The sequence below is a fragment of the Cuculus canorus genome, chromosome 2 (genome assembly GCF_017976375.1).
Source record: "Cuculus canorus isolate bCucCan1 chromosome 2, bCucCan1.pri, whole genome shotgun sequence".
NCBI lineage: Eukaryota > Metazoa > Chordata > Aves > Cuculiformes > Cuculidae > Cuculus > Cuculus canorus.
Window position 1 is genome coordinate 29,147,232 of NC_071402.1, and position 72,089 is coordinate 29,219,320.

At 38.9% G+C, this 72,089-nt stretch overlaps 1 long non-coding RNA gene across 2 annotated transcripts; it reads left to right on the forward strand.

Moving 5' to 3' along the window:
• Positions 1 to 1,968: 1,968 nt before the first annotated feature.
• Positions 1,969 to 27,092, forward strand: LOC128851271 (uncharacterized). Of its 2 annotated transcripts, none has more exons than XR_008448573.1 (3): positions 1,969 to 2,702; positions 9,364 to 9,517; positions 24,989 to 27,092. It is a non-coding gene; the product is annotated as an uncharacterized LOC128851271 (long non-coding RNA). The 2 variants fall into 2 exon arrangements; XR_008448572.1 differs by lacking the exon at positions 1,969 to 2,702 and adding an exon at positions 8,015 to 8,424.
• Positions 27,093 to 72,089: the final 44,997 nt, after the last annotated feature.

Genomic DNA, 72,089 nt, shown 5'->3' on the forward strand with positions numbered 1-72,089 from the left:
TCTGGGGATAAATGCTGTCCCAAGGAAACAGATGTCTCTTTCCTTCTGTCAGATGGAAGTAAAGGCTTCTATGTAACGCTTTCTAGTTTGCTTGGATTAAAAACCAGTACCAAGCAGCTGTCTTTCCCTTTAGTCCCTGCTACAGGAGGATAGAAGAGATTGTAAGTCAACAATTGCCGACATTGGAGGGACATAATAGAATATAGCACACCCTGCATGGCATTGTGCAGTACTCTCTGGTAAAAAAGCAGTTGTACATACTGCTTGGATGAGAGCTCCAGTCCAGCAGCTTTTTGTATGCTGAAATTTCTAATCTTTCTTATGTTTTCTAATTTAATAGTGGTCTCATTAGCTATAAAAATATCTAATACTTTAGAATTTGCTGGCTTTCATATCTTTTTCCATTTGTTTTAAGCGAGTTATCATAGCCAGACACGAAATATAACACCCCCTCATTAAAATAAATGCAATGTTATGACATAAACTGACAGCAGCAAGTAAGTCCCAAGATAATGTTCTTCTCAACTTTCTATCTTCAAAATATGATGTAAAACAAGATTCCTCACTTACAATGTTTAGAAGCAGCACTTAGCACAAAAAGATGTCAGAAGATCTTTAATATTTTTATTCCTGTTTTTCACCCTGGAACTCCATGCATGATCCTAGCATATTGTTTCAGGATACCTACAGGGGCAGAAACTATTGTGATTATGTTGGCAGAAAGGACTCCTTAATGTTGCCTGGAGAAAGGTCTCTGACAGAGGTGACATTTTTAAACAGAAGAAAGTAAATGAAAAGCAAAAAAGACATCAAAATCAGAAAGAAAGCAGAAAAGAAAATTTATGCTTTTCTAATATCTTCAATTTCATTTTCTGTTGTTAATATCATTATCTGGATTTTTGTTATACTTAAAATAGTTATGGTAAACTTTGCAAACATTTTTTTTAATCCGATGGTGCCACAGGAAAGACCATTCTATTATGCCTCCCATTGTAGGAGACATATATGTAATAAATTACTATTTGACAAGAAGCATCATTTCTACACAGCAGACATGTCCAGAAACACCATTTCCCAAAAGAATGCTGAATCTCAAACATGACTGAAGGAAAGAGAATACATTTGTGTAGAGTTTGTAATATTTACGTACGACATTTCCCTTGAGTTAGGATATGTTTTCCAAACAAAGGTAGCATATCAGTTTTGTTTGATGTGTAAACATATTGGCGTAAAACAAACCCACTTCAGCTTTATGCAAATCTCACATCCTAGAGTGTGAGTGAGTTTACAGAAATTAGTTGTGCAGAAATTCACAGCTTCAAAACACCATGTACTTGTGAAGTTTAGGAGTGCAAGGGCACGTTACAAATGCTGGTGATTAGGAAGGGAGATGAAGGACAGTTTTTAAGATCCTGAGATCTAAAATTAAGCTGTAACTGCACTGAATGTTAGAAGAACTGTTAAGTAGCAAACAGGAAAAAGAACCTAGAGATTTTCATGACTAATTGATGCTAGGTGCTTGTAATTTCTTTTTATCACAAGGAAAATTACTGTAAGCCACTGTATAGGCAAGGATTAGGGATGGGATACCCAACAGAACGGTGGATCCAGCTACAGACGACTTGCTTACCTTAGCTTTGCAGATCTTCAACACAAGTTTAAAGCTAATTATATTTTTGACAAAATACAAGAAATTAAATTGAGACTTTGGATTGGCTGTCAGAGCAGGCAATTATAACCCTAAAAACGCTTGTGGCAGCAGCTTTTTTCAAACTCAACTTCCCTGCAGATATTGCCAAAGAGTAATGGTGTTTCATGTTCATTTAAAAAAAACCCCTAAGTTATAATAACCATAATGACACCACAGGCAGAAACGATTCAAAATTTAGCAAGTTCATTTTACTCTGAACAGTATCATGTCTGACCCTTTTGTCCTTTTTTTTTTGAAATGTTCGGTATCTCCTGGATTTGTACAAGAAGTCTGCATAGTTTGACTTGCCTTGCCTAGTTCCTGAAGCTCAACAGAGAAGTAGAAGCCAAGCAGGGCAAAGCTTTGCAGAGTTTGATATGCTCAAAATTCTTCATTCAGTTCCAGTTTAGAAAAGGAAAGATTTAGAGGACTAAAGCAGATCTTTGACCTGTTACACGTGCTGCTCCCCAAAGGTGAAAACTCATGTGGTGCCTGGTACTGCAGCTTTGTTAGGACTCTTAATTATGATTGTGCAAGATGATATGTCGTGTTTTAGAGCAAGAGGTGGCTAGCTGTGATTTTCCCTTCTCCCGTGGCTTTTGCAAGTGCTTGACTTTAGCAGAAGGATCAGTCCTGAGTGAATGAAGGAACCTGATGGCAGCTCTGGAGAAGAAAGGTGCTGTCGGGACTATATGCTGATTGTCTCAAAGTAGCCCTCCCTGTGGCAGCTGCCTAATGCCACGAAGAGCACGAAATACACTCCAGAGAGCTGCAGCATTGACTGGGCCATAGATGTTCACCAAATCGAAGTCTTGGCTCTAATCACAAACTCATTTCCACAGCCTCTGTTTACGGTCTCAAAAAAAATAGAATAGTTCTTCCATACCACAGAGTAAACACAAGGTAGCAGTGGCACCATATCTTTATGGGATGACCCCTCTCTCTGGAGTAGGAAGCCACGAGGCGGCACTGAAGCATCACTCCCCTGGGGGAGCTGCCAAAGTGCAGACAAGTAGGGCCAAACCCCTCCAACCTCTTTCCCATTGCATCATGCACAAGTTTTGCAACCGAGCTGGAAGCTGCATACTCTGACATTGTTTGAGCCAAACCCCAAGACACTGAGCGTTTGAAGTGGCTTGGGGTTTGTGGTTTGTTTTCTTTTTTTTTTAAATTATTTTATTCTTTTAATGTTTGCAAATCTATATGCTTCTTTCTGCCCCATGGAACCCCAGGCAGCCTCAAGGAAAGTTGCTCTAAGATCCTTCCAACTAGTTTGCAGCCAGAAACTCCAGGATATGCTTTGAGTGTACTTGTGCCTATGCAGCCCCAACACAAATCCCACATCAGACATGTTCAGATAAGTTTGGAAAAGCTTTGCAGTGACTCACCAGAGCTTTCTGTGCTTAGCAGGATAGAAATTCAGATCCTTCAGAGGTTTTTTTCTTTACAAGGTTTATGTAAAGCTTTATCTCAGGGCTGAAAATATTTAGGAAAAAAATGGATAACAGCAAACCCCTTTGTGCTACATTTGCTAAAGGAACATTGTTCTCCCACTAACTGGAGCTTGATTTAAACCTGACTTAAATTTACATTTTATTCGTCAAATATCTTCTGATAATGGATGCCTTCATGTTCAATTTCTAATCTCAAAGAAACTAGGACAAATCCTCCATGGTGAAAATTCAAGATTTTACTTAAAAACAAGAGATCAAACACTCCAAATGGAGGACTCCAAATGAAAAAACAACAAAGGTAAACTACGGAAGGAGTAAGTAGAATAACAGTCCATAACCAACTATGAAGGTTTTTTAATTTAAATTTAAATTATGGGGAGCAACTTAAATTAAATACTTGAATATTTTAACACATACAAAATAATTACCAAAGAAATGAACTTTGACATCTGGATTGCTGAGAAAGAAAGAAGGAAAAAGAAAAAAATCTCCAAGTAAGAGGACCTTTTTCACATTTGAGTTGAATTTGGATCCTGCAAGCTTATCCAAAGGCCAGAGAACTAATAGAGTCTAAACAAGCTTTTGTAAATCATCAAACATGGGAACATAAGGAGTGCCCATGTTTTGAAACCTGAGCAACCATGCATATAACCTTTGCAAGACCTGTGCTTTCTGAGACCTGAACAAGACACATCACCCACTAAACCCCACCACAGTTGCAAATCTTGCAGATTATCAATCTTATGCTTCAAAGGGCAGGTATTATCCTGAGAAACTTTCTTTAGCATCAGCTGATCTTTGTGAACATATTCTTTCTTTCTTTCTTTCTTTCTTTCTTTCTTTCTTTCTTTCTTTCTTTCTTTCTTTCTTTCTTTCTTTCTTTCTTTCTTTCTTTCTTTCTTTCTTTCTCTCTTTCTCTCTTTCTCTCTTTCTCTCTTTCTCTCTTTCTCTCTTTCTCTCTTTCTTTCTTTCTCTTTCTTTCTTTCTTTCTTTCATTCTTTCTTTTTCTTTCTTTCTTTTCCTTCCTTCCTTCCTTCCTTCCTTCCTTCCTTCCTTCCTTCCTTCCTTCCTTCCTTCCTTCCTTCCTTCCTTCCTTCCTTCCTTCCGGCATATTTATGTGAGGTGGTGAGCAGCCCTCACAGCTTTGAGAGTGGAGAGAATGACAGGCAGAACAGCACTGCCTTTATGTAAAATTGCCTTTCCTCACAGCTGGGTTTTAGTCTACAAAGCTGTATTTTTGAAAGGAGGGATTCTTGTCGGTTGACATGGATGTTTTTATGTATAATGTATGCTAAAACCCAGGTCTTTCTATATGTTCCCTCAATTTTTAAAAGCAGCTACTAAGTCTGACAGTCCTGATTGAGGAGAAATTGTGAGGGCAGATAGCGACTATGAAAGACATTAATTAACAACCCTGGTGAGTTCTGTCTATGGAGCAGGGACAGCAGCGTGGTCTAACCTTGACACAGCAGGATAATGTACAGCGAGTTTGGTCATTTCAGCCTTCAGTATGGCTGCTGAGACTTTAATCATTACTTCTAATTATGGTTTTGCAAAATGGTTATCAGCCATCAGTGGAATAAACAGGCTGCATTCTCTTTCATGAGTCACTACAGAGCCGTCAGAAGTGAGAAACTTTCTTTTGCAAATCGCCTGAAAAAGCTGGAAGCAAAGTCCTAGAAGCAAAGGAAGATGTGTCCTGTGATCCTCTCTCAAATCCAGACCCTGTATATGGGTTTGTGGTTCCTACAGTTGATTCTACTTTTCCAGCAGGCCCTCTATGCTGTTCTCCCCAGAGCAATGACTCCTCCAACACCCAGGTGCTGTGCTTGAAAGGACAGATTTAGGTCAGTTAAAAAATGTAAGAATTTTAAGGGTATATGTATTTTTAAGTCTAATGATGATCTTCAAATAGCTCTGAAAGGCAGAGAAAGAAGTGTAGAGATCACTAAAAAGCAGATTAAAAGTCTTGGGTTTTTTGGAAGTGCATCTGACTGGCTATGAAGGAAGCAGTCAGTGGTGTCCCAGCTATAGGTAGATTTGTTTTGAGCAATTTCTCAGCCTCTTTTGTACCTAGATGTCCTTCTCCTGCCTAGCCAGATCATACGCCAAAAGGAGAAGGAAGGTATGATTTAGCTATGCTAAAGCACATGGAGGACATGTAGGTTATTAATGGCAGCCAGCATGGCTTCACCTGAGACAAATCCTGTATGACCAACTTAGTGGCTTTTTATGATAGGGTAACCACAGCAGTGGACACAGGTAAACAGATGGATGTGGTCTATCTAGATTTCTGTAAAGCCTTTGACACCGTCCCCCACAACATCCTTCTCTCTAAATTGAAGAGATATAGATTTGATGGGTGGATGGTACGGTGGATAAGAAACTGGTTGGATGGTTGTATTCAAATAGTAGTGGTCAATGGCTCAAAGTCCAGATGGAGATCCGTGATGAGAGGTGTCCCTCAGGGGTCCATACTGGGACAAGTGCTGTTCAATATCTTTATCAATGATATTGACAGAGAGATTGAGTGCACCCTCAGCAAGTTTGCAGATGACACCAAGCTGAGTGGTATAGTTGCCACACCGGAAGGACGGGATGTCATCCAGGGGGCACTGGGCAGACTGGAGAAGTGGGCCTCTGAGAACCTCATGAGGGGCCTACACCTGGGTCGAGGCAATCCCTGTGTTCAGTACATGATGGGGGTAATGTGATTGTAAGCTGCCCTGCAGAGAAGGACTTGGAGGTGTTGGTCGATGAGAAGCTCCACATGAGCTGGCAATGTGTGCTCGCAGCCCAGAAGGCCAATTGTATCCTGGGCTGCATCAAAAGAAGTTGAGGGAAGCGATTCTGCTCCTCTATTCCTCTCTTGTGAGACCTCATCTGGAATACTGTGTCCAGTTCTGGAATCCTCAATGTAAGAAGGATACAGAGCTGTTGGAACAGATCCAGAGGAGGGCTACAAAGATGATCAGAGGGCTGCAGCACCTTCCCTATGAGGGACAGGCTGAGAGAGTTGGGCTTGTTGAGACTGGAGAAGAAAAGGCTCAGAGGAGATCTTACAGTGACCTTCCAGTACCTGAAAGAGGCCTACAAGAAAGCAGGAGAGGGGAGATTCATAAAGGCTTGACGTGATAGGATGAGGGAGAATGGGTATAAACTGGAGAAGGGCAGATTTAGCCTGGACATTAAGAGGAATTTCTTCACCACGAGAGTGGTGAGACACTGGCACAGGTTGCCCAGGGAAGCTGTGGATGCCCCATCCCTGGAGGTGTTCAAGACCAGGTTGGATGGTGCCTTGGGCAGCCTGATCTAGTGGGAGGTGTCCCTGTCCATGGCAGGGGATTGGAACTGGATGATCTTTAAGGTCCATTCCAACCCAAACTATTCTATGATTCTATGATTCTATGATTATGACCCAGCTCTTTGTAATCTGGATAGCAGAATTGCTTTCTTTATTATTCAGGATACTTCTCATATCGAATGACTTGTATAATATTGTGGATGTGAATGGCTCCTTACAAGCTCATATAGGAAATCCTTCTTTGTCACGAATAATTTGCCTTGTAAAGAGCCACATTATGGAGAAAAGACATGTAGAAGTGCTGTCAGTTTGCTGCTCATAGGAGTGCAAGTTTGCAGATGTGCACCCTCAGCAAGTTTGCAGATGACACTAAGCTGGGAGGAAGTGTCGACCTGCTGGAGGGTAGGGAGGCTCTGCAAAGGGATCTGAACAGGCTGGACTGCTGGGCCGAGACCAATGGGATGAGGTTTAACAAGACCAAATGCCGGGTCCTGCACTTGGGGCACAACAACCCTATGCAGCGCTACAGACTGGGGGAAGAATGGCTGGAGAGCTGCACAGAAGAGAAGGACCTGGGGGTGCTGGTTGACAGCCGACTGAACATGAGCCAGCAGTGTGCCCAGGTGGCCAAGAAGGCCAATGGCATCTTGGCTTGTATCAGAAATGGGGTCACCAGCAGGTCCAGGGAGGTTATTCTCCCTCTGTACTCGGCACTGGTGAGACCGCACCTCGAATACTGTGTTCAGTTCTGGGCCCCTCACCACAAGAAGGATGTTGAGGCTCTGGAGCGTGTCCAGAGAAGAGCAACAAAGCTGGTGAGGGGGCTGGAGAACAAGTCTTATGAGGAGCGGCTGAGAGAGCTGGGGTTGTTTAGCCTTGAGAAGAGGAGGCTGAGGGGAGACCTTATTACTCTCTACAACTACCTGAAAGGAGGTTGTGGAGAGGAGGGAGCTGGCCTCTTCTCCCAAGTGACAGGGGACAGGACTAGAGAGAATGGCCTGAAGCTCCGTCAGGGGAGGTTCAGGTTGGATATCAGAAAAAAATTCTTCACAGTAAGAGTCATTGGGTACTGGAACAGGCTGCCCAGGGAGGTGGTCGAGTCGCCTTCCCTGGAGGTGTTTAAGGAACGGGTGGATGAAGTACTTAGGGACATGGTTTAGGGAGTGTTAGGAACGGTTGGACTCGATGATCCAATGGGTCCTTTCCAACCTTGTGATTCTGTGATTCTGTGATTCTGTGGATTCTAGTCTGAAGCCTTTCCTTATTTTTCCATGTTTGTAAGATCAGACTTGACAAGAAAGCACGTACACTGCAGGTAAAGAAGTAGTCACATTTAGCCAGGAGATTCTTGTTGATTCCTGTCAGGAATTGTACTGTGTTGTAGCTTCTGCTTTTTATTTATTGGAATGGGATTATAATCCTAAATCATGCAAGAACAGGTTGAGAAAAGAATAGAGCTGGCAGCTGCCGAGGAGTACTCTCCCATGAAAAGTATTTGAATGTCCAGAAGACAGGGCTGAGGTCTACCGAAAGCCAAGGGTACACAGTGAGGCCAAATACGTCTCCTGAGAGCTCAGAGGCCGGATTAGAAATGTGCTGAGGAGCTGAAATGCCTGGGAGCACTAAAACTGAGTGACAGTGTTGCTGTCAACTTTGTATCACTTACTACTGAGAGCAAACCCAGAGCTGCTCATGGGGAAAGACTGAGCAGGAAAGAGTGCACTGGGTAGGATGGGACACCGCAGAAAGAAATTCAGTACTGGCTCATTGATTTGAACTGTAAATGACACAAATGCATTAACAGAGTGCTGAGTTTTCCACCGCCCCTGGACTGATGATTGCAGGAGCTAGTGGGAGAGCCAATAAACACTGTCCCTTTGGAGTGGATGTTTGGGAGGCTGTCTGCACCATAAGGCACTCTCCCAAGACACAGAGCGGGTCCGTGGGGCTCAATGAGACAGCAGGACATTGTAAAGGTAATTACCAGTGTAGGAATGGATGGTAGGACGGTAGATGTTTAAATTACAAAGGCACCTCTCTGGGTTTTAAAGGAATAATCTGTTTCTTGGATATTCCTGTCATCCTATCAAAACTGTGTGTTTCATGCGGTCTTGGATGAGGACTGGATTTTTCTCTGTGGTCATTTTAAAATGAAAACTTTAAACATTACAAATTAATGTAAATGATAGTAAAGCCTAGCTTCCAGCATTCACATATAAATGCTTACTTGAGACAGCGAGACACTTAAGATGTTATTTAACTACTAAAAATTGCTGTTAAAAAAAGAATCTAGGGAGTTAGCAGTAACGTAAGAATCTGTGTTAGAAATTCATTAATTCAATGTGGTTATGAAAATGGGACAAAATTAATATCCACTCTGAATGCATTGTGAGTTTTTGTTTGTTTGGGGGAATTAATTCCTTTAATACATTGTCACCTCTCTGTACCTTTACTGAAGGTCTTATGATAAGTACCTTACCTTTCTGTTATTTCTGGAAAATTTTAGTCAATGACATGGAAAAGATAGATTACTAGCTGCTTTTAAATGTAATTTCTCCCACAAAAGGGGAAAAAATATCCACAGGCAGATATTCCAGCTTTTTCAAGCTAAATCACAATTTCTGGGTCATGGTACAATACACATAACATATGTCGCTTGTTTTAGAGTGAAATGCAGTTATGCAGAACCTTTGCACTGCAGTCAACTGATTTTAGCAGTAAGCAGTAGATGGCAAGGTTTATTTCAGGCGAGTAGAGAAAAACGAAGGAAAAGCCTCACAAGTTTAAGACTGTAAATGAGGGCTTGACATAATCCTCACAGGAGGACCAGCTGTTCATAAAGTCCTTTGCCCTTAGATGACTTATGAAAGACTGTTTAGCTACAGATTGATCAGCAGTGTCTCACATTTTGACAGATGATCAATAATGGATTTTGTAGCAATAACTGCAGGCTGATTATTCTTGCCAGCTGAGATGCCTTGGGGGTGTTTGAGACATCAATACTAGCAGTTGTGTCACACAGCATCTTCAGAAGACACATGACCTTCTGGAACAACAGCTGAAGACCAGGTGAGAAACCCTAAGGATCTTTAGTGATATAAGACTGTCTTTGGGCAACTGAATAGTTCCCAGTGATTTTGTTATTGATGATACTGTGTTTACTACAGGAAGCTGGTGTACATACAAAGACGTGATGGTGAACAAGATGGCATAACCCTAATTGTAAACTCTTAACTTCTGGGATTTCCAAATTTTATTTGGCTTAAGGGGAGGAGAAATCCCCCAGTCTACAATGCAACACATGCTGTTTTCTCTGTGCCTGGGTTTTTCTCTTTAGATATCACAAAACCCAGTGTCCCTCACATCAGCCTTTTAATATTTCACCACACTGAGTTCAAGCAGACTCAAGCAAATAGATCTTCAGGCCCACGAGTGCTGCTCTCTCTGATGACATTTACTAGCTTGGCAAGCATCCACGGCTGCTCCCTGAGTAATGTGCTATGTGATCTGAATTGGTTTAGCTGTGGCAAAAGCATTCATTTTAAAGACCAAACACGCTGAAACCCCGTATTCTGTTTTAGCTACTGTTTAACTTCTTCACAGGCCATGTTAGGAAGCACTTTTTGTTTGAGAACCTCCCAAACATAAAACCCTCCATGCACTCCAATAGTGATGATGGACAATCCAGGTGACTGCTTAAAATCAGATCATAAGACCAGTAGAGGTGCTCCCAGAGTGACCATCTATATGTATGTTTGCCAATATATTTAACATTTCAGCATATCTAACTGAACACACGTGGAAAAGATAAAAAGGTCTCTAGAAACTATTAAGACCAGGTAAAATGTCAGCAGGGGCTAGTCTGGCAATTGGTTCCTTCTTTACTTACAAGGAAAAAATGAGTGGAAGAAGGCAAGTTTAATAAGTTTGGCCAGTCTCTTCTTTGGGATGTGAAGTTAGCAAATGAAGGTAGTACCTTTTCCAGATGCTTTCTGCTATGAACAGTGTTCTTGGTTTCCTGCACCTTAAGGGGCTTGTATAAAGTATCATAGCTTTTTCAGGAAAAAAAAATAAAATTAAGGTCATATTCACCATGATCATTAAGTCATAGTATCACTGAGGCTGGAAAAGACCTCTAAGATACTCAAGTCCAAATGTCAGCCCAACACCACCATACCTACTAAACCATGTCATGAAGCGCCACATCCACATGTTTTTTTAACACCTCCAGGTATGGTAACTCCACCACTTCCCTAAGCACCTTATTCCAATGCTTGACAACTCTTTTGGTAAAGAAATTTTTTCTAATATCCAATCTAAACCTCTTCTGGTGCAAGCTGAAGCCATTTCCTCTTGCCCTATCACTTGTTGCTTGGGAGAGCAGATCTCCACCCACCTCGCTACAAACTCCTTTCAGGTAGTTGTAGAGAGCAATGAGGTCTCCCCCAGCCTCTTCTGCAGGATAAACAATCCCAGTTCCAACCTGAGGTTGTCCGAAGTGAGCTAGGATACACACACAGAGTCCTTCAGCCAGCTGAACACTGGGACAATAACCTCCATAAAAGAAAGAGAAACAGCCTGGGTTAAGCAGGGAGATTCTGTAGTCTGCATTCCTAGCTACAAAACAATAGTCTGTCTTTAGCTTTAATATGCTATGTCAGAGACAGGTAGAGACTTTCAGCGAGTAACAAGCACATCCATCCTGGTCTACAGAAAATCCACAAATTCCTAGTAGTCGATGGCTTTGCACCAAGACAAGGAATATTCATGTTTAAAATGCACTTCTGTATTGCATTGTATCATCACTTTCAGTCCATAAAATGTTACTACATTTTCTGAAATGCATCAAAACCTTTCAATATTCAGATTCATTACTTATAATATCTGTTACTGAATATATTAAATTGTCCAGTCTTTGTTTACTTGATTAACAAATGTTCATTTTCATAAAACACGAAAATATAAAGATTGTTACAAGAGAGAGTTGTGACAACTAGTTCCAAATTATAACTGGTGTCTCAAAAATCTGGAATTTGATTGTTATAATGGGTGGCAGATAACAGTAATTTTTTAATGCTTTGTTAATAAAAGATACTAGTTAGCCATGCAAGCAGTCACTGGGCATGCCAAGAACTAATTAATATTTGTTAATAAGCTTTAGGTATCTATTCATAGTCTAGGATGATCTGACTTATCAAATATGCCTTTTGCTCATACTTTTTTCCATGCATTTGAGGAACCAGTTTCCAAGGTAATCACTAATAACATTTTACCTCGTCTTAATAGTTTCCAGAGACTTTTTTTTTTTTTTTTCACTTACATTCTGTATACAGGAAACAGAATTACATTACATTTCAAATAAGCACAGAGACTTTTGCTTTGCCATTGAGTAATTAATTATTTGCTATCAGATATTCATGATAGATAAGGTAGATAATATTTTCTTATTTCAAAAGCGTGTAGTTTTGCTTGAGAAGAGCTCAAATGGACAATTAGGAAACACAAGATGCTAGCTAAAAATGCATTTCTATCTGCACAAAAGCAGTACAGATTTCTTACAGAAATACAAATTAAATAAAACAATTTCTATAGTCAGTGGAAAATGTGTCAGCTTAGTAGATAGAACAGTTGCTGATTCTCTGGAAACTTTTCGTTCTTCCTCTAGCTAGTGCATGGATTACCATTATTTAACCTCTCTAATTTTATATACAAATGAAGACATGTTTTGATATCATTAATGTATCAGAACCAAGTATTACAGCTATGGTAGAGTTTAGGAAACTTACTTTTTATTATAAAACAAACAAAAATAAAATACTATGGTCTGTCTTGCAGGCTCACTGTTCAAGTCCTTTTTGGCCACACTACTTGTTTGGCTGACAGCTCTGCTCATCAGGAATTATGACGCGAAGTGGTGCTGTTGATAGTCTAAGTAATGTATCTGAAGGGAGCCCAGATGGTCAAATGCTGCCCTTTATTTCTTTCTGAAGGACTATGTGGCATGAAGATAGATTATGAATAGTGACAGATGTATAAGTCTTTCCATGGCAAAAACTACCCTAGCTATAATTATTTACCAGTCTTTTTTATTATTCTTTGCATTTCTGTGGAAGTAAAATCTAATATGTGGTGAGATGATCTATGGTTATGGTTTTCAAGGTCCAATCAGACAGAAAAAGGATCAACAGTATCTTAAATTGGTTTAAGCATGCAAACCTCACTAGGTTAATGGATGTGAACTGTGTGTTCATTTTTGGGTATTTATTCAAACCACACAATATTAATATCAGGTTCTTATCAATCAACAGTATCATGTAAACCCTAGTGATCCATAATATTTATATCGCAAATTGCCCTTTGGATCAACATTTTTAATCATAGAATCATAGAATAACTAGGTTGGAAAGGATCCACTGGATCATTGAGTCCAACCATTCCTAACACTCACTGAACCGTGCCTCTCAGCACCTCATCCACCAGTCCTTTAAACACTTCCAGGGAAGGTGACTCGACCACCTCCTTGGGCAGCCTGTTCCAGTGCCCAGTGACTCTCTCTGTGAATTTTTTTTTCCTAACGTCCAGCCTGAACCTCACCTGGCAGAGCTTGAGGCCATTCCCCCTTGTCCTGTCCCCTGTCATTTGGGAGAAGAGGCCAGCTCCCTCCTCTCCACAACCTCCTTTCAGGTAGTTGTAGAGAGTAATAAGGTCTTCCCTCAGCCTCCTCTTCTCGAGGCTAAACAACCCCAGCTCTCTCAGCCGCTCTTCGTAAGACTTGCTCTCCAGCCCCCTCAACAGCTTTGTTGCTCTTCTTTTTCAGGCAGCTACTTCATACAGTGAAAATTGAAAGCAGAAGTACCAAAACCCTGAGATGATGACATCCTTCTTGTGGTGAGGGGCCCAGAAATGGACACAGTACTCAAGGTGCCGTCTCAGCAGTGCCGAGTACAGAGGGAGAATAACCTCCCTGGACCTGCTGGTGATGCCGTTTCTGATACAAGCTGAGATGCCATTGGCCTTCTTGGCCGCCTGGGCACACTGCTGGCTCATGTTCAGTCCACTGTCAACCAACACCCCCAGGTCCTTCTCTTCTAGATAGCTTTCTAGCCAGACTTCTCTTTGTCTGTAGCACTGCATAGAGTTGTTTTGCCCCAAGTGCAGGACCCGGCATTTGGCCTTCTTAAACCTCATACCATTGGTCTCAGCCCAGCAGTCCAGCCTGTTCAGATCCCTTTGCAGAGCCTCCCTACCCTCCAGCAGATCCACGCTTCCACTCAGCTTAGTGGCATCCACAAACTTGCTAAGGGTGCACTCGATGCCTTCATCCAGGTCATTGATAAAGACATTGAACAGTGCTGGACCCACTGCCGAGCCCTGGGGAACCCCACTTGTAACTGGCCTCCAGCTGGAGTTAACTCCATTGACCACCACTCTTTGGGCCCGGCCATCCAACCAGTTTTCAACCCAGGAGAGTGTGCGCCTGTCCAGGCCAGAGGCTGACAGTTTCTGAAGCAAAATGCTGTGAGAAACTGTGTCAAAGGCTTTACTGAAGTCCAGGAAGACTACATCCACAGCCTTTCCCCCATCCAGTAGTCGAGTCACTTTGTCATAGAAGGCGATCAGGTTAGTTTAGTAAGACCTGCCTCTCGTGAACCCATGACTGGGCCTGATCACCCGGTTCTCTTGCATGTGCTTCATGATAACACTCAAGATCGCCTGTTCCATGACTTTCTCCGGTGAGATAAAGAAGTACTGCCCAACAGCAATATCTAAGCTTTTAGAAAAGGATTGTTGGAGATCAGGGTATTGCAAGTATAGCTCATTAGACTCAGCATGGCACACTAGCAACAGAGGCCCTCCTTCTTTTCCATTGTTTCATCAAAGAAAGTACTAGTAATAATGGAGACTGAGTCCAACCTATGGAAAGATATTTTTTTCCTTAATATTGGGCTTTCAGTATGTTTTAGAATAAGTGAAACCATTTGAAAATATATGTTTCAAAATGTATTGGTGCTCTGACAAGGAAGGAGAAAATAAACTTTTTTTGTGGCATTATGGGAGAAATTATTATATGTAGCCCTAAATAAGCTCCTGGAACTAAAGGCAATGTTCAAGGCAGTGTTCAAGGCCAGACTGGATGAGGTTTTGAGCAACATAATCTAGTGGAAGATGCCCCAGCTGATGATGAGGGGATGGACTGGATAATCTTTAAAGGTCACTTACAACCCAAAGTGTTCTATGATTCTGTGATTCAAGCATAAATTGACAGCTCAGAGCTGGTAGTCATAATGTTTGGTCTTTACTCTTACAGGAAGACTAATATTGTGGTAAACAGGAAAAGGTTTTTTTTGCACTCACAGAGTATATAAGATCCAGAGTAGCTGTATTACTTTTTGGAGAGGAAGAATAGCAGTACAATTTGGGGTAATCTGTTATTAGGATTTGGAACTGTCCTTTAAACATTGCTTACCAATAAATAAAGCTTTCTGTACTGCTTCCCTCACACATTTGAAGAATTCAAACTTGATAGAAAGAATCAATACAATTTATTATCTGTTTTCTAAAATTTGCTGGTCATAATTTAATTTGATAGTAACCTATATCAAAATAAGATTTTACTATAAGATTAATTCTACTGAGCCCACTTACGGTGATAGATAGTAAATACTCATAAATCTGTGCTGGAAAAATCACCACATTGCAACTAAGCACTACTATTATTGTTGCTATTGACTCCATTGTGTCTTGGATTTTAATAACTTACTACAGATTAACAAAAATGTCTATGAATTATAAAGGAGATGAAAATTCTGCTATTGCATTTACTGAAAATATTTTGGCAGAGTAACACAATAGTTCATGTATTAATACAGCCTAGAATATCATAATTCTTTTGTTGGCCTCATTATATTTAACTTTCACAACTTGCTTTCAAAGTATTTATTATGTGGGCAAAGAAGACATAGTTGTACAGACTTTTAAATTGCTTCTTTTAAAACCTTCCCTTTGGGTATACTTATGAGTTAGCCAATCTATGAGTTTTCCACTTCAGGGCATTTTAGCAGATATCAGTAATTCTTCACTTGCTGGCAGCACGTCGATGATCAGTTGTATTACCTGTGATTTTCCTTTCTGAGTAGCAGCCACTAGTATCTTACGCATTCCGATACAAGTATTTCTATTAGTTTGATTACTGAAATATAGAAAATGTAAAACCAAACAAAACAGATTCCATTGTATTCTCACCCTGCAAGTGCAACTAGAGGATTTCCCTGCAGATGTGGTGATTTTGACTGTGATATGGGCCACTGATCATAAGATCTATGGAATACCAATTATTTTGCTTCTGAAGATCTCAGATACTCTGAGGGATGTTATAACTGTCTGTTTAGGAATACTTGTTAGAGATTCCCCACACCTGAATACTCTCTTTGTTTTGGAATCGGGAGGAACTGTGGATACTTCCCTGTCAGAATTGAAGTAAGATCCCCACAGGCACCAAAAAATTTTGCCAGTACTTTTCTACATTAAAGCGTACATTAGGCCAACTACTTAGACAACTTAGTTTGTCTAGCCAGGGCGGGTTTTTGTTTGACACAGAATCTTTTCTAATTCAATAACTTACTGTAAATTTTGATTGAATTTCAGAGACCCATGCAAGCTATACCATTGAACCTGAAAAAAGATTAGTAAGGCCTGACTCTTAAACCAACACGGAGCCCCATAGGCTTTAATTAAATTCTAAATGTAGTCTGTTTTGAAACGCAAATAACATCTAAGCAATCTAAAGCTGGAATTGTGTCTCTTACTAGAAATGTTATCCTTTACTTCAAAGAGCCTAATACTATGCTTTCAGCTACTGCTTTCCTCTAATTGTTTGAGATCAAGTGTTTGAGGCACTCCTGCTGTCTCAGTGCTGACTGGTCTCTTTTGTGTATGTAGGATAGCTGTCTTCTTATCTACTAGTCAGGAAGTTGGCATGCACAGTTCCTAAAGTGAATATTCACTGGGGATATACACAGCATACAGACCCTAGGATACCAGTCATGCCTGAAAATAACTCCATTGTGTACGGTGATGAAAAATGGGCAAGTTTAAAATACATCCAAAAAATATAATTTCAGTAGTAACCATCATCTAACCATGCTGAGAAAAAAATAATATTTTTTATTAAAAATATATAACGTACTAGCAGAAATAAATGTCACTGGAGGCAAGATAAGATCCCATGGTTTGAAACAATATGTAGTCACTCAGAGATTTAGCAAAAAATTATTGGAATAGGTTTGATAAGTTTTTGACTGAGAAACTTATCTGTTGCAAATGTTTTTGGGACATTCTGACTTGCCATGTGCTGCAAATGTCGTCGTCTCAGCGTTTTGGTACTTCTGCTTTCAATTTTCACTGTATGAAATAGCTGCCTGAAAAAGAAGGTCAAGGGATGTGAAATCTGAAAGGATGCAGATTCTGAGCTTTGGAAGAAAGTTTATAAACTCCATATCAGTTTGCTTATATTATGTCTGCTGTATCAAAGAGCCTTTTAATTTTCATATGGGAAAAAAGTCAATTTCTGAATGAAAAAGTTGTGTCCTAATCTACACTTCAAAAAACGCCAGCATGAATGATAGGTTTCATCTTCTCAGTGTCTATGGAGAAAGACAGACTAAACTGCTCTCTAAGGACACCTTTCTCTCTCCAGATGTTATAGAAGGGTGCCCAATTACCTGTTAAGACTAGATGCTTTTCTTGTGTATGGTAAATTAGTTAACATCTATGTCTGACCTTGTAGGCACAGGAATTCTTTGAGCTAATTTCTGTTTGAGCTAGAGCATATCTTTAAAATCTATTCAATGAGATTTTAAAATGGTACAGATGGAGACCCAATTATACATTTTGTGTTTAGTTGTTTCACTATTTCGAGTTTTTCCATTGTTTCGAGCCTGCTGTTAGATTTACAGATGAGCAGCTGCTTCCAGTGTTTTGACCTTGCATCCACCTGTAATTTGAAGACTGTAGGACTATGAAATGTGTCTTTTCTATGAAAGAAATCACAGATTCATCACTTTATCTTCTCCTTATTCCCAGTCCTTCATGGCTTGGAATGAGAACCTGAGATTTCCTAGTTGGATTCAAATTAAAAATTTTGGTTGATAAAGCCCTGAAAGAGTTAGTATTTTGCTATTCCAAAAGTCTCCCTTCTTTTCATGTCTCACAACACGCAGCTCCTGGAAGGAACTCACAATAGAGGCCAGTAAGTGAGGGATTTCATGCTCTACACAAGCTTTATCTCTGGTTCAGCACAGCTCAGGTGCACTTCCCTTCAGAGTGATTTGTCTGAGTACTCAGTTTACCTGTGCATATGCAGAGTACAGCTTGTGAAAGGTCTTTAGTATGTGAGAAAACATACATTTGATGCTTTACAGTTTATTTAAGTGAACTTCAGACTTCTATTGTAGGGATCCTGGAGACTTAGACTCCGTTCATGTGTGTGTGCATGTGTGTATTCATGTAACTCTTCTGATAAATAATAGACTTCTCCTGTAAGGCTAAAGGAATTGCAGGGACATAACCTCTTTCCTGCATCCTTCCTTCAGGAAGAACTCCTTGTCTGACAACTGTGAAATCTAAGGACTTCATCTTCAGGATATTAAGCATATAATTTACAAATGTTTTTGTATTTCTAATCATTTTGGAACAGAGCTTGATCACAACGTCATTTGTGCTTGCACTTGCCCTCAATATTTACTATGGTTTTGTTCTAGAAAACACCACTACAGAAGATAAAACTATCAAATTTACTTGCAGTTTCAGTGTCCTTGTTCTCCCCTAGTGTCATCAAAATCATGAAGGAATTTCTCTGTTGCTATATTGATCAAGGGGCTATCAAACTTTTATTATTATTTCCTTTCCTAGCCAAGTTTAAAGGAACAAAGTCGTCCTTAGTGAAAAGTAATGCCAAAGCACATAGCGAGCTCTCCAAAAAACATACCTTGAATGTTTTACCTGAAACAAGTTTTATTTGTATTTTCTGTCTGTATATGTGTCTCTTCGAGTCTATTTGCACTTTACATATGTACACAAACTTGGAGGATCAGTAGTTCTTTTATATGGGTTTAGCAACTGATTGGACATCGTGACCTCAAGTATATTAATAAATTTAAATGCAGCAAAACTCCCCAAATCTAAACAGAACTTCAAAGTTTGAATCCACTTACTAACTTCTTGGTACAGCATAGATAAATTATTATAATAAAATAAGGATGCAGCTGATTGTTCTTTATCACTGTCATAGAATAGCTACAACTATACTCTCAGCTAAGAAGTAAGATGACTCCATGCCAAAAGAATGCTTCTGACTTCTGCTAATCCCTGAACTGCTAGCGGAATTACTCTGGGAAAATACAAAATAGACGAGCTAAAATATACTAAAATGCAGTACACAAAATCCAGTGAATAATTTTGCCAGGTGGCTTATTCTTAGTGAAATTAGGGATTCATATTTTAATTACTCTAGGCTTTGTCATTCACAATACTTACAATTAGTTTGCCTAACAATTCCCATTGCAAAACTTTTCTTTCAGGTGTTTATCTTTGCCACAGTTTAGTATTGAAGCTGGATGTCTTCTTTTAGATTAAAAATCTATGAAAGTTTAAACTGAGATTGCTTATCCATTTCAGAGGGAAGTGATTTAAAACATCTTTAAAGACTTTACCTTCAATAATTCTTCTATCCCTTCCTCAGTTTCCCTTAAAATTCATGTTTTTCAGTCACTGAATGACCTTCAATCACTTCTACGTGCAATGTCCTATGTATGTGTGTGAGGAAAGAGAGAGGAAACAAATGTAAAGCTGAGGTGTCACAGAAAAGGTGTTATGGCAAAAAAAAAAGAATGTTTAGGAAGTTTGGAAACAATCTTTTTTTTTTTTCCTGAAAAATCAAGATTTTAATTCTACACAAACTTTAGAAGAGCCAAGAGAAACACACATTTACTAACTTACTAATTTATAGTTAAATACTACTAACACTCTCTTCATCACTTAAATTAATGGAGTTTGTAAAGTTATATAGACTCTCACAGGAAATTAAGTCATATGTCAGGGATCCCTCTCATTACTGGTCTTCCTTCCTAGAGTTTTCTTTCCCATCATAACTAGCAGCAGCACACACTGTCTAATCTTTCACAACTGCCTTTGAAACATCTCTGCCTTTAAAAGGACTTAGTTTTATCCTAACATTTATGAGGTACAAAACTACTTGAAGTTCCTAATTTGCTGTGCTGATATTTACCTGTACAAATTCTCAAAGCCAAATAGAATGCATTGTTTTGATGCAGTAAAGAATAAACTGATAGTTAAAAAAAAAAATAAATATATGCACTCGCAGCCCAGCAGGTCAGACGTATCCTGAGGTGCATCAAAAGAAACATGGCCAGCACGTCGAGGGAGGTGATTCTGCCCCTCTATTCCTCTCTTGTGAGACCTCATCTGGAATATTGTGTCCAGTTCTGGAATCCTCAACATAAGAAGGATATGGAGCTGTTGGAACAGCTCCAGAGGAAAGCTACAAAGATGATCAAAGGGCTGGAGCACCTCCCATACAAGGACAGGCTGAGAGAATTGGGCTTGTTCAGCCTGGAGAAGAGAAGGCTCGGACTAGATCTTATAGGGAACTTCCAGTACATGAAAGGGGCTACACGAAAGATGGAGAAGGACTATTCATAAAGGCTTGTGGTGATAGGACAAGGGGGAATGGGTATAAACTGGAGAGGGGCAGATTTAGGTTTGATATAAGGAAGAAGTTCTTCACCGTGAGTGTGGTGAGACACTGAAACAGGTTGCCCAGGAAAGCTGTGGATGCCCCATCCCTGGAGGTGTTCAAGGCCAGGTTGGATGGGGCCTTGGGCAGCCTGATCTAGTGGGATGTCTCTGTCTGTGGCAGGGGGTTGGAACTAGATGATCTTTAAGGTCCCTTCCAACCCAAACTCTTCTATGATTCTATGATTAAAATTTCGAATTACTTAATTCCCTACTTGCAATTTTTGCAGACAGTCAGCTCTTTCTTTCTGTGGGTTGTTTAGCCTAGTGAAGGGGTAGGATATATCGGGGTTGTATATATAATATAGTTGTTTAGCCCAGTGAAGAGGAGGCTGAAGGGAGATGTTATCACTGTCTACAGCTGTCTGAAAGGAGGTTGTAGAGGTGGGTATTGATCTCTTTGCCCAAGTGATAGGTGATAAGACAAGGGGAAATAGCCTTAGACTGTGCCAGGAGAGGTTCAGATTGGACATTAGGAAATATTTCTTTGCCAGAAGGGTTATTGGACACTGGAATGGGCTGCCCAAGGAGGTGCTTGAGTCACTACCCCTGGAGATATTTAAAAGAGAGGTAGGTTAATTACTTATGGATATGATTTAGCAGTGGGCAGGTACAGTTTGGTTTGATGATCTCAAAAGTCTTTTCCAATCTAGTGATTCTATGATTCTATGATTCTTGATATGGTATTTACACTCCCTGTGGTGGACTTTGCTTGACTGCTACATAGCAAACCCCCAAATTCACCAGATAATTTTGAAGATTCTGAAGATTTTACCCAATGGTGTTCCTAAAATGACTATAACTGTTCCTATCACTTGCAATAAAACCAAATAAGTTCAAAATAACGGTTATCATTTTTCCTTGGGATTGGCTCAAGCTGATTTTAAGAACCTTTTATTTAATAGCAAGATATTAAAAAAAAAAAATCCGTAACAACTAATGAACTTCATGTCCAAGTAATTCAGGACCTAGTCACCACAAGACCTCTACCACTAGCAATGAAGTGTGACATTACAGGATACATGAAGGATAAGTATGGTACCTATTTTTTTAAAAAGAAGATAAAAGATGTACCAGGGAAGAATCTGTAACAAACTACTAAATGATAAATATTCAGGCTCTCAGGGGATGGTGTAATGCTAAGCAGAAAGCGCTATGGATGTCAAGTACAAAATGTATCAAACTAAAGCTTTGTGCAGTTGAACTTGAGCTAACAGTATTATTTTAAGACAAGCCAACAACAAAGGTTAATTTTAGCTCTTAGTTAATGAATAAGTGTTGTGTGTTATATCTAGGTGAACACATTGGCTTTTATCTACCACACTTTGAAATGCACAAGGGGAATAAATGGAAAAAAGCCCAGAAAAAAAAGTTCTGAAAACATAAAATGTGAATAAAGATGAAGAACTGAGAATTGTTTAACCTAGAAAAGAAAAACTATGTGGTGGAAGCCATCTTTTATCTATGTAAAGGGTTGCTTATGGAATGGGTGTGATCAACACTTCCAAACATTGGCTGAGGAAGATATTATTGCAAGAATCAAATTTCCAGTTGGTAGTTTGAATATTTTTTTTAAAAGTCTGAATAATTGAATATGATAATTTTGAAATTCCGGAACTGGAATTCTAAAAATAGCAGCTTTAAAGAAAAATTGAGATAAATACTTGTCTGGCATCTTAGGAGTGGAACCGCCTTAAAGAGCTCTCAGGCTGCATCTGCAGTGCTGTCCTGAGTAGGTGAGGCTGATGTCTGGTTCCTAATAGAATGAATCAATGAAGTCCATCCTTCTTTGGACTAGTCCCTTCTCTAACAAACCTGTCCTGGAGAAAGCAGGTTGTTGCAATGCAAAGGGGTGGACAAGTAACACTTTGATACTCAACTGTCCCCCAAGCAAGACATAGCCTGTGTGTGTATTCCTGCATTTCTGTCCAAGGATTTTCTTAGTCAGTGGATTGTATTTTGTGGTCAGAGAAAGGATTGATTATTTACCTAACACAGACAGGTAAAACACAGGGCACATTTCCAGTCTGATCAGTTTTTCTGAAGACTAGAAATTCATTATGATTATTTTGTAATGATTACAATATTAATAACGTGTTATGGCATGTCTTTATCATCTGCAGAACTTACCTTAGCTGCATAGGTACAGAAGCTAAATCTCTCTTTGTAATTCTGAAATGTGAAGAAAGTACGTTCTTGCTTAGAATATAATGAGTTTGAAATGACAAGATTGGCAGGTTTTTTATCTATAAGCCCATTTTTGCACCTGTTTTTGTCCTCTCTGCATTGTTCCATTTTTAATGAGGTAAATTCCAATTACTTGACTTTTTAGACTAGTTCGTACTCCTCTCTATAATCTCCTGAGACATATGCTCTTCTTTAAGATGTGACAAAACAAATACTTTTAAGATACTTTTCATCTAAAAAACACCCATGATGTTCATATCAGAAATAGTGTAGGTCTGAGATTAAGAGCAGGGTCACAAGCCTTGCGTTTTATTAGCAGATGATCTAAATCTGCATTTCTCCACTTGCACAAGGAGAAAATGGGTGGTGACAGATTTTGTAATAGTAATGAGATATTTCTTTTGGTATAAAAGCAACCTTACAATAAAGAAGACCTAGTTTTCTTTTATTTTAAATGAAGTCTCTTATTGCTTCTCAAATTTTAAAATATAAATCCAAAATCTCTAAAAAAATATGTAGCTTGGTGGAAGATGATTGCATTGAAAATTACTTTCCTCATCTGTGCTTCTCTGTTTCTCTGGCACTTGGCTTCATGTCCAATCTTTGTTTTCACTTCAGTATACTCTGTTTCTCCTGGAAAGTCGATGAGTGACAGGAATGTCACATCTGGGAATAAACCAGTACAAACTGCAATAAATTGTCTGGATTAAACTACAATTTGAGCAGTAGCTAATATGATGAACACCAGGTAACTGGTAGAAATACAGCAACACGTGTATATTAAGAAGTTACTATACAGTAGCTGACTGCGATCTGCCTTCTGGAACCTATTTTAAGGGATACTTGAACCACAAATTGTATGTCCATTACAGGCAATTTTCTAGCAAACTGCACAAAGAAAGCAAAAATGAGGAAACAATGTTCTTGCTAAGAACAGGTTTGTCTACTTATTTTGTCTTGTAAACTTTGCCTCTAATTCCAGTTACTTAAAAAAAAACCCTACCGATGCCTAGTTTACAGGTTTGGGGTCACTCTGTGCCTGTTCTTTAAATGGAAATCTACAATTCAAAATTTAACTGTATCTGCTTTCCCAATCTGTACAGTTATTGAATATGAAATTGCACATCCTATCTACCTATAAAGGGGCTGCATCCCTGCTGAAATAAGTGATCATGAAAATGAGATGTGTTTGAACCAAATTAAAAGAATTGAAGAATACCTATATGAGAACTATTTATATGAGAGGACAGACAGCTTCTCTGCATCATACTTTGGATGCATTTTCCTGACCATCAGCTCTATTTTCTGATGAAGTCCTTAGTTTGTATTTGATGCAGAGCAATTCACCACCACATATCTCAAATGTCCCACACAGTGATCACACCCTCAGACTGCTAAGCTACTATAGAGTTTTGTTGACTTGCCACCACCCACATACCAGAGAAATGCACTGGCTATGTTACTGGGCAGAATCCACTACGCTGATTTTGGTTTTCCACTTAATTATTTTGATGTTCGTTCATTTTGTCACATGCAGCAGCATAAACTGCATCAGGCCCAAATTGTTCCTCCCAATTCCTTCCCTGTCCTTACTAATTAAGCCAAGAAAATTTAATCTCATACCGTCAAGGGCAACAGTTACTTTCGTGGTCTGTGGGGAGAAAATCAGCATGACCACATAAATAAATAATTGAACTGGAATAAACACAAGTTTATGGTTCAAATGAGACTTAAAATAAAAACACACAAAAAGTAAAAGCTTAATTTCATTCTATCATATTCATACTTGATTAGCACTATTTATCCCTCTGCAGCTAACAAAAAAAAAATGGTGACAAAACACCATACTGTTTCCTCTGGTTATTTTGTCAGAAGTGTGACTATGGATTTAAGCCTGATCTAGATTAAATTTGTGCTGGCAAGTGGTTTTCTAATTCACAAGCCTAATATTAATGAGTGTTGAAGTCAGGCTGCAGAGTTCAGGACCACCTGCCTGATTTTTATTGGTCATTCGCCGAAATGTAGGGATTAGCCTTGATTAGATTACTAGTTAATGGGAACAGGTGACTTTGGAAGAATCAGCTCATTAACTGTTATGGGTAATGTTAAGCATGCATTCCAATGACATAATTAAACTATGTACTAAGGAGGTCAGTAATGGGATTAATGGGAGTTTGCTTGTTAAATAATAGCTGTGTTTACTTTCAAGCTTATTGCCAGTTTGTTTTTTTCATCAATTAACAGTTATGCTGTAATGGAGTATTTGGTTTCATGGACAAAAATGTCAATTATTGACAGCAAATGAGAATACACTCAGGACAGCAGAATTACAGAGCACAATGTTTCAGTGTACAATGAAAGGCTGGTTACATCTAGATGTTATTTTAATTTATCTTTAATTAATTTGGTTGACATTTGTTGAAATCAGTTGTGATCAGAGCAAATGAATACTTTTCCCTAAAATAATTTTAGTGCAAACATAATTGAATAGATTTCAGTAATCTACTTTGTATTAATTGTCCTATTTGTCCATTTTCATAGAATCACCAAGCTGGAAAAGACCTCTTGGATCATCCATTGTACAGAAGAAAAAAACCCAAACAAACAAATAAATGTCTCCAAATACATGCTGAAATGTAGAACACTGGATAGTAATAACCATTTTAATGACAGATGGAACAGTTGGTGGATAAAGAATGAGCTGTATCATCGTACCCAAAGAGCTGTGGTTAATGGCTCAGTGTCCAAGTGGAGACCAATGACAAGTGACTTTTCATATTGGGAGCAGAGTTAACATCTTTGTCACAGACACGGACACGGACAGTGGGATTGATGGCACTCTCAGCAAATTTTCTGATGACATCAAGCTGTGTGCTATGGTTGACACGGTGAAGGGAAGGGATGCCAGCCAGAGGGACTTTGCGAACCTCATGAAGGTCAACAAGGCCAAGTGGAAGGTCCTGCACATGGGTTGGGGCAATCCCAAGCACAATTACAGGCTGGGTGGTGAATGGATTGAGAGTAGCCTTGAAGAGAAGGACTTGAGGGTGCTCATGGATGAGAACCTTGACAAGAGCCAGCAATGTGTTCTTGCTGCTCAGAAAGTCAACCATATCCTGGGCTGCATCAAAAGAAGTGTGACCAGCAGGTTGAGGGAGGTGATTCTGCCCCTCTACTCTGCTCTGATGAGACCTCACCTGGAGTACTGCATTCAGTTCTGGAGTCCTCAGCACAGGGAGGATATGGTTCTGTTAGAGCAAGCCCAGAGGACGGCCAAGAAGACGATCAGATGGCTTGAGCATCTTCCATACAAGGCGAGGCTGAGAGAGTTCGGATCGTTCAATCTAGAAAAGAGAATGTTCTCGGAAGACCTTACAGCAGCCTTCCAGTAATTATAGAGGGCCTAGAGGAAAGATGGGGAGAGGCTGTTTATCAGGGTGTGTAGTGATAGGACAAGGGGTAATGGTTTTAAGCTGAGAGAGGGTAGATTTAGATTAGATATTAGGAAGAAATTTTTTCCTCTGAGAGTAGTGAGGCACAGGAATAGGTTGCCCAGACAGGTAATGGATGCCTCATCCCCTGAAGCGTTCAAGGCCAGGTTGGATGAGGCTGTGAGCAACCTGATCTAGCAGAAATTGTCACTGCCTGTGACAAAGGGATTGGAACTAGATGATCTTTAACATCCCTTCAAGCCCAAATCATTCTATGATTCCATGATTCTATGAAACATGCAATTTATCAGTCCCCATTCTAGTTCCAACATTCACTTCTTGCGCTTGGCTAAGACATTCATGAGGCTTCCAGCTGCTGTCACCCAACTGCCACTTCCTCCACAGGAGAGTGTGCTGAGCCTCTTAAAGGATTCATATCCCTCTGGGCAGTTGTAAAGTCAATAACATTCACTGCAAAGGAAGGAAATCTGTAAGGATTCCTGAGGTTTGAGGTGAAGTTCTCCTAGGAATGCAAGTGATAACTTCTTATACAATGATGAACTTTGCTGTGACCCAGGGAACAGCCCTCCTACAACTCCTCTCTGGGGGAAAAGTGGGCACGTCTGGCAGCTTTCTCATATTCCAGTGTCCACATATAAAAGCTTTGGGTACCAAACAATAGCAATAAAGAAATTATAAAAACAGGCCAAGAGACATATGGCAAACATGAGTGTGATAACTGCACAGAAAAACTTAGCACGTTGTTTACACCACTCTTGTCACGAGAAGACTGCTCAGTATTACAAGGCTGACCTAGTTTAGAGTTTGACATTCTTGTAACATGCTCCAGGGCAGGTACTTTTTTAAGCAAGATATTTCTGGTATGCCAAAGTTCATCTGCAACATACTGTCTGCCAGTACTAATATTTCTTTTAAAAAGGTATTTGAAGGACAGGTTGTATGTGCTGTTTAAACAGCACATGTGAAGGAAAATATCTGCTTGGTTGAGGTAGAGGGATTGTATACCCACATATAGAACTAAAGTTACAGTACTGGAGGAATTTATTAGTTCAGCTTTTATATAACATCAGCTTTCTTCTTCCTTTGGCGTAACTGAATTAGGTAACTAAAAAGGAATTAAAGGTGTTTCTCAAATGTTTGTCCTTAGAAAACATTGATTTCCAGTTACTTCAATTGAAATCAGCATCCGTAAAATTCAGGGTCTAAATGATAGCAATATTATTGACAATTTGGATTTCAATTTACAAACAATAATTATTTTCAATAAAATTATTTGCACGTGAAAACATATTTCCTCTTGTTACTATTGCCCTCATTAGGAACTGGCTTTTATTTAGAACAACTGTGATTATAGTGAACTCTATGTATTGATTCATTTCATTTTGCCTCTTTTGGAGTAATAAGGTATACAAGAGTAGCTCTGCAAAAATACAGATCAAGCAGTCTTAAACCAGGCTTTATCCAAGTAAACTGTCATTGACTTTAATAGTTTGTGACTGGAGAGGGAGCTGAAATAACACAAAAGACTAAAATGGATACATTTCAGCTTTAACTCGGTCTGTTGGATCTGATTCAATTTTCTCCAAAATCACTGGAAAAGTTCACATTGACTTTTCTGAAAGCTGGATCAGACCTTCTCAGACCTTCTTCAGTTAAATCCTCTGAGACAAATTCTTTGTTTTGCTGATCTTGATAGTCCCAGGGACTAATGAGTTCAACAGCTGTAGCTGAAGAATAAAGTTTGTTGGGATTGTAATTCCCATTGCCCTTGTGTAAAGGGGAGGAGGGAAAGGCATAAAAGGGAGAGGTCATAGTTCGGTTTTATTATGAGGTAAACAAGAGAAAGGCACAACACTTCTGATATAAGACTCATATTGTGACCTTGAGAATTCAAACACTGTGATCTTACTCTGCTTTTGAAAATTAATTCAGCAGGGGTTCATTTGTTTCACACTTCTGACTTTATTTTAACTGAAAATATCTTGCTCACAATTTTGATGGCTGAACGAGTAAGTCTCCCTCTGCAATATGTTCCCAGTATGTAAGTGTTCTACTTCATACCCAGGCTTAGCTGAGATCCACCTTGGTAAGCCAAGCTCATTCTGACATCTGAGAAACAGTGTTACGCTGCCCATATGTTCCACACTATTAAGGAGGTCACCTTGCTTTACAGAAAATTTAAAGTCCATTGGAAATTGAATCTCAGTAGTTTTAATAAACAGATGCTGGGTTGCATGAAGGAAAACACTATTTTATAAAATAAAATTAAATACTGAACCAGCATTTGTATGCTTTGTAATGTTCAGTGTATTATCATCAAATTAATCCTCTTTTAACCTTTACAGTGCTTTGCAATAGGCCACAAAATCCTTTTCTCTCTTTTCAGAACTGCTGGTTGCTGAGCAAGTACAAGTCTCCCATATTACACTATTGTTATTAACTGCCACTGTCAGAACCAATAAAAATGAAACAGCGAAAAATAATTTTCCGTAAGCTTTGAATTTCCATATTCTGTTTTTCATCATGACTTGTGCTCTCCGTAGAGGAAAACACAGTAAGTCAAGTCATCACAGAAAGCAAATCTGACTAAAAGGTCTGTTTGTGCCATGGTAAATTGTTTCAGACTGGAACATGAAAAACTGTTTCAGAGCTCTGTAGACCTTCCCATTATCTCTGTAATTCCTGCTGATGTTAATCAAAACTATTGTGCTATCTGCAAAATCCTTAATACCATTTTGATTACTTTTCATTTTATTTAGCCCATGCCGTCTGCTTTATTTTATGCTTCTCCCATGACCATTTAAAATAATGACTCAAATGTTACTTGTATAGTGATCATTTTGATCAGGATATAAATGCATAATATTTTATGCAATTTATAATATATTAATATGCAATTAAACTCTAAGGAGTTATATTGGAATGTATAAGGCTTTTGGAGGTTGTACAAGACAGTCTTTTTCTAAAACAGCAAACTTTCAGCCCTATGGACATTTTAGGAAGTTGAATCTGTTCACTTCAAAAGTTAGTTCCTGACAGTGACTTCAAAAGTCAAGAATATGCTATGAGTATGTTTATGTAGCTATAGAGAAACACAGAAAGTTACATTACATAAAAGACAGGATCTTAGAAAGGAAAAAAACCTGATAAATTCCACTTTTAACAGTGTCCAGATCAATGAATTAACAAGCTACTATATTGACTAGTGATAAGCTGCTAGATTCATTTATATTCTCATTATTATGCTATTACAGTTATGCCTTTGAGTGTAAATCTCTAGCCGTCTAGGTCAAGTCATTGCTACAGAAGTACGCTCAACACTTCCTTCTGTTCCAGCTTTCCGAATAGTTGGTTTAATAGAGAAACAAGGTAGAGGTAAACAAAGCACAGTCTGAAAAAAGATGTGGAAACCCAGATAATATGAGCACCTGCTGTCATTGAGAATGTGAGTGAAACAGTTAATTCAAGCCTTTTCACAAAGATCTCAGCTATAGAAGAGGTTTGCTTCAAACTCTTGCAAGAGTAAATGACAGTTTATTTCGTTAAATCTTGGTTTAATATTACTCGATCTGCATTTTTTGTAGCTACTCTTGTATACCCTATTATCCCAAAAGACACAAAAAGAAACAAATAAATCCATCCCCCTTTACTCCCCTGGTCACCATCTTGCTGTCCCATGACCCAGAAGGGGTGACAAAAGCGGTTATCAGTGAAGGCTGAGACAAAAAAGTTGTTAAGTACCTCAGCCTTCTCCGCATTTGTTGATACGTGATCCCCATTGCCAACCATCAGTGGGGGTATGTTTTCCTTGACCTTCCGTTTTTGATTGATGTGTCTGCAAAAGCCCTTCTTGTTGGTCTTTACTTCCCTTGCCAAGTTCATCTCCAGCTGCACCTTGGCCTTTCTGACTTCATCCGTACACAACTGGGCAGCGTCTCTATACATGTTCCAGGTTACCTGTCCCTGCCTGCACTGCCTATGCAGTTCCCTCTTCTTTTTTGGTTTAACTAGCAGGTCTCGATTCAGCCACACCGGTCTCTTCCCTTTCCTGCCTGAAAGCTAAATGCAAACAACAAAATGAGCAGTCATTCTGTAACACCGATTTCAATCATGAGGTATTACTGTGTTCTACCGGTTGTAGAAATGTGCTCAGAAAGACGATGAGATCCATGGTCCTCTCTGTTGTCAGAGCTGGGTTTTTGCAGTTTTGCTTTCTATTTAGTATCTGGCTCCCCTGGCTTAAAGCCAGTCAGCAATGGGTTCACTCCCCACCCCCTTCCATACATAGGATTAAAAACTGTGCGAATTTGTTCTCTCCCTCTGGAAAATGTAATCATCAGGGTCCAAAGCCTTGCTGTTATGGGAAGATGCAAAGCTGGGTAACTAAGTAGTTCACCACAGAAATAATTTGATTATTGAAAGACTCATTGTTTGGTTCCAGTTCCAAAAGCTGACACAATATCTGGAAGCATGATATTTCCATTGAATTAGGCATCCCTGCTGGAATCCCAGGTGGCAGATTTAGTAAGCAATGTTTCATCAAAGATTTTATTCCTGTAAACTGAGTTCTGCCAAGAAGCCTATATAGCCTTGTCCTCGCAGGTACCAGCCTTTGTCTCAACAAATCTCTGCACCTCCTACCCGTTTCACATTATTCCAAAACAACCCGCACAGCTGAACTGGCTCCTGTTCCCATCCCAGCGCAAACCAAATGACCTCTTCCTCACAGATATTCCATGTAGTGACTTGTTGAGCTTCCTTCATTAGTCATTTGATACTGTCTGAGGAATGAGGAAAGAGAATATTGCTACAGCAGCTTACCAGCTAAATTAAAATCAAGCTAAGTTTGGCAGGCTTGTTAATTGTTGTGATTTCAAAGAGATCTGTCTTGTGCTCTCTGGGACATAGTAGAGAATGTCTTTGTGAAGTGCTCATAATGCGCATTACGCTCATTGTGACATACACAGCCTTCATCCTGATGTGCATGACCTGTTTTAAGACCTATGTTGTCTGGATGCAAGAGAAAATTGGGAAGTAATTTTCCACTGCCACTTAAAAGTACCCAGGATTTGGAAAGGAAGGAATAAGCTATTGTTCTCGTTCTTCCGTTTCCCTGATAGAGAAAAATTAAAGACATCAGAGTTAGGCCACAAAAGTAGATTGTAGGACTATAATCTGGAGGAGGTGCTGCCATCAGAATATAATAGAGAATGTATTCCTGTCTAATGCTGAAACTTGGAAAATGAACTGCAGCAAACAGTTTGCAAACATGCTGGGTACTGAATGCTGCAAGGTTAGTGTTAGTGTCAGCTTTAGTGCACTGGCCGCCTTCCAGTCTGGATAATTACATGCTGCTTACTCAAACAAGCTTACAGTTTCACTTGCACGTCGTATTCCTCTCTTTCCATCCTGAAATGCGGTACTGAGCTGCTGTGAGTTCATTAATAATAGAGCATTTCAAAAGTAGATAATCTTCCATTCTTTCATCTGTTTGCAAATTGTCTTAGAGCAGTGTATTAGGTGTATTTTAAAATGAACAGCCAGGCACTGTTAGACCCTGGCGTTAGTGAACTGCATGAATGCCAGTGACTTTAAACAAGGTTACTGTGGTTCCTTACACTCTTTAGAAGTTTTTTTAGTTTTACATCTTACTTGCTCCGCTCTGATTTTTCTTTGTAATCCTCTTTAGTGGCAAAACAGTAATAATCTTGTTCGCCTGTCTCTGGGATTTTGTGCTGTAACTTCAGGAGTTTTGAATTTCTTCTGCCATGTACTCTGAGAACTGGAAAACAATGGCTTCAATTTGAGACTAAAACAACTACATGTTGCTGTTCACACTTCTAGTATGTATCTAAATTCTCATTATAGTTAAAAGATAGCACAACACTCCACAATGAAGATTCATTTAATTTTCAGGTGAAAAAGGCAACTGCAGTTTGCATCCAGGACAGCACTGTAGCTCTCAGTGCTTGGCAATTGCACCACATACCTCACCCACAGAATTTTGTCTGAAATCAAGTCCAGGTTATTTATTGCTCCTTATTATTCACTTGTCAGGTTTTATCTCAGACCTCCTGTGCACATGCAGGTGTACTGGACATGCAGACATTGTATTAGAACAAAACTGTGATTCCATCACAGTAAGACATCTACAAGCCAATAAAGCAGTTAATGTGTACAAGACTGCAGGTTAAAGTGACTGTTGACAAACCTGAGCATCTCTCCCTTTTCCATAAAGCATTCAGTAAAGTTCTGCCACTTCTGTCAGCTCTTCTGCACTGTTTTGGTTTGACATGCATGAGGAAGAACCAAAAAATAAGAGTAGAAAGTAGATAAGTAGACAGTAAATAGAAGAACATCAGGAAGAAGAAAGCAAATAACAAAATGGCTAAGGTTACCCTTGCTGCATGTGCTTAGTATGCCAGTGAATATGTCAGTGACTTTTTAACCCTGGATTGCAGCAAGGACATGCCCTGTATTGATACATATAGTGATTCCTATAACTACTCCCTTCGATCTCTGCTGGCAGAAATTATGACAATGTCCTCCGTTCTGGCTTGCATTTTGGACGGTGACAAAACCCATATTGTTTTGGGCATCAGAGTGTACTCTTTATTTTTCCTTTCCATTGTTGATTTCTACCAACAAAGATAATGCCCTTCTTATTGACTGAAAGCCTAACTCAAAACCCATCATATTTCTTACTTTCTTCCATCAGAGAGCTGCTGTGTCTCCACATGGTCGTCAGTGACATGTTGCCTGTGGCTCTGGTCTCTCTGGAACCTAAGGCAGAAGGCACTGAAGCCAAAGATGCATGTATATCCTGGCAACTGGGAAAACAGCATTAACATCCTTGTCAGTGGTTTGAATGTACAGGGTGCCTCAGGGGATGATAGTACCAGAAGACAGCTTCTGCATTCATTCCTTGATGCAAATGCCTCTGAAACATGCTTCTGTTCTAATTTTGTGTGACACTGCATACTTTTGTACATACAAAATATTATCCAATCTAATTTTCTTTTTTTTTCAACAAAGCAAAGACTACAATCTCTTTGGATCTGCTAGAATAATTTAATCTCTAGGTGAGAAAATATTTATGCATTTGTATTTTTTATAAAGGTATTTAAATTATAAAAATAGACTAGGGGTAAATAACCCTACTATATTGATATGGTTATGTTACACTCTTTCTGTTATAATTCAGTTGTGTCTGAATTTGCTTTTGTTTGTCCAAGTACAGACAACTGTTCTTCTTGAGAAAAAAACTCAGGTTATAGAAACAATTTGTTTAACTGATTTTCCTCTGGCAGTTCAGTGGAGTGAAGCCTAGGACATGTTGATATTATTTTATTTATGCTCTGGGCATAAACAAAATTTAGTATCACTGAAAGTCAATTAAGTAGACAACACAGTTTATTTGACTGAGGGATAAACTCAGACTTTTGTTTGACTTCTTCCTAAGAGAATAGTCCACTCCTACGGGCTCCAAACAGAGCAATCAAAAATTAAAACTGCAAATTCAGTAACTGTCTTCGAAAGAAAAGGCATGTGCTCTCCTGGAGGATGATCAGTATCTGGTATGATCAGAGTTTGAGTCGTTCTCTTTTATCCTGGACATTATAAGTAAAGTGTAGAGGGATAAATTCAAGTTCTGGATATCAATCTGTAAAAATTATATTCTTTCAAAACACCTATTTACTTTTGCATGCTAGCCTGGATTCAGATCTAGCCTGAGGAAGCCAGCATAAAAAGCAACATTTCAAATCAATATTCATGAATAATGAAAATAATTATATTTGTAGAGAACTGTAGAAGTCAGGAGAGAAACACCTTTCTTTTGCTACCAAAAACAGACAGGGCTGAATCTGGAGCATTACAGATTATGTGGCTCATTTTATATCTTCTTGTGAATTGTGGCAGAAAATAGGTTGTTTGAAACTATGGTAGTCCCCCAGGTCTTTCCATGGAACAGCTCTTTTGCTCCTTTCTTCCTGACACAGCTATGAGTTCACTGTCTGTAAACTGCTTTCAAACTATCATTTGGTTTTCAAATGGGAGTTGTAAGCGTGTAAAGCTATCACTTAGCTTCATACCACTGCCTTAGATTGGTGGCCATAAAAATTCGAGTGGATCTTAGTAAGAAGCATCTCTGTACCATTAAAAATAACCAATAAAAGTATGAAAAGGTCTTTTTTTCAATGGATATTAGGAGAGGAAACTCAGTTGTTTGCATTTTCCCCCATCAGTGTGGTAAGAAATAACATTTACAGGCCAGGATTCAGTGCTATTCTCTCCCCATGACCTGTTTAATTTCAATGGAAAATGTTTCATGAAGTTATAGAGCACATAAAAAGAGATATTTTTGCTATTATATCAATATTTTTTTTCTTCCTGTAATATCCTGCAGCTAATCCTCCTGGCTTCAGTTCAGCAAAGCCCTCAAAAAACAGACTATTTATTTAAGTTTAACTTGTTCCCTGAGACAGAATCAACTGCCTGTGATTCATGGATCTTATGGGGGAGAAGTGAAGTCAGAGCATACTGAGTAACACATGTTCTGTGTATATTCGCCATCTTCCCACTCAAACTAAACATCAGCAAAGTAGGAATATGTAAATGTTTACTTCACTGCTTTACATTTAAGTAATAATCTAACCCTCTTGACCTGAAAAAGTATGAAATCACTGTACCAGCTCCATCTCTACCACAGCCCACAGAGGAACAGAAGTTCCTAAATGTCAGACAAGCTGTTTTTTGCCCCTGGTCAGGCTACTCTGTGATGTTACCATGAGTAGCCTGTCCTATCTCTTAGAACAAATTGTGTTTCAATTGAAAATATGCCTTGGCACCTGGAAAGGAAAATGATCACAGACTCTTTAATGGAAAAAAAGGGTGAAATCATGGCCTGAGGAGTAAACTAATGCATGAGTCTCTGCAGAATGCATTTTAAAGAAAAACAAGCAAACAAACAAAACACAATCTTTACCGCTAAAGGACACAGCATAAAAATATCTTGCAAAACTTCATGCAATTTTTAGTTGCCAATGGTGTCATATAGCAGTCTGTCCCAGCACCTGAGGCGAAACATACATGCAAATCATTTTCTGTTTATCTGAGACACACATTTGCCAGGGAAATCTTCCTCTTCATTTAATTATTACGAGGATGAAGTTTACATTTCTCAGGTTAAAATTCATACCCATCCAGAAGTTGTGTGATAACAGGTGATTACAGAAACCTTGGCACTATGCCATGACATGGCTATGTGTGCTAGATACAATAGATCTGGGACCGAGGACTCTCCCTGGTCTCTTTTGTACATCCCACCCAGGCTTCTCCTCCCTTTCAGTGTCCTAGTTGGAACCCACTGGTAAGTTCAAGAGATTGACTTTGAACTGCCTCTGCAAGTACAAACTTGGACTTCATTATTAAAGAGCAGGATGACACAGACCCTCAGAGTGAATATCCCATCGTAATTTGTAATGAAAGACTCAAAATGCTCGACTAGCAGGATGCCAGCTTTCTGGCTGTAGTAGCGATTAGGTGATCATTCCAACTACCTCTGGATATTTTCTGGAAGTCCAGATACCAGCTCTAGGGCCCAAACTCAAATCTCATTGGAACCAGTGAGTATTTTCAGATCCTTTTAAGCAGAGTTCAATTTTCACTCATATCAACTTCAACCCTTGAAAAGAAGCCTAGGAGAGAATTCAAATACTGGTATCCTGCAGCTGCATGTAGGAGAAACACTATGGCAGCGAGAAAATCCATACATTGTTACATTTAAATTCATATTCATTGTATGCTTTTGGAATCACTATACATTCTCATTTATTTTTAACCTCTGGTAGCATCTTGGCAGTGAAAGAACTGTAAATATATTCCCTTCTCTTTGCCTCTTTATGGGAATGCCTTGTGGATGGAAGAAAAGTAGATCTGAGCAAGCAACACAGATGAGGCATGCCAAACACTCTCCACTTGATAGCTGTTTAGCCAGATATATCTTTTCTGAGCAGGAACTGGTCTTTATTCATGAGGAACTAAAAGCATCCCTGTCCTATAATTTTCCTCAAAAAATCTGCTGGCAGAACAAAGGGCAGGCAAGAGCTGTAAACATGGGTGTGGAACTAAAAATCCAGTTGTAGTACTACAGAGACCAGAAAGTAAAATTAGCTTTAATTACGGAGATATCTTGAAAAGTAGATATTTTTGTTTGTTAGGTTGGCTGTGGTTTTTTTAAACTGGAATGTTGTGTATTTTAAACTCATGTTTATCACAGTCATTCAAAATGAAAATTTACCTACTTAAAAGAAAGTTTTGATACAGAAACCTCTCGTTACACATAAAGTTAAATAAAGCTGTGTGTCTAAGATGATGTAAAAGACAGGTTTTTTTTAATTTCAATAAATAAATGATTTTTACACTGCATGTTATCGAAACTAAGGTTCTCTTAACTATGTACCCCCAAGTATTTCTGTAGCCCTCATCAGGCAACAGATTTTTGCCTTGTCAGTATTAAATTTGTTGGAGTACTTTGCATAAGTGGTTCATAAATTAAAATAATGACCTGTAATAAATATTTCATCACTGCAACTGATTTTTATTAAAGGCCAAATCTGTATGTCAATTGTTCTGGTGCAACAACATTTAAATCCAATTATGTAATTGAAAAAAAGGGTAGCAAAAGACATGCACCTTTAATTGGGCAAATAAGGAAACTGATCCAGTGGAGGTGAGAAACCTAAGAAATCACCTCCAGCGGAGTTCCTCAAAGAGTAAAATGTCAGTAGGCAGACTGCATTCTCAACATATTTACAGCATTTATCCTCGTGTTTCATTGATCCTTGTGTTTGATTCCTTTTCCTTTTAATTAGACTTCCCAATCTAATTAAAACATCACTTTCTGAGAGACGGAGTACAGAGGTGTAGGGAGTGACTGAGTCTGATATGTGTATCAGCATATATCAGGGCATGGGTTGGATGACAAACACAGAAGCATTTCATTTAGTGTTTTAAAGTAATAAATAATTTAGTTTATGTCAGAACCTTGATTCCAAATACATTGTACTTTAATTTTGTCTAAGTGACAAGCAGAGGAGACTTCAGACACATAATCAGGTCTCATATGGATATGTAAGTATTACATGTCTACAGAAATGCAAGAAGCTGTGAATTCAGTCTACACGAGCATTGACTGGAGTTCTTTATGGACATAAGATCATATCTAACCATATTTCAACAGGTAAAATTTGATCAGGTGTATTCACTGTCTGGCAACCACACACTTTAAGCAAATACATGTACATACACATTGTAAGTGCTTAACTTTGAAAACTACGTATCAGTCACACGTTTTCTTCCTAAGAAAAGTGAGCAGTGCCAAACCTCAAATAAAGTACATATAGGAAAAAAAAAAACCCAAATATTCAGTAGTGTTTTAATTCTTATGCCTCAATTAATTCCATCTAATTTTAGGTGCTTAACTAAGAGCTGAGTGCAGATTCCAGCTGGCCCAGGCTCCCTGGTCAACACAGGGCTTTATATCCTTATTCAGCTGGTGTGACACGATGTCTCTGAAGTTCATGGCAAAACTCCAGTATTCCTTCTCCATATTTAGGGACAAAATAGATGCGTGATATCCTGATAAAATAACTTGGAATTTTGTTTTTGACCTAGTGATGTTAGAATTTCACTTGGGCTGTCCTAGGAACAGAGGGATACAGGATCTGGCCATGTAGTTTGGCTCTTTGTCGTACATGTTGATATGATGGGCAGTCTCCTTCTGACAGTTGCCAGCACAGGATCAGAGAATAAGACAGGTGGGAAGGGAGGTCAGGAGGTCTCCAGCACAGACTCCCACTCAAAGTCAGATGAGGCTTCTCAGGCTTGGGAACCTCCAAGGATGGAGCCAGCACAGCCTCCCTGGGGAACCCACACCCCTGTCTAGCTGTCCCCAGGGAAAAAGGGTCTCCTTTTCTCCAGTCCAAACCTCTTTCCTTTCAACTTCTGCCAACAGGCTCCTCTCCTCCTGCTTTGTGAGGAGCCTGGCTACAACTCCTCAGTCCCTTCCCTAAAGGTGTCTAGGACTGCTGTGAGCTCCTACCAAAGACATCTTTCTCTGGGTTGAATAAATCCATCTTCTGTAGCCTCCCCTCACAGGGAAAGTGCTACAGCCCTAAACACTTTGGTGCCTTCCACTGAACTGCACCAGTTTATCACTGTCTTCTCGTCTTGAAGGCCCCAAACTGGTACCAGCTAACAAGTGCTGACTTCCAAGAAACTGAAATACACCAAAGCTGCTATAAGTAAAGGAATAAATTTCTGCCTCATCCATTGTGTTGGTGAATCTGTATTCAAAATCCCCTCTCAAATTTTGAATTAATCTTGTCAAAAAAATTTCAAATTTTTCAGTGACATTCTGCACAATATTGTATCATAACTATCAATAACTGTATTTTTAAACCGTCAGCATTTTTCTGCATGACTACTGCAAAACCACACAGTAAATACTGTTAAGATGTCTTGGTAGATCATCTTTATGTAAATATTAAATGGTAATATACAAATAAAAAAATGTCTGTGCTTTACTTTTTGAAGTCATAAGCCTTCTGTGTTAGGAAATCTTGAAAGTTTTGCTCTATTGTCCCTGTAAATTAGTTATCGACACAAAAAGCACCAATACTGCCACTTTCAACAGAAAACGTCTGAAGATTCTTCTGTCTAAAGATTGTAAAATGTATCATTCCTGAGCTACTACCCACCACTGTAGAACAAGCACACTTTAATTCATGTGCAGTTTCAGCTTCACAATGTGTAACCATGAAAGGCAGAATAATTATTCAATTTCAAAACAGGTAAAGATTGTGTTTGCAGAATAAATGCAACTAATTCTCAGAGTAAATTAGGATTCAATTTAAATAATGATGATGGAAATGAATTCTTAAAGACTCTTCCAGTTAAATAAACAGAAATGGGAAACTACAAACCCTGTTCTATCCCATACCTACAAAGCAGTTGTCTTTCTACTTCCTGTCATTTCATTTAGGTTACTCTCCCACAGAGGAATTCCAGTTCACAGTTGGTAGCATAAATATGTAGCGGTAAAGTAGTTAGATTTGGCTAAGAAGTGTGAATATTTTGTCATGGTCTACCCACTCACATTCAACATCATTTGAAGATTTGTAAATTCTCTTTTGCTGGGAATGCTTCTTGATTATTCATTGCTTTATGTGTTTACCCTGCAAGGCAGAGAAATAAGCACAGAAAAAATAATCCTATGAATGGCAGAGTTAAAGTCCATGTTTTTTAATTTTTCATTTCTATTTCTCAGAATTACAAAGGTGATAAAAGGGTAGCTATAGATGATGTTTTTCAACTGTCCATTTAAGTAGATTTTTAAATCTGATATATATTTGTCTGTGGTTTGTTTTATTTCTGTGAAAGAACACCGTGATCAGAACTAGGTCAAGAGATCAGGAGACAAAAATTCTTGAAGTTGCTGGGAGATGTTTTGCTAACTTTTGACTTTTATTACTGTCTTCAGGTGCACCACGTAACACAGATGCTGAACTGTGAAGAAAAAAATCTCATATATTCAGGACTGAATGACATTGGTTGAAATGGAAAATTGCTTCTGTCCAGCTTGTCAAGATATTTTCATAGTCTCCAAATGCATATGATCAATTGATTTATTTATAGGACATCTTTATAAATTAACGTCATCGGGGGTATAATACAGATGTCTGCGAATATGGTACAAAATCCACAGATCTTCCTAGAGACAGCAAGCAGACTCCAGCATTTCACAGCCTCTAGCATTGGTGGGCATAGGACAAAAACAGATGAGAAGACTGGGAGGGACAATGTAATCACCAGAAAGGGTCTACTGTGGTCACAGGTGACCAGTTATCTTCTGAAGATGTCACAACACATTCATTCCACGTTTGTCGCTACCTCTCATACATCACAAAATCATCAACTCCATTTCATAAGCTTTTGACTTGCAGTACAAAACTCCAGAGTACCAGTTGTATTGAAGAGGTAAATGAGATCATAAGCATAGTGAAAATGCCTAAAATATGAATTGCTCACGTTATGAAGACAAGCTTCACTTACTGTGCCCGAAGATAAACATGGGAATAAATACTTCCTAGCTTCTTGATTTATTGACTTGTTTAACATTGAACATGTAGAAAATATCATCCTAGCACCTGATACATCACATCCAGCGACTGTCTCCACAGGCCCAAAGGGGATGATACTTTGGATGGTATTGCTTTTACCTGCAGATTCCCTGCTGCTCTCCTCCGGGACCAGGAGATTTGAAGTGCATGTAATTCATTCAAGTCTCATGTACCCATACAATCACTTTACATCATTAAACTTTTATTTTCAAGACCTAGGGGTTACTTGCAAAATAAATATATGATTCAGCAGTCATGTGGATTACTAACACAAATCTTCATGTAGGTGAAATGAAGATAAATTTATGGTCTCCAAGAGGACTCCCTCTTCTCTTTAGCACATATCTTGTCTTAGTTCTGATTTTCCTTCCTTTTCTGATCCTGAGTTGGGAAAGCTCTTAAAGCTTATTTTCAAAAATACACTTCTTTAAAGGTGAGTGGGTCTCCTACAGCAGAGATAGACATGAAAATTTAGTAAATAAGATAGGAGCCAAGAACAAACATGATGCAGAGAAGTCTTCTTTTTAAATTTAATGTTATTTTTCCAATTACTGGAATTTACAGTCAATCATTACTGAGATTAATGTACAAAATATAAAGGAGGAAATGGTTAATTGTACAGCAGTTCTGCATTTCCCTGTTTCAAGCACATGATAGTCTATCCCCATGTCATATGATGCAAGGCTGATCTTACAGCTCAGCTTGTTTGAAACTTGTTTTAAAGTCTCCATGAAAGCAAGATGGAACAACATGTAAGCTCCTTTGAATGCAGAAGTTTAGTCTCCAATACTGCTAACAGTACATTTTCCTGTAATACTTACTTTTCATCTGCATTGCTCCTTTAACAGAATTCTGTGTTCAGCCTTCCTTACAGTGCTCTAAAAAGATCATAAAAATATCCATGATACTTCTTGATTTGCAGGTACACTTCATTATCTTCAATAACTACTGGATCCTAATCAGAGTTGCTGTTGCTAACTGTGACAGCAGCTGGTATCTCAGAAATTTTTCTGATAGGACAGATGTAATAAGGCAAAAGCACAAAACTGTAATAAACATTATAATAGATGTAGTAGAAGCATTCTTTTATTAAAAACATTAAGATATGTAACTGGTACCTGTGAATGCTGTTAAAAATCTGTACTAATGTACTAAATTTTGATTGTTTAAGAAAAGAAAAATCAATGCCATGGAAAAACAGTATTGCTCTACAGTTAAAATAATTTCTCATTTGTTGTATACATCTTCCATATCAGCAACCCTGCAGACTGTCATCTCTGATAAGCCATCTGTGTTGTGCTTTATATTAGCCAATGTTACACTGACCCACATAATCATGTCTTCATTTCCTCTCAACGTCTTTTTTTGAACACTTAGCGTCTGCTAATTTAATTAAATAATTTACTTAAGTCAAAAGCACCTATTCCAGCCTCTGGCTGACAGTGGTTTCCTTTGAATTAATACACTGTGTAAAGCATGAATGTCACCAGCCTTCCAGGCATCAGTTCTATGAGCTTGGATTCATTCAAAATTCAAAAGTGTGTTGCTTACTTCTTCATTTCCCACGAAAGAAAGACACGTCCTCAGTCATGAACTTTATCAACTTCCTTTCACCCTCTACTAGGTCAGTTTATCTCTTAGAAGAAGTTAAACCAATCTGAGGAACCATTTCATAGTTACCATTTCACAGCCAAAAAGAGGCATTGTGCCAGGACATATCCTATTCCTGTTTTTTATGCTGGCTGTCTGAGACCCAGCATCGTCTCTTTTTTAAACTTTACCACTCAGATGCGACAAAGGTGACCTATCTTCTCTGACAGGCTTCTGTGCTTTTTCAGGAGCAGCACCAAAGAGACAGAACAGGCTTTTTCAGCTGCAAACTCTTGATTTCATACTTACTTATCTCAGAATTTAGCCCAAGTTTGACAATTCCACCAAGTTTTAATGTTCTCTGTCTTCAAACCTGCCCTTCTCACTTCATAGAATGATAGAATCATAGAATCACTAGGTTGCAAGGGACCCACTGGGTCATGGAGTCCAACCATTCCTAACACTCCCTAAACCATAACCCTCAGCACCTCGTCCACCTGTCCCTTAAACACCTCCAGGGAAGGTGACTCAACCACCTCCCTGGGCAGCCTGTTCCAGTGCCCAATGACTCTTTCTGTGAAAAATTTTTTCCTGATGTTCAGCCTGAAACTTCCCTGGCGGAGCTTGAGGCCATTCCCTCTTGTCCTGTCCCCTGTCACTTGGGAGAAGAGGCCAGCTCCCTCCTCTGTACAACCTCCTTTCAGGTAGTTGTAGAGAGTAATAAGGTCTTCCCTCAGCCTCCTCTTCTCCAGGCTCAACAACCCCAGCTCTCTCAGCTGCTCCTCATAAGATTTGTTCTCCAGCCCCCTCACCAGCTTTGTTGTTCTTCTCTGGACACTCTCCAGAGCCTCAACATCCTTCTTGTGGTGAGGGGCCCAGAACTGAACACAGTACTTAAGGTGCGGTCTCACCAGTGCCGAGAACAGAGGGAGAATAACCTCCCTGGACCTACTGGTCATGCCATTTCTGACACAAGCCAAGATGTCATTGGCCTTCTTGGCCACCTGTGTACACTGCTGGCTCATGTTCAGTCGGCTGTCAACCAAGACCCCCAGGTCCTTCTCCTCCGTGCAGCTTTCTAGCCAGACTTCTCCTAGTCTGTAGCACTGCATAGGGTTGTTATGCCTCAAGTGCAGGACCCGGAATTTGGCCTTCTTAAACCTCATGCCATTGGTCTCAGCCCATCAGTCCAGACTGTTCAGATCCCTTTGCAGAGCGTCCCTACCCTCCAGCAGATCCACACTTCCACTCAGCTTAGTGGCACCTGCAAACTTGCTAAGGGTGCACTCAACGCCTTCATCCAGGTCATTGATAAAGACATTGAACAGGGCTGGACCCAGTACCGAGATTTCCCTAGTTCCTCCTTAAGTTACGTCCCTAGCTCTAATAAGTGGGCTTGTTCTCCTGGTTTTCTGTCTCAAGACAGCTCTTTGCACTCAAAAGACTATTTTCATGTCTTTTGAAAAACAGTGTCCTTCCTGGTCTATGACTATCATAGAAGCATACACACGCTCTTGAGTAAAACAGCACCCCATTCCCTGAGTAACAAACCTTCCCTGCATTCAATCATTCTTTCTTACAGTTCTTCTGTATCCTTTTACTTTTATGCTGTATATACAGTCCTTATTTGCACATACAAATTGTATTCACACATGTGGTTTTCCGAAGTCTATTTTTATGAGGGATTCTGTGATTCATGATCCACAGACCATGAACAATTCCCATCATAGTCAACACTTCTGTGTTTTGTAGGATACTATCTGTTGAATTGCCTTGTTCTACATACTGTTTCCTGGTTTTTAGTTTATTATCATGAAAAGATATCAAAAGTTGCAAAAAAAAATGTTAAGATTGTTGTTTGCCCGTAAGACTGAATGTGGTATTTGAGACTGAAAAGGAGTCCCTCTCTTTGGATGTGATCCACACTATGGAAATGGAGAAGCTTTGGTTTGTGCAAAACTGTCTTGGATGCATTACATATAGTTACCCTCAACAGCATGAAAGATACTGTCAGACTCTACATCCTGTGAAAAAAGATCTTATAGTTTATTTGAACATACAGCGTACCAAAACTTTTTTGTTTTCTTGAAGCTGCAGGTCAGTGAACAGTGTCTTTATGTTGTAGATGTGTGGACAGATGTAAAAACAAGGAAAATTAATTCCCAGAAAGCTTTCTGGAGCAGCATCACCACCCTGACAGCAGTTTTGATGTAGGTACAGACTGAACAGCTTTACAAAGCCTGCTTGAGTGCAGAACTCCTTCCTTTGTGGCTTGTTATAAAAGAAGAACCACAGGAAACTTCTTCACTTGCAGCCTCCTATTTTCTTCCTTTGTTGACGAGCAAATTCTGATATTCAAATTCAAATCCCTCATAAATTTCAAATGAGCTTTCCAGTTCTGTTACAATTTTCTTTTTCCCAGTCTGTTTTGTTTTTCAGCTACACCGTTTTACTACCCTGCTTTTGGAATATTCAATGATAAACCCACAGAGAAATATACAGAAGTTAAAAGTGGAAGTAATCCGCAATGTGTATTAACAGGCAGAACCTGGATAAATACAGCTTAATTCTCAAATAACTTATTAACCACTGTTTGATCCAGTCTGTAAAACATTTACTTTCCCTGGCAAGGGCTTATTTATGTGGGTAGAAGTTGATGCAGGTCTGAAAAATATGTCTTGAACAAATTTGTTCGTCATCACATTTGATTTTTAATACATAGAAAAAGCAAGGCCTTTATAATTCATTCTCATATTATGAATATCCCTAATACAGATACCAGAATTTCTTGCAGAGTATGGTACTGAATGCTAATACATCTGCTCCAGTATGAACCTTCTCAACATGAAATTTTTCTTCAATGTGAAATTATTCTTCCGTAGCTTTTTTTCCTTAGTAGGACATAACTGCTGTAGAAACACATGGAAGTGGTAGTGATTGGCAAAACAGAAAAATAAACCAACAATTATAACCAACCTTCAAAATTATAGTGAATATTTACAACAGTTTGTTTGCATCATTTACTCTACCGTAGATATGTCATATACTTTTCTATTTTTTGAGGTCATATTAACTTAAAAGTTTGCAGGTACTCTGTTAGAATTTCATGTCTTACAGATAGGCAGAACACCATATTATGAATATGTATATTCTTATGGGAAGGAGGGAGGCAAGTGAATATGTATTTGTATATAGAAAACCAATCTTTTCACACAGATTATATGGAATTAGCAAATATTTCAAAGAATTTGTCTCAGATTTACCAAATTCTAACATGAGTAGTGCTGCGGGATTGTGTTAGATCAATATTTTTCCTCTCATGATACCAGAATTCATCTGGTATGAAAGTATTTATTTTTTATGTAGCTACTCCAGCTGCTTCCCTCCCCAGTGACATGGAGGGTAAAAAGTGCTATGAGTGCTGACAAACGTCATCTAAAATAGCATGGTGTGAATAACCCTGAAAGCTGCAACACAGGCACATATCTACAATGCATGAGAAAGGGGGAAAATGTTCATCAATGACCACAAGGGCATAGCTAGAAGGAAGAAAAAAATAAATACAACATTCCATTTGGATTTAGTTATCACAGGTTGCTTTGTAGAGCTAAGATGCCAAAAGTAAATACATGTCTACGTATCCAGCCATAACTGTATTTGCAGTACAAGATTAATGCAAAAAAAAATAACGTTAGTGTCTTACATAATGGCTCACATTAGATATGATTCACAGGCAGTAAGCTTTATGTAGACTTTTTGATCTCCAGTTAAGGGGTTTTAATTTGTACATGATCAGTGTAAAATTCTATTTGTGAAACAAAATCAGACTTTCAGTAATATATAAGCATTTTTAGTTAGCCTTTTTTGTCTTATTGATTCTTATTCTGCATCCTCAGGGCATTAAAAATACGGTTCTTTGTTGTACTCTTTCCTGTTTCTCTCTCCTACACTAACATGCATTTGTTGCTAAGGTGTTATTTGTGAATGTTGCTGGCCCTGGACAGCTTCAGTTTCACTGCAGGCTTATGAAAACCCTAAGAAAATACATTAAAATGTAATTTTCTTTTTAGAACTCCTTTTCTTACTAATTTTCTTTAAATACATCTTTTATTTAGGAAGTAGTACATCTATTAGGAATCAAACACAACTGTTTTACCTCCACCCTCAGCAGCAGGATACTGAAAGGTGTGGATTTGGCAAATATTGCATGGCTCAGCCTGATATCTCAATCACACTCCTAAATAATAACAGATTGACCTTAAGGAAATGTCATTACAGAGAACAGCGAAAATCAGGCAGAACAATAGAAAAGAAAGAAAAAGAGGAGAAAATAGAAAATCCATTTAAATCGGGAGTACTATCCCTGCCCCCATTCTACTTTAGTTTTGTTTGTCTAGAGGACTGCATAAGCTCAAGACCACCATTTTCCTGTGGAGAGGCCTGTGTTTTCCTCTCTCTGCAGAACAAACACAGAAAGTTGTTCCTTTTTTTTTTTTTAAAAAAAAAAAAAGCAGTGTCAGTGGCTCTTTAAGTACACTTCTCAAGTACATCACTTTGGAGTCAGAATGCAGATCAGATTAAACCTGTTTTCTGTCATAACCAAACTGAAGTTTTGACAACTTCTTACATTTCTCTAGCAAGGTTCTGTAAAAAAAACAGGTAGATTTGCAGCTATTCTCCATACAGCACTTGTCTTCTCAGTATTTACCCATGACAGTGTCTAGCTCCAAAAAAATCTTATTCAGATTTTTATGAAGGTCGCACCTTCTAATAATACAAACAGCACTTAAAATTCTCACTTGTTTCAAGGGAAGGAGTGTTACATGGCTGTGTAGATTTTTCAAGCTGGAAAGGATCGTTAGATATTATAATGGCATAACACTGTCTGCAAAGTTTTTAATCATCAGGTACTCCACCAAGCTCAACTTCTATTTGACTAAATCATGACCTGCCAGAAATTTTTTCACTCTGAGTACGGTAGTGTTGTTTTCCCTTCTTTTCTAGAGGTAATCCTCTCTATTTGGCATAGCCTTTTTAAAATGGACATACAGGCAGCTTTCTAATCAAACTGCCAGTAGGAGTTAAAAGCGACGAAATGCAAGAAAACAAATGCAGTACAAATACATAGGAAAAAAACCTATAGTTATTACAGCAACAACTGTTCCAATCAGCTGAATTGGGGCAATTAATAACATCATAGAATCATAGAACATTTTGGGCTGGAAGGGACCTTAAAGATCATCTAATTCCAACTGCCATGGGCAGGGACACCTCCCACCAGACCAGGCAGCTCAAGGCCCCATTCAACCTGGCTTTGAACACTTCTAGGGAGGGCGAACCCACAACTTTCCTGGGCAACCTGCGCCAGTGTCTGACCATCTTCATCGTGAAGAATCTCTTCCTAACGCCTAGTCTAAATCTCCCCCTCTCCTATTTAAAGCCATTCCTCTCCTTGTCCCATCTCTACACTCCCTTGTAAAAAGTCCCTCCCCAGCTTTCTTGTAAGCCCCCTTCAGGTACTGGAAGACCACTGTCTTCTCAGAGCCTTCTCTTCTCCAGGCTGAACAACCCAAAGTCTCCCAGGCTGTCCTCGTACAGGAAGTGTTCCAGCCCTCTGATCACCTTTGTAGCCCTCCTCTGGACCCGTTCCAACAGTTCCATATTATTCTTATGTTGAGGAGTCCAGAACTGGACACAATACTCCAGGTGGGGTCTCACAAGTGCGGGATAGAGGGGCAGAATCATCTCCCTCAAACTGCTGTTGCAGCTTGAGGTCATTTCCTCTTCTCCTATTGTTTATTACTTGGGGAAAAGAGACCAACACCCCCCTTACTGCAACCTCCTTTCAGGTAGTTGTAGAGAGCTATAGAGTCTCCCTTCAGTCTCCTTTCTTCTAGGCTCAACAACTCCAGTTCCCTCAGCGCTTATAAGACTTATGCTCCTGACCCTTCACCATCTTTATTGCTCCAGTAGCTCAATGTCTTTCTTGTAGTGAGAGGCCCAAAACTGAACACAGTTTGGGAGGTGTGGCCTCACTAATGTTGAGTACAAGGGAACAATCACTTCCTTAAGCCTACTGGCCACATTATTCCTGATACAAGCCAGGATGCTATTGGCCCTTTTGGCCACCTGGGAACACTGCTGACTCGTACTCAGCTGGCTGCTAACCAACAGCCCCAAGTCCTTTTCTGATAGGCAGCTTTCCAGTCAATCATCACCAAGCCTGCAGGGTTTCATGGGGTTGCTCTGACCCAGGTGCAGAACCCAACACTTAGCCTTTTTGAACCTCATACAATTGGTATAAGCCCATCAATCCAGTCAGTCCAGATCCCTCTGCAGAGTCTTTCTGTGTTCAAGCAGATCAACATTCCCGCTCAACTTGATGTCATCTGAAACTTAGTGAAGGTTCACTCGATCCCCTTGTCCAGATCATTGATAAAAATACTAAACAGTATTGACCTCAGTACTGAGTCCCGGGGAACGCCACTTGTAACCATGACTCATTTTATACAAGATCATTTTTGTTAAAATTATTTGCTCAACTTTTCCTTTTGTGTACCCTTCTGTTTGCAGAGTGAGCTATAAGAGTTCACTCAGGTTTCCCTTTGAAACCAAAGACAAGGAAAGGAATGAGACCACATGTTTGGGAGTATGAAAGCTGACTTCCAAGCTTGTAGGGATATGGAAAATTCCACAAGACACTATTACAATGTAATTAATTTCTTTAATTAATCTAAAGTTTCCTTTGCAAAATGTAAAAAGGGGACCTACCCTTCCTTTAATAGGAAGCAGCTGTTCATTAAACAAGCCTGTAGGAAAGGATTCTTTCAGTACTGTTCAAGAAGCTAAATTACTTTAGTTTTAGACTCCATCAAAGAGTATGTTTTTTCCTTAAAAGTGGATTAATTAACATAGCCCAATGTTTGTGATAGAAATACATGCACACACACATACACACAGAGCCTATGTAAAGAGCTTAGGCAGTTGCAGTAAGCAACAAATCTGAGCAACAACCCATACTCATGTTGGAGACAGGTAATCAGGGTTAAAAAAGGGCAAATTGTACTTAGCTTGCACTTAGCTTCACAGCCTCCAGACAGTCTGAGCACCCGTATTAGTACCTTAAACTCTGGAATACAAGCCACTTATGTGGTAACATCCAAACTTAAGGCAGTTATGAACGCTCATTCAATTCTTGTATCCAGTTTAAATGAATAAGATCTTGGACTCTGATCTATGTGATTGTGTGAGTCTTGCTTTCCTTAGCAATATCTACAGCTCTGTTAATCATTAGGGCAGTTTTCATGTACCTAAGTGCTTTACTGGACTAAAGTAAAATGTAAGAGCTGCTTTTCTTAATCCCTGTGTGACCTCCAGCCAGTTACTCAAGAAATTATCTGACATTTCCGTGAAAACTCAAGATAAATCTGATAAAGCTTATGACAAATTTTGTGATAAAAGTACAGTTAGATAACAGTAAACTTCCGAAGGACACAAAAAAGTTTACATTGAAACAAATTTGACTGTTGAGTATAGGACAGTGCAAATCTAAAATCAGTTTGCTTAAATTCATTTTGGTGGATTTCGTAGTGCAAATTTAAGTAAAAATGATGAGGAGATAGATATGAGTCACTTTTCACTGGAATTTATCATTGCAGTCAAGCTGTAATGAATTTAACAGATCCTCACCTTAAGCCAGTTTTGAATTCCTGCTTTCATGAAGCAGAAGGAAGACCCTTTCTCTAGGAAATTTCCATTTGTTGTTAGAGGTTAGATAGATATACAGAAGATAACAGGTGAGAAATTCTCTACAGCTCAAGTTTTTAACTTTCAAATGTGGGATGTGTCTATCACTCACTGACATTTACCTTCATCCATATTATGTGCAGGTGCAACTTTAGCTACAAAAGCAGCTCTACTGAATGCAAAGAAGAAACCCAGATGCATAAAAGTGCATGCCTACATGATTGGTGTTTCTACAGCCAAAACAGAAGACTTGCAAAATTTTTTCAAAACAGGGCAGTTACTACGTGGAAAGGATTTCAGAGGGTAGAGTATCAGAACTGACATTCAGAAGTATTACCTTACTATTATAAATCCAAGAAAAGACGACTTTGCAATACTTTCCTAATTCCAAATGTAAAACAAAAATGAGATGATCTTATGAAAATTATAACCTCGGATTTATACTAGAATTAGTGCTTTCTTGTAAAAAGAGTGAAATGTAAGTGTGTCCAAATCTAAAAAGCACTATCTTGTGCAAAGATTTATTAGAAGGGACTGGCAAGCCTTAACATTTTCTTCCGCGATCTTAAATTAGATATCAGGTCTGAATTGTGCCTTTCTAAAAGTTTTGAATTCTTCCATCTAATTGATTCTGAAATGCCCAAATAAGGTTTCAAAACCAATTACAAAAGCACATTAACAGTGGTTACACAACAATGTAGCTTCATTATGGCCTATAAAGTATTCTTCCAAAGACTCATTTGAATGTAAATTCTGCCTTTGTGCGTTTTAGCACATTAATGTGCAAGCAATTGGGGTCATTACATCTATGGTCACTTCTGGATTAGTAAACTCTGTAACTGCTGCATACGTAGTCAGTGAGGTATGTTGAAAACAAATAAGTTTTATGAGAATAAATAATTTGTATTTGGAAATAAAAATATGTTCAGGAAGTACCAATGTTTCTGTGAAAAAGTATGGATCACATTGTTCAAGAAGGTGGTGATATTAGTAAATAGATATTGAGCTCATGACCTCAGAAGAGTTTCTATACCGTGGTCTGTCTTTTGGCTTGGAAAAGATTTGAAAACACTTCTATCAACAGCTAAAATTAAGCTTACAGGGCAAACAAAGCTTTGCAGGAAAGCACAAAGCAGTCAGATCTTCGGGTTCTTTAATGATATTCTGCGTGATGCCTGAAGCTTGAACACTGCCAATGGCAGTTATTTTAATAACAGATGGAGGGGAGCAGGCAGCTAAAATGAGGGGAAGTACTAATACCCTGCAACTTTGACTAAGTGAACTAGCCAAATAGATTGTCTGAAGAGTTAATGACGAGCTAAGAGCAATTCTAAATGGGACCTACATCAGTAATTCAATGTACATCCCTTGCATCACCCTCTGGAGGAATCTCTCCATTGCTTACAATGGGTGTTTAAAGAGGCCAGCTGGTTAACTTATTTGGCTAAATTCAGTATCCTTTCCACTTCAACATCACATTTTTGAACAAAACACTCCTGCACTGGTTTTCCTACTGTGCAAATTAAGAGCAGCTCTCATGTTGGTGTGAAGATTGCTAATATGATCTTTAGCTTAATATGCCTTTGCCCTACAATGAATACTGGCAGAGATTTACATGGTGGAAAACCCTAAGTAGTTAGTTTAACTATACTGATTTATGGAATGACTTTTCACCATATGTAAGCCTCCTAAATAAGTGTTTTCCCCTCCCATATCTACTGTTCACTTATCAATGAATGAATCACATGAAGTTCAACAAGACCAAGCAAAAGGTCTTGCACGTGGACTGGAGTGAATGCAAGCACACAGATTGGATGAAGAAGGGATTGGGAGCAGCCCTGAAGAGAAAGACTTGGAGGTGTTGGATGATGAGAAGGTCAGCATGACCTGGCAATATGCACTTGCAGCCCAGGAGGCCACCTGTATCCTAGGTTGTATCAAAAGATGTGTGACCAGCAGGTTGAAGGAGGTGATTCTCTCCCTCTTCTCTCATGAGACCTTACCTGAAGTACTGTGTTCAGTTCTGGAGTCCTCAGCACAGGAAGGACATGGATCTGTTAGAGAAAGTCCAGAGGGAGCCTACAAAGATGATCAGAGGGCTGGAGCACCTCCCATATGAGGACAAGCTGAGAAATTTGGGTTTTTCAGCCTGGAGAAGACAAGGCTCTGAGAAGACCTTGTAGTGGCCTTCCAGTATCTGAAGGGAACTTACAAGAAAGCTGGGTAGGGACTGGCCAAGGGAAAATGGCTTTAAATTGAAAGAGGGTAGATTTAGTTTAGGTATAAGAAGAAATTCTACACTATTAAGTTCATGAGGCAGGGAAACAGGTTGCCTGGAGAATCTGTGGATGCTCCCTCCCTGGAAGTGTTTAAGACCAGTTTGGATGGGGCTTTGAGCAACCTGACCCAGTGGAAGGTGTCCCTGCCCATGGCAGGGGGGTTGAACTTGATTATCTTTAAAGTCCCTTCTATTCCAACCATTCTAAGATTCTATAATTCTATGAATAAGTAAATAGAAATAATATGTTGGTGTGAGACAATAGCTACCGTTGTGTGCACTGCTTCACCAGAGCACATCAGCATACTGCATCTACACTAGTTCATGTGAGCAAAAACTACATACACAGTTAAGAGGAGCGATAATGATTGTACCAACAAATTCCTGATGTAACAGCATTGCATGAAATGGACAAGAAGTTCATTTAGATATTAGACAATCAGGACTGTGTGAAACAACAATGGTGTTACAAACACCAAGTATTGGCTTCTGACAGTTTCTACCTGACATTGTAAGATGGTGATCAGTCTGAGTAAGGTGGATGCTTTAAGTAATTTGATCACTCACTGAAGATCTGTAAATTATTTCTTTAGTAGCACAATATTCCCTGGTTAGCATTTAAGTAGACAGAGAGGCAGTAGGGGTGGTCAAGAGAAAGAATACTTTGTGGTGTAGGTGGGAGGGAAGAAAAAGGTAGAAAACCTGGCTAAGTAGGAAGAGGCACAGCTAGACTTATCATCAAAAATTTGACACAGTGAACATAAAAGCATAAAATGTCTCAGAAAGGGAGCCATCATATCAGACATATGCACAACTATTGACATTATAAAATTTCATAAAAATATTAGGTAACACGGGGGTTTTTTTTGTTTGCTTCAATTTTTGGACTGGATGTTAGCATTTAAATGCAGCACTGGATAAGAATTATAGGAAGCAAAATCACGTTAGACATTGTTGGTGCAGAGACAACAAAGGAAATAACTTAGGACACAGTAATATAAATGGCTCATCAGGTAGCAACTTATAAAGAGACATGAGTAAGTTTGGACATGAGGACAACAGGATCTTTGTCATACTCCTTGTGGAACTTGCTGAAAACAAATACCATGTACATTAACTTCTGAGATTCAGAGAAACATCTACATCTTCTGGGAATCTAATGAATCCTGCAGATTTTTTGTGATTTCCTGGTGGATATTGTTAGAATTATATCTGATTTCAGCTTTCTGTCAGGAAGTAATTTCTTTGATGCTATCAGCTCACTGAGGGCCATTTTCTTCCTCTCCATAAACGCAGAGACATCGATCTCTGCTTTACTGCTGTGACCACTCGCCAAGACCAAGAACTTCAACAGTAGTGGTAACACCTCTGTGACAAAATTGCTCTCTGCAGAAAATTGCAGCCGGAGAGAGGGGTGAAAACACATGAGAGGAAAACTTTGCAAACACCAAGGCTGATAAGAAGGAAGGAGAGGAAGTGCTTCAGGCGCCAGATTAGAGATTCCCCTGTAGCCTGGGGTGAAGGCCATGATAAGGTATGCTGTCCTGCAGCCAATGGAGGTTAACAGTGGAGCAGACATCCACCCTGCAGCCTATGGAGGACCTCAAGCTGGAGCAGGTGGATGCCCAAAGGAGACATTTGTAAAACATCTTAATAGAAACTAGGAGAAAGTGGCTACTACCAGAGTCTAATCAGTAGGTTTTCTGTCCCAGTAAATAAACTCAAAGCAAAAATCAGCGTGTTCTTAAATAGTTTGTTTGATGTAGACCACAGATTGCAAACTATGACATGTCTCAGAGCAGCTGGTATCATAGCCCATACATCTTTAAAATCACAAAATATCACAAAAAGGCTTTTCTGAAGACTTTTTTGATAATGTGTATCCAGATGCAAAGGAATCATTACTATTTGTAATTTTTGCCATATTGTTACGATCAACAAGACATTTCTCCCTGCATCATTCTTGAAGTGTTTAATATTCACCTGCGTAACACTCACCATTCAACAGTTAATATTAATTTAACTGTTTAATATTCACTCTAAAACTTTGGCAGATGTATAAAAAGCTGAAAATTTATTCAAAGTAGGGTAGGGAGCACTGAATGTTACACTGTTTCTGTAAATGAGTGGGAGAAGGGAAAAGAGAAACATAGCTGATATTCTGCTATGACATCAATGACACCAAAACAGGTGCCAGCTGGATATAGCTTCAAATAGAACAATTCTGCCAAGCGTGGCATTGTTGTATTTTTACATACTTACTTTACACATCATCTAAGCAGCAATCAAGCTGAGAAGAATTTTCTGAACTACTGTGTTTTTAATTGATATCCTCTTTAAAAACTGCTTCAAGAAATAATGTCTGGATTTAGGGGCTTGAGTTGTGTGAATCAACAGGAACATTTTTCTTTTAGACTAGCTCATATCTTGAGCAAAACAAGCATTTCTTTCCTTGACGTATGTTGGTTAAAAAAAACAAATTTTAAGATACGTATATTCTGCAGCAAACAGTAAAACTACCCAAGAATCCAGTAGTTCAGAAAAAAAAAATGTAGGGAAGCAGCAGAAAAGTCAAAATAAGAGAAGCAAAGTGTTTTTGCTTAGAGTGGGCCCAATGACTCCCTGACACCCACATGGAATTATTTCCCATGAAATGGAAAAGTTTCCCAGTAAGGATGGCAAGGATCATTTCCATGGCTTATTAGCTGCACAGTGCTGCGGTGCTGTTAGAGCAGAAAGGAAGATGGAACCTGCAGGGCCCAGGCATGGGTCAAACAGTTAGAGAAATAAAGCACGTGGGAAAGGAAGCAGGAGCCAAAGGAAGCAGGAACAGGCAGGGGGGTCTGTTTACTCTTTCAAGTGACTGAAAACACCCAGCACATGCTACAGAAAATATTATTCTGTTTTATTTAAGGGAATATTTGGTTAGGTTAAGATTAAACTAAGAATTTTCAGTTCTATGGGAACAGAGTCCTGTGATTCATCATTACACATTGTGCAGGACCATTTCTCTGAAACAACACTGGAGGTCTGAAAAAAAGACAGGAAGGAGAGTTATATAAATATTGTATTTTTCATGCAATTTAAAATTCCGTGTGGTCATGTGCTTCTAATACTGCATTCAAAAAGATTCAGTCCAGTAACTTGTTTTCTGATTTTAAGACTCTCCTGCTGATTCTTCAAAGCTGAACTACTTTAAAAGGGCATTTGTGAACTCCACTAAGCTACTTGCAAAAGCACTCATGAAGAAGTACCTCAGGCTTTATCACTGCTTTCCACACACAACTTCTCTTTTTACGAAGAAGAAACCTTTTTCTGTAAGTGCAGCAAATGCTAAGGGCATCTAATGAGGACCAAAGGAAAAATTAGTTCTTTCTCACGTATTTTTTGAATGCTGGCATAAAAGGCCCTTTTTTTTTGTGGTTTTTATTAAGAAGACATAAATATGTATTTTTAGAATAGCTACTGTCTTCCTCTGACCCATTGCACTGCTCAGACTCAGAGCTCTATTTTCATACATACTTTCACGGTTCTGGACAGAGAGCATTGCAGAAACATCTCTGTCTTAATGTCAGCAGAACTGATTTTGGTCAGCAAATAAATAAGGAAATTAACATCAACATAGGACATTTGTTGTTTGTTTAGTTTGCAGCACTCTGGCAAGTGAATGCCTGTTATAATTTACCTGCTACAATGTATATTGACAGTGGGAAGCTATAAAAAGAATGTCCTTTAGGATTGTTTCACATTTTTTAATGGTGATCTGTGGTTTTCTGGGTTTGGGTTTTTTTTTTTTTTTTGATATTAGCAAAGGAAGGCAGGGCTCCATGAGTCACAAAAGGGAGAAAAAAAAGAGCAAGAGAATTTTTCTAAAGCAGTTCTTGATGATCAATGCTCAGCTTGGGATCACTGATTACTGACTTTCAGGACTCAAAATGGAGAATAGCTGCTGTATTTCTGGATGCTGTTTCCTGCTTTATCTGCATCACTAAAGACAAATTGCACAAGACAAGCTCCAGAGAGAAATCCCACATCCTCAACCCTAGCAGGGTGCTGCAGAGCATCAGCAGAAAGCACATTATTTGCTCTTGCAGAGGTCAGTGGGGAGAGCTGACAGTGCAAGTGACATTCAGCGCAAAATACTAACTCTGATGCATTCAGGCATGTTGAGAGCTGTACATGATTTTTCTGAATCCTGTTTCATCCCATAGGCTGATAATTCTGGCTAAATATCATTTAACACCTCAAAGGAAGCTCTTCAAAACTCTCCCCCAGGCACAGCCCCTGAACTCCCGTGACTTTCTGTTGGATTTGATGCTTCTGAACTAGACATCAGTTCCCTTTCTTTTACTGTACACAAGAGAATACATAATTTAGCTAAGTGACCTCAAAGAGCTTATCATTGGTAGCACGGCATAGGGAAAGTGGTGGGTCACATCTGCCTGCTCTGCCTTAGAGCACACCTGTACTGAGCTGGGGGCTGGAGCCCCTACTTGGAGCACTCATTAATGAGGAGAAAGTCTATCTGATTACCCCTAGCAGCGAACTGTGCGATAACAGTTAAATTCTGTAACATCAGCTATGATTTCATATACAAAATATTTATATCACTTTTTCTAAATTTTTAATGAAGCATCTACACAACTTTGGCTTGTAATGCCCAAGAGAAACATTATACTTGCAGACACCTTGGGATTTATGCCACATAATTTTCTTCTCCTTTTTTTTTTCATTTCTAAAAGTAACTACCAACAGAAATTCTGCTTTTGAACAGTTCGTCTGTACATGCTGTTTATATTTGAAGTTGTAGTCGCCAGTTTTTGACTGAGGTCCATAAAGATCATAATCCTGTTTTATTAACACAGATCCCTGAAGTTCAGACTCTAAATCTGTTGTTGCTATTGCAAAAACCAATTAGATCAGCAAGTGGAGAACAAGCAGTAGGAGCTGCTAAATTGTTAGAAATGAAATACTGTACCTTGTTATATGTGATTACAAAGTTGTTGCGGTTTATGTTGTACATGCTAAACTGTTGAATTTCTGGGACTACAGGCCTAGTTTACCATTGCTTTGAACTTAGTCTTGGCATATTCAGGGAAACCAAACTGCTGTTATCCAGGATTTAAGCTCAGATATAGATGAAACTGCTTGGGACACCAGAACATCAGGCTTTCTGCAAGGGTGTTCATCCTAAGGATGATGCTTCTGTCCTAGGATTGAAGGCTTGGTAAGTCCATACTGTCTAGGCTTGCTTCTAAGATTTTGCTTTGCTGAGCTATACACATCTCACAGTAGTAATACCTGTGTTTATATATAAACTCGGTGATTATTTTTTTTTTTTACTACACACTGCAATTCTTAACATCTCACAAGCAAAAGCTGCTTTAGTTGGTTTTGAAGTGTGTGACAAAAGAATATACTGGTCCAGTTTGGACCCATGTAGGAAAGTGAACTCAGTCTAGTAACATATTGCCAGAGTCATCTTGCTTTCTATGTACACCTCATCTCTGCCTCTTTGAGCCAGGGAGCAGTTAATGGATCTGTTGGGTGCATTGCTCTGACCTGCTAGTGAATGGCTTAAAGAGGGACATTTTAGTGCCTATGATGACATTTTAGGTGCAGAAACAGCAGCTCCTTTGCTGTGCAGAACACTCTCTTGGTCCCCTCTCATGGAGATTTTATCTTTTGTTCCTCACTGTTTTCTGTAAGTCTGAAAAAAAATTACTAAATTTGTATTGTCGAGTAGTAAAATACTGAAGAAAAAATACAAGCAAAAGAGGATAACACTTTTGATACTGTAAAGGGAGAAAATGTGCAACTTAAAATACTGTAGTGTAACATAAATACTCAGCAAACTAACCTTGTTTGCCATTATTTAAAATATTTATCCATTTAGAAGATAAACTTTTAAACTTTGAATGAGAAACACATTTTTCTCAGAGCAATTTGTTTTCTCCAGCAACAGCGTTAAACTTTGTCACTTCCCAGGATATTTTGTTCCATGGACTACACAGTATTATTGGCAGGTATATGAAAAAACATTTCTCTCCTTCCTATATATACTTGTCTGCTTGGTGGCTCTTCTCCAGGAATGTACTCTGGGTCTTTTATCTGTTCTCTCCATTTGCACTTGAATTGGTTCTAATCACATACAACAGTGACTGGCATTTTTAGTTTGCCTGAATACAGTTTTTACACTACAAGAGCAGCTGCTGCTGCTGGTACGCTGTGATCTGTTTAACCAGTGTGTGACCCCATAGCCTGAGGTGACTTTATAATCTGAGACTGTAGGAAAAAGATTCTCCAGGAATGTGATGTTATCACTGAACCTGAGGACATTCACAAAGATCCCTAGTAAAATATCACTGATGAAAAGTGGTGGGAGACCTCACAGTGATAACTTACATATTGAATATTCACTAAACCTGAGTGCAGAAACAGAGCCCACAGTCATTGCTTTTTCTGTTGCAATGTCAAGTATTTTTTTAATAAATAAAACCGGTATGGAGTAAAAGAATGGACTCCTGCAAAACAGGACTTGAAGATTCCCTTTTATCTGTCATTTTTTAAGTCCTGAGACAGGCTATTAAAGTTTCTGGAAATATTAATCCTGAATCTTTGCAAGGTGTGTGTAATAGCTGCACACAGTGATAGAACATTGATTCAAGCAACATTGATACCACCTTCAAAAAAAAAAAAAACCAAGGTCAAAAGCACTTAAATATGAATAAGAAATTTTTTCTTTCATTTAAGTAGGCAAGGATGTGACTTATCTAGTGCTCTGATATGGATGCCTTATCCAAACCAAGATCTACACTATTTCATGTTGAAACTCCTCAAGAATGAATGTGTTAGTTCTTAATTACATTTTTAGTTGCTTCTAGGTTTTTATTTATTATTATTATTTCTAGGGTTATATCCCCTGTCTAGTACATGAAAGCACAACCTGTGTGAGGTCTCCTCTGCTCCATGATTAACCTATTGCCTCTGGGAGAAAGATAGGAATTATAAAGTGGTAAATCTGGGAGGCTCAGATCACCCTTTTTCATGCAGACATGTATGCAGGAGATGCACAAGAAACACAGGAATGGTTCAGCTGGCAAAAACAGAGCCAAAACACTTTCATCTTGGGCTATCCACAGGAGGGTCTGAGTCAAAACTCAGCTGAAGTCAGTAAGGCTTTGCAATTTGCTTCAGCAAGGATTAGAGCAGGTATTAGGGAATCTTCATGTCCTTTTCTTAAGTGATGCCCAGTTTGGGGACAATATGGGGGCAATTCTGGGCTTTCTCTGTGAGGCAGGGCTGAGGAACACTACAGGCCACAGAGCTCTCTCTTTAGCCCAGCTGTCTGCAGCTCTCAGTGCTCCGTCAGAGTGCAAACCAGTCTATATATTTTGGTTGGTAGCGTAACTAAGTTAGGATAGCACAATGTAATATTAAAAAGAATTTCTGCCTCTTTGGTTCAGCTACATTTGCTGCCTAGATTAAGTCAATAAAAGCCATGTAGAAATGTGGAAATTATGACCCTGATACTTATTCTTTGCCTCATTATAAGGACATCCCCTAGATTTTCACAAGAAGGTATGACAACCTGCAGGTTTCGTGTGGTTTGTGCTGCATGCTCCAGTCTGATGAAATAGCGGTAACTAAAGTAGTAATTTATTCTGTCTCAAGAGAGAGGCAGCTGCTTCAGAGGTGTTAGCCAGACAGTTCTCTCCGAGTCCTACTGTTCATCCGTGCTCTCCTTTTATATTTAAGCAGTCATACCACAGCTTCTCCACGGAGCTGAAATTAACTTCATTTTGTCCACTACCTGATATCACATTATGGGGAGTGTTATAGAAGATAAAGAGTGGGAAAGCTTCTGTCCTACTGGCCTATAAATAAAATGTTAGTGCCTGTTAGAGTAGGATAGGTTTTTTTGGCCTAGGTATGATAAAATGATACAGACTAGCCCCAGCTGACTGCGTTATCATAGATGTGCAGCGGCATGGATGTAACTTCACCCATTAGAAGGAACAGATGAGTGATAGACTTGCAGAAAAATTTAAAGTTTGTGAAATAAGATATTAAATATGTTTTATATTTCTACAGTCCACACCAGATGTAGCATATGTAAACACATGTTCATACATGCACACAGTCCATCCCAAGGTTCAAAGTAGGTCATTCTCTCTAGCACAATTACTAAATCCAATATCTTAAACATCTCTGTAATTTTTTTTTCTCCTGGCATTTTCAAAAATATTTTTTTTTACTTAATACTCCAGATTATACAAGCAAATTTAGAACAATTTTATGTATTTTCCCCTGAGCTTGCAACCAAGTAACACTGGATCTTTTGTTATTTTGCAATGGATTCTTACATAAAACAGAGTGGAGAAGGAAGGACATATCTATATTTTTACAGTAAACATAAAATATGCTTTGTTACAACTGTGTTCTTAAGCTCCAAACCTCTAAAGCAGAGTCTAAAATTAAAATTTCCAAACACACGAGCATTTATATTAATGCAGCTGAAAGTATTAATGATCTTCTGTAATTACACAACATTCAAGAAGTCATGAACTCCAGCCTACTGAGCAATGTGGATGGAGTTTCTATGCAAGGGACTCCCTCAGGGCATGCGGTGGGCTAAAGAATATTGATTTTTATTCCCAGCCAAGTACTTTTTTTAGCAAATGGAATATTTTTGCTAATGGGAAAATGTAAGAGATAAATTGGTCATTGTTAAGTTGACTTTAATTAAATATAATTTTAATACTTGCCAAACTAACTGATATGACCAAAAGAAGGAATAAACTACACACTAGACCACCCACTGTTCAGTGTTATTGATCCAGCAGAATAGATGAAAGGTAGCTATCTAACATAGTACCTCATGTGCTCAGAGCTACAAACTCACTCACACAGAGTATTTGGTTATAGAAAAGGCTTGTAGGATGAACAAATGACTCCTTCTTTCTTCTCCCACTACCAGAACTGCCCTTTGTGCACAGATAAGTGCTACTTGACTTGAAATGTAAAGAAATACCATCTCACAGCTGCCTGTGCCCAGGAAATTTGGCATTAAGTGAAGCACGCCAAAGCAGAAGTTTCAGAGTAAGACAGCAGGAAATTTTTGCAGTGTAAGTGAGAAACATGTACAAGCCTCGCTGAATGTTAGTATGTTCAGTGCTACTGCTAGCATGAGGGTAGTACACACGTCTGTGTTTCAGGGTGCACAAGTTTTTATTCAATGTAGAGTAAAAAATTTAAACAGCCAACTTCAGAGTATTTGTAATGAGTTTAAGCAGCAAAACAATTACATAACTGTAGGCCTTGAAGGGAATTTTAAAAAGAATACCTTTCCCTCTAGTTACCAGGATTTAATTATCAAACCTGAGTTTCATTAACATGATTATTCCCATCACTTCTACTGTGCTTCTAAACTGGATCACAAAATTTCTTCACTTCCTGAAGAAAATCTGATACTGTAACTAAGCTGACCGCAAACACAACAGGGTAAACTTTCATTCTTTCATGTTGGTAAAATTTGTAAGAATCTAAAAAATACACCTTTTTTAAAGAGTTGGAACTATGTCATGTGATATCAGGAGCAAAAGCTGCATGTTATTTATGTAATCAAACCATTACAACAAGCTGCAACCAAAAACCTCTCTGGCTGCTGACCTTTTAACAGTGAAGATTTTAATATTGACATTTGAGTACCAACATTTCCCACAGAAATTACATTTTTTTAATATTTTTGTTTATAAATACTAGAGTATCCTGTTAAGAGGATATCCTTCCTCCAAATAATAGCCAATCTCTAAATATTTGTCTGTCTCTAAAAGAAACACAGTATCCATGAGCATAAAAGATTCACTTCCACTAAATGCAATGCGCTCTTTAAAACCTCTGCAATGCCAAATCTTTTCCCAAAATGTTGCAGCTGTCAATAATACTATGTACACCAATATTTCTCTCACTAGTGAAATACTGAACATGCCTCTTTCAATTGTAGACTCGTCACCTTAAGGAGGCTTTTGTTTTTAACGTGTGGTTTAGTATTTTATAGTCTGTATGATGCTATGCACAATATTATTTCTAGTAATGATAATGTTTTCAACTGTCATGCTACCAGCTTTATCAATGCCACCGTGAAACAGAAAATGCCTCCTTCTACTGATACTTCATAAAACAATGTGTTTCTGATACCTAAGCTAGTTTGAAGCTGTAGAACATTTGAAAGGCTGTGGAAAGTGCAGCTTTCTTGCTTAAAGCATAACAGTAAGTGTTCTGTCATGCATTGACTATAATTGACTGTTACAGTCCTTAACATAATGCTTTGCATCATATTATGCACTAGAAATTAGACAGTACTGCAAGTTTCACTGATCCCAGCATACATGCTCTGAATAACATTTCTAGTTGTCCATGAATCTAGATTATTTCACGTCTCTCAGAGTGTCATACTGTGGTGTTGTGTCAAGTAAGCAAAGAGGATAATGGTCCTAAATATTTAACAATAAATATTAAGTAAAAACATGATTGCATATCTATTTTACTTCTATTAATTAAAAGAAGAAAAATAATTATCCTATTAATTTTATTATTCAGCTCATAAGAAATAAAAGTCAGACACATCAGGTACAAGTGAGAGGGATATGCCCAAACATGCCAGTTTCTATTTGCTCTTGTAGCCAAAGTTGACCTCCGCAAACAATTAGAAGTACCACCAAAGTGTATATGGGCTCACTAATTGCCAGTGGCTGTGATGGAAGAGACCAGCATGCCTGGTGAACTAATAGATTTGAGCTTTTTTTCATTGTGAGCTCCAGACACCCTTTAGAAATGACAGGCCCCTGCCCAAATTCACTGTTTGGTCAAAAAGTGTAAGTTAAAGCAGTGTAGAGCAGATCTTTCCAGCAGAGTCATGACTCTGCAAGGAGAGCCAGCTTTATTCAGCCTTTCATACAGGTCTTCAGTTCCTTGTGTATTGTTTATCGTCTTGCCTTCATTAATCTCTTTGATTGGTACAGAGTGAGTTTCTGAGGCAGAAAATTTCCTGTCTATACGAAGTGCTCGCATGTTACTTGTGTTACTAGACACAGCAGCAGTAATAAGAGAAGCCGCCTGTTACTGGATGTGTAGTATTAACTTGTACAGAAGAATGTCCTGCACAATATAAACTGAGAAAGATGCAGCAGCAACACGGTCTTTAATTTTGTTGAAGGAAGCTGCATGTGTTGTGTTGACATTCTTCTCTGATATTCTGGGTTGTACTCATTAACATTCAGGTCTTCTGATTGTAGAGAACAGCTGAACAAAAGACATATTTCCTCTTTTATTCTTTTTGCTGTTAACGTGCAGAAATTAGGGTTCTCACGCACATATTTTGCGTGGTAGAAGAGATAAGAACCAGCAGATAAATTTCAAAACGTCAGTGCAATGAGGTTCAACCTGTCCTCCTTTTGAGTAAAGGACTTATCAAGAATAGGGAGGAGTAAAGACCACAGCTGGTTTTCCAGATAATGTTCTTAACCTTATAGGACCTTTCAAAATATATAGCAAACATGCCAAGGATTACTTCTTTCTCATATTCACTCCATTTTTTTTATTGTGACAGAGAGCAGATGCTATCAGTGACTGACATGCCTTTCCATTTAGTTCTACACAAAAATGAGGAGGTTAGAAGGGCCCAGCTACTGTTGACTTCTGTATATCAGAGCTCTTCCCATTGCAAGCCAGTCAGAATGGTGTCTCTATATCTTCCTGACTCCAGAGACTGTTCCATTTCCTGTGACAATAATCTCCTTAAACAGGGCAGGAAAAAACAAACCAAAGAGGTGCTGGTGTCCTATCACTTATCTTTCTCCCTTGGGTTGACTTATTCTATTCTCTCCAGACAACATGGAGACTGCAGCTGTGTTCCCGACAACAGTTGTGCTGGAAAGCAGGAGGGTCCTTTTCCCTTTTAACTATTGGATATTATGCAGCCAGTTTGGTCCTCAGAGTACAGAACCTCACAAATATGAATTGATAAGTGAGGAGCTCCATGTTGTGTTGCTAATGCACTGCAAAATATTCCAAAGCAACAGTACAGAACACGCATGTGTTTTAAGGCAAGTCCTAGGGGCAACAGTGGACTATCTAACAGTCAAATCAAAAATCAATGGCAGCAATACCTTATTCAGGGCTGGTTAAGAGTAGAATTCTGCATAAGTGTTGCAATATTTTTTTTCCCTCTTAATCAAATGGTTGACTTGTCCTTTCAAAGTTATGTGTTAGTTATTTTCGTAAAGATTGCATCAACATTTGTGGCTATAGTTCAGACAAGGATCACTACTTGAAAAGGAAAATCTTCATTTTGCATAGCAACTGTATCTTAAGTTAACTGACCCTGTGCTTATCAAGGGTGAGTGCACCAGCTTATTTCCATGTCATAACAGTACTTATAACGACTGTGTCATAATATAACTTATAACGACCTTCACTGAAAGACTAGAAGTACATCAGGGAGGTTTACAACATGAAATTGCTCATACCTTAATAACTGATTGGGGAAGCAATAGATGCTGCTGCATAAAATTTTAATTCCTCTCTTGAAATCATCTACATGCCCCTTGTGTGCCTTTTACACATACTACTAAGTTACACAGCCTTTCAAAACAGAATCATAATTGTAGGCAAGACTGAAAAACAAATCCATCACAGCCTTTTCCTTTTAGTGATGTCTGGATAATTTTTGTCCAGTCAAGCTGACATTTAAGTTTTAAATAGCACTTTGTTCAAAATCACCAAGGTATGAAACAGTTATCTTGCAAGGAAAAAAAAATAGCTTAGCACATACTGTCAATAGAGAAACAAGAGTTACTGTTAAAAAACTCATCTTTTATATTATTTGGATGTTGACCTCTCTTGTGCCATCTCAGACTTCTTACTTAACTAAATTCTCATAAACTTATCAGGCTGGCTTGTGACTGGAAACGGTCAACAGTTCTTGCAGCTTCAGCTGCATATAGGATCTACATGGCAAATCACTCTGCCTTTAAATCATCTGCATGGCCAATTAATTATTAGTGTTTCAGCACTAATGAGGTTAAATAGAAAACTGTGTAAAGTTTTGGGTCCACGGTAAGAGCGAGAGGTGGACAAACCACAGACAGTTAGCACAGACCCACTAAGATAAGGGGACTGGCAAAAACGCACACAAGGAGAAATTGAGAGACTTGGGTTTGTTCCATATAAAGAAGAGAATGATAAGTGGACACCTATTCATTTTCAGTGGCTAATGGGGAGTTACAGAAGAGAAACACAGACTCTTCTCAGGGGTGCACATAGAAAGGGAGGGAGGCAATAGTCTCAGGCTGCAGCAAGAGAAATTCTTGTTGAATGTAAAGAAAAAAAATCCCCGAGTGTTGTGAAACAGTGGAATAGGTTGCTCAAAGAGACCTTAGAACCTCTACTCTTGGAGATTTTCAAATCATGACTAGGCATGGCCCTGAACAATGTAGTCTAACTTCAGATTTAGTCCTACTTTGAGCACAAGATTGGCTTAGATCTGTGATTCTATCAGCTACGTGGGTGGAACACTCTTGCTTTGCATCAACAACTTCCTACAGATGCTTCATAAACTTTCAAGTATCTTTTAAATCTTGTTTGTAATGTTGAGTCATTAAGGTGGTGTATGGACAAGCGTTCTTCTTTGCTCCAGCCTAGCCCAAAAAGCATTCAAAGTAGTGCCTACACAGCTCCAAGATCTCTTCCATCAGATAGTAGCTAAATTGCTCATGCCCCCACCTCTGTCAAAAAAGACACTAAAAGTATAATGTTATATCAAGTAGAAATTGGATCCAGCCCTAGACCAAGAAAAGAAGCCAAAACAGTGCTAGCTTTCTAAGTACTAGCTATGCAAAATATGACTTACGTAGTGAATGTTTTTGTCATTAGTTTATGTAACACAGTTTTTACAACTTTTCTATGACTCAGAAAATATCCATCAGCCTTACCTCAAATGCACACAGTTACATATATGTTCATATGCATAATACATTTATACATATATATATGTCTATATTTGCATACATAAATATATCTGTCCATGCATGAAATACACACATATAGAGGCATAGCATGAGGGTAGATTCCTGTGGTGCAAAGCTTTCCAGAACATCTAGAAAACCACCTTTTCTTAAATTCTAGAGTATGATAAATACAGATTATAGACTTCTGGCAGTAAAACTGAAACTTAGTAGGAATTGTCTAATCTGCTCTCATAGCACAAGCCAAACATGAGCATCAGTCTTTCATATCACCATTTCTATTGGTGGCAGAATGCATAGACCTCTAGCTTGAGTGTAAAGATTGTGTATGAATAATGTCATACTTGTGGGCAAGTTTAAGTATATTACTCTCCCTCTGAAAAATGTGTAATTTGTCCCTATGGTGAATTTGTTTCATCTTCTCATCACTGAGTGTGCTTTGAGCATTTTTGAATTGTTAACAGCATGAGACCCAAGCCTCATTGGTTTAATTATTAGCCCTTCTGGTTTTATGCATTTATAACCTTGGACTGGGTGCCAAAAGACAGTTTTCAAGGAATCTGTGCAACTTTCCCCAGTTGTAGACCCAGAAGTGTGTCTGATCCCTCAAGGAAGCATGATATCTTACTTTTGACATGGTCTCTGTAGCACAGCAATCATTCAAAACTATTAAAAATCAAATACCCTAGTCCCACAAACAGTGTGAATCTTCTGGGTTTCCCTGCAAAAATCTAGGCAGAGATGAAGTGCTGCAGAAAGGGGCAGGATGTCAAACTTTAAGGAACAGTAAGTGCAATTTCTGTAATATTTGGCAGAAACTTCAGTGGAATTTGTACTAACCTGATAGTGTTCCCACAGCAAGAACTCGTCCATTAGGTAGAGCAGATGCCTTCAACACAGGACATCTGCAGTGGGGGAAATTAAAGACAGAATTTCCTTTCATCTGGGTTCAAGAATCTGTAGTTATTGCCTTTCTGTGCACTTGAAAAAGAAAATGAAAGACACTAAACACTTGGATGTTAAGGAAGTTCAACAGTTCTCCAGCATCAAGAAGAAAATTAAAATCTTCAGCTGAAGTAACACATACCATTTTCCATCACTAACAGTGAAACAGATAGCCAATTTCCAGCTGTTTAGAAAGTGAGTACCGTAAACAAATTACCTAGCATAGATAGCAGGTGCTGTTTCATTTTCCCCTGAGAAAGAGTCTGAGGTCAAAAAGAGCCCAGAAGGATCTGCAAGCCACTAGACTTAACCCAGCACAGAATGAGAAAGGTACTTGGGAGTTTGGATGGACTTCCAGCTGTACCACTTCAAGTGTAGATAGTATTTGTTCAAGCTAAGAATTATCTAAAGCTAATCAGCTGAAGCCCTTAGGAAATAGCCTTCTGTCAAGCACCCCGCCTTGACTTCATTGGCAAAACACAGATCTGGCTGCTGGGGAGATGTTACAGTGAGTGGATACCATTTCCTGGATTCTGCTACTGTACTTGGTACACCAAATGGTACAGTTCAGAATATCACTGGGGAAGAAATATGAAAGAACTTTCTTTGTGGCTTACTGAGTTCCAGTTACAAAATTAAGCTGATATTTGTTTATAGAAATTCCACAAAACTGAAACAAATCATTACTGAATAGAGTCATAGATTTTTAGACAGAACAAACAACAGGCACTGGAACAACAACAAAACAAACCACACCACTCTCCCAGGAATTATTCTCTGTTGCGATTACACCAACATGAGAAATTTTGTGCTGCAGTGCTGACCAGCAAAGAAAGTTTTTCATAACACTGTGATACCAAATTCTGGTATTGTCCGATGGCTAAAGATGGCTATAAAATATTCTTTTACAGCCACGAAACTGTTAATCACTTGATGGTGAAATACTCAAAACATTAGTCTCAGCTGAATTTAAGATATTTCTCAGTCTCTTTTCAGACCTCTGTGTTCCTAGGGTTAAGTGAGTTATGTGCATTAATTGCACTCTAATTTTAATATAGTTCAACCCATTAAAGCACTGGCATTGCATTATTCAGCCAGCAAGTCCTGACTCCTTGAGAATACAGCATATCACACGTAGGATTTCAACACAACAATTAACTCTTAATCTGCACAGCCATAACTAGAGAGTACAGAAATCTCTTGGTAGAGACCACTGACTTGTTCTACAGGTACTTGTAAGCTTCTTCTCCTGTGCTGTGACTCTTACCACTCTATATCTAAGTCAGCTGGAACACCTCAGTGATATGTCTAACCCTAAATATCCACCATGATTGATTAAAATCAACTTTGATTTAAACATGTTTTGAACAGTGACCTTATTTTGTTGTGCTGCAATGTTGTATCTGCTGGTATTTTTAGTCAGATTTCCCAGACAGCACAACTTTTTTTTCCATTAGAAACATGTAGGGTTCACGCAGATGGGATTGTTATCTCTATAATACTTTGAGGCAACACCCAGTGACTTATATGAGCCTTCCAGCACGTACCCAGAGGAAATGAAGCTTTTTTTTGTTGTGTGTTTCTTCAGCTCAGGGCCTTCATCTTAATCTTCAAAGAACTTAATTAACTCAATTTGAATTTCACTAAGCGCACCTCTCTCCACTCTCTGTGAGGTTTATTAGTAACAGTTCTACTCCTTAGAAGTGCCAGACCCACTGGCCTTAAGCTTATAAGTGTAAAAGCAGAAAACAAAATTTTCTCAGCTCCTTCCTCACATGTCTTCAGCTGAGTGAAATAAGAATGGCTAGAAACCAGCCAACTTTGAGGCCAAAATGTAAATTACATCTTTGCAATTGGTTACATATACACCCACACGAATAAAACCAGTGACAAATACATACAGGAAATGTGTGGGGAAAGGTAGAAATAGAAAGTGTCAGAACAGAAGGGTAGGACTGGAGGAAGAAGGCCACAGCTATTTTTAAAGACAGGGATCAGTCTCACATGCTCTTCTAAGTGCTCCCATGGTCAATATTAAAACCCAGCGATGAGGAATGATTACAAAAAGTGGAAGATTCTTGGAGAAAAAAAAAACACAATGAGCAGACGGAGAAAAGGTCACAAACTTCAGGGAACTGTGATTGTTTAGCCTGGAGAAGAGGAGGCCGAGGGGTGACCTTATTGCTCTCTTCAATTACCTAAAAGGAGGTTGTAGTGAGGTGGGTGCTGGTCTGTTCTCCCAAGTAACAAGTGATAGGATGGAGGGAAATGGTTGCACCAGGGGAGGTTTAGATTGGGCATTAGGAAAAAAATACTTACTGAAAGAGTGGTCAAGTATTGGAACAGGCAGCCCAGGGAAGTGGTTGAGTCACCATCCCTGGAGTTGTACAAAAAACTTGTGGATGTGGTGCTTCAGTACACGGTTTAGTAGGCACGTTGGTATTGAGTTGACGATTGGACTCGATGTTCTTGGAGGGCTTTTCCAACCTTACCAATTCTATGATTCTATATTTTAGGAGGACTTGGACCCTACCACAAAACCTGGACCTCACATCCTTTCACAGTTGTGATACTTATTCAAGAGTGCCAGCATAGTGCGTGAAGACTGTAGCGTAAGAATATAGAACAAAGTGAGAGCTTTTTTGGAGGTTGTATGAAAAACTGCTCTTTTACAGATTTTTTCTATTGGGAGTTGAAAGGTCATTTCTTCTGCCTCTAAGCTCTGTCTAACTTTTTGAGTAGTTAAAAATAGAGCTTAGCTGGACATCCATAGTTGATGCCCATAGGTGTCAAATTGAGGTACTGAGTGCAGTGTGCACTTTGCATGTTATAAATGTTTGTCTTACTTCTCACTCAGCGTTCATTATACTGTACAACGCAAAACTTTTAACTTTGCATGTTATAAATGTTTGTCCCACTTCTCGCTCGGTGTTTATTATACTGTACAATGCAAGACTTTTCAATTTGTAGACCATGAAAGGAAAACAAAAAAAGGGCAAAGACAAAGGGTTTAGGAAATACCGAGGAAAAGAACGTAATAAGAAATACTGGATACTTTTCCTTTGTTTGCATTATGCATGAGTTGCTATCATTACATCTCTGCCATAAGAGTACTATATGCATCACTACTAAAATACACCACAATTACTTGTATAATATAAGGTTTTTACAGCTTTTCTAAAGGCAGTCTAGCATGGATGCTGTTGTAAATTCTTCTCCTTTTTTTTTTTTCCCTGGTATCTTCTTACAGCTTCAATGTCTTTCACTTCTGTTTGTCTATACCCCAGTCACTTTTGTCTGGTGGATGTGCTAATACATCTCTTCTGTCACTGGATAAAATGCTAATGGCACTGTATTATCTACTTGAAATACAAAACTAAGGGGGACTGGTGAAAAGGATCCTACTTTTACAGAAAAAGTGCACCAAAATTTTTTTCTCTAAAATGAGGCCTCATGAGAAGGGAAAATAGCAAACTCACACAAATAGGTTATTTTGCAACAGAGGCAAGACTCGTGTTGCCTTCCAAGAGTGCTGCAGCTATCCTATGACAAAGCAGAATGGAAAAGACACTTAAAGGTGTTCAAGATGTACTCACCTGCTGCCTTTGCTTCTTGACCGAAATCTGCACTCTAGAAGCCACATTTTAAAGTACAGAAGGTGAGTAAATCTTCTTTTCCCAAGGCAATCAACAATCAGTTCATGTACCATCCAGCCTCATCTGATAGGGAGCTACGGAAGTAGGGGCCACAAGAAGGATCCTTTCCCGCAGAGGGGATATTGGGTAAAGCCACACTGCATCAGGTGGAGGGTCCCTCCTTTCCCCTGCTCCACAGGTGTTGCGGTTCTACTTCTCAATCAGGTTTTCCTAGAGGTGTGGAACAAATACAAACACCCAGATCTCCAGCTGAGATAATTTGAATGTGTCTTTCTTTTTTCTTTTTTTTTTTTACCAAAAGCTGGGCATAGAATCACCATTCTCTGCTTTGTATTTTCACCAACACTTGCAAGTTTTTGAGCAGCTTTTCTGAACACCACATTTCTGAACACTTGCTTAGCTTGCTACATGCTATGCCAGGCCTTCTGCTACAGGTAGGCGAAGATGATTTTCTCTTTGAGTGAGCACCTGAAGGTCCCAGTCTCAGAATGAGACAGCAGCTTTGCAGGGTATATGCCTTAGCTCTCAAATCAGGATGAAGTGCTAATACAATTTTACCTCTAAACGCGGGAGAAGGCAAAGTAGCTTACATAGGAAGTGAAGCGGTTTTGTGCCAAATTTGGTGTTTTCATTGAAAAATGAACAACTAAGGCTTTAAATGTTATGTAATGATACACCCAGAAAGTTTACCAGGCAATAGCTGCCTAATACTATGCTCCAGAAAATCAATTCCTATACTTTATACAGTTCTAAAAGTATGCTTTTTGTTTCTACAGTGATAACATAATTTTGTCTGGAAAATAAACCTGATACTTAGCATTAAAGTTTAATAGATAAGCAAATCCAAATTTTCCTTCTGCTTTGTCTTTTACTGTTCTTCAAGTAACTAAAAGGCTTCACGCTGTATAGCTTTAAAAGCGTATATTTATTTTTATCTGACAAAGAAGGTAAAACATTTTATCCAAGACTTAAATCTAAAAGCTGTAATGAATATATTTACAATAACACAAAAGAGGAGGGGTATAAATAAACCACCACATAAGGTGAAACCTTAGCCCCACCAAGTCCTGTGGCAAAACCCCCACTGATTTCATAGAGCCGAGACCTTACCCAGCAGTCAGACAATAAAGACTGCTGACACTGCACAACATTGAGACTTGCACAAAAGATCAAAAACTCAATATTCAGGATACAATCAAGATTAGACTCAGCTGAACTCTGAGCACACGGTTTATTCAGTAGAGGAAAATGATAGATGTGACAGAATTTGTGTGCTGTGAAGAATGGTCAAAATGTAGCCTCTTTTAAAACAAAATGCTGGACATTCTCTTTGATTTGATGCATAAATAAACCTTTCTGTAATTTTCACAGGGATGACCTGTGAAGTCAGGGATGACCTTCTAGTCTGGTCAGCTGTAAAGTAATCTTCTGAAATACTTACCGTGCCATAAGGATAGCAACAATGGGAATGAGAGGGAACTGAGCGGAAAGAATAGGGAGGAAACAGCCTAGGCAAAAAGCAGCAGGGAAGACCAGAGGTCATTTTAGATGATCCTAGTAAATCTTTGTGTATTTGCTTCTATAATGCTATAGTTCTTAATATCTCAGCTATAACAGAAAAATACCTGTACTATATGCTTTCTAAGATGCTACAACAGATTAAAGAGGAAATTCTTTTCATAGAAAGTGCCTACTACATAGCTTAAAGACTAGGGAAGGATGCAAATCTTTCAAAGCAGCAAATACTTACAGTTCCAGCTGTTAA